A 72089-nucleotide genomic window follows, 5' to 3' on the forward strand; every position below is an offset into this window, starting at 1 on the left:
TGAAAAGCCACTTTTGGCGCAGCATGCGCACCAACCCCATTGGTTGACAGAAAAAGTGACTGACATTATCATTTGAGATCTGCTTTTCCATGCTTGACCAGTACCATTATCTGACCCCCCCATGCCTGTTTACTGTTCCCTGTCAGCTTTTCCTTTGTCCCCTGCAGCTGCCATATCTTTTGATATCTTTTGCTTTTGGAATCTTTTACTTTTTGGAAATCTTTTCCCCTTTTCTAGGGATTGTGTTCCCTAGGGTTTCCCTATAAATAATAATGTTAATTTCCTAACACTACACACACAAAGCACTTAAACTCTCCTGTTCTCTCTTGCTCATTGCCGTTGTTCTTCCTCTGCCGTCTCCTCTCTCTTTGCCTTCGTCTTCTATTCTGTTCTGCCCTGCTTTTCCGGTAATATATATTATATATAATAATTTTACTTATTAATTATGCTAACTTATAATCAAGACTTAAAACAAATCATTAAAACAATAATCTTATTTATAGGTTAACTTGTGCTTGTTTAAAGTTGGTTCTTGCTTTATCTTACACCGCATCGTTTATCAAGTGAGTAATCTCGTACCTAATCCCTTTTTATTTTAATGTTTTGGGATGTTCATGTGTTCGTACAAACTTAGAGTCTTAATCTGTTTATGAACTTTAGTCGCGCAGTATCCCATGTGTTGAGGACGTAGACTTGGCTGTTTATTTGTATGTGTGGATCATTAACCGTCTTGTCGGTCTATTCCGCAGTTCTCATGGTACCATTAGATGAACACGGGAGAACTATCGTTTATGATTTTTCTCTTTTGTTTACACTTGCACAGTCTTTCTTGTTTGTGAGCTCAATCGTGAGCACTGGCAGTCTATGAGTTATGAATCTTAGAGTTGGTCCCGATCGGATTACACCCTTGTTGAAAACCAGACATACACATGTTGCGCGCAGATTTATTGTTATCTATGTATTGTATTAAACTTGATTTCTCACCAACACGCAAGTGTTTGACGTTTATTTTAACACATGTTCAGGTTTGCAGTAGCTGTTTTGGAGCTCGAGGACACGTAGGAAGTTTTCTTTATTTTGGACCTAGATTAAAATGTATCGAGACAAGTTATTGCTGTTCGAATATTATGATTTATAATATATTGATTTATGATGATTTATGTTATCTTATGTCTACTTTGCGCGTGCGCGAATGAATGTATTTATTAAATATTGACACCCAATAGTGTCACGAGTAATGAAACAATATGTGGCGCCCCGATGTATAATCCGCCTTTGGTCGGGGTGTTACATTCATGAGGTGCATTGTTATGGTTTTGCTTGCTTGGAATCTCAACTCGAGCTAGAGCATTAGCAGCTGGTATATGAGATTTAGTGACCCTGTTTATATCAGCAAATGCATCAGGTAACTGATTGGAAATTTCTTGTAGATGTATTATTTTTTTAACCTTTGTCTAACTTTGTTTTGATCTTGGGTCTAGGTTATGATGGCACACACCATGATATATCAATTTCTTGGCTTTTCATTTCTCCCCTTAATGCCGGGAATATTGTCTCGTTAAAATGACAATCAGCAAAACGTGTTGTAAATACATCACCTGTTAAAGGTTCAAAGGTATCTTTTGATGGAAGACGTTTCATATCCAACATATATTCCCAACCTTCTTTGGGGACCCATTTTGTGCGTTGTAGTGGTGCAATAGGAACATACATAGCACACACCAAAAATCCTAAGGTGAGAGATGTTTGGCTCATTTCCGGAAACAAGTTGTGTGGGAGAGAATTTATGATTCGCACTTGGTATCACACAAATTAATGACCCAACATGCATAATTGCATGACCCCAAATAGAAACAAGGAGTTTTGTCCTCATTATTAATGATCTAGCTATTAGCTGTAGGCGTTTGATCAACGACTCGGATAAGCCATTTTTGTGTGTGTACATGAGCAACAGTGTGTTCTACAACAATCCCCACAGACATGCAATAATCATCAAAAGCATGTGATGTGAATTCTCCGGCATTATCAAGCCTTACTCTTTTAATAGTATAATCGGGAAAATGTGCACCTAATTTGATAATTTGAGCAAAAACTTTTGCAAAAGCAACATTACGAGTCGATAATAAAGAGATATTAGACCATCTGCTGGATGCGTCTATTAAGACCATGAAGTATCTAAATGGTCCGCATGGTGGATGAATTGGTCTACATATGTCACTTTGAATTCTTTCAAGAAACATTGGTGTTTCTTTATCGACTTTTAATGGCGAATGCCTTGTAAATTAATTTGCCAAGAGAACAAGATGTACATTGAGACATTTTATCTATTTTGTGGATATTTTGATCTTTCAGTGGATGGCCCATGGTATTTTAATGCTCCTTTTCATCATTTTGGATCCTAGATGGCCTAATCTGTCATGCCATAAGTTTATGATACCAGAATCACAACAATTTTCTTTGACTGCCATATGTGCTTGAGGCACATTTATATATGTATAATGTATACCAGAATGGAGCATTGGCAGTTTTTCCAATATCTGATATTTGTTTATGATATGAAAATATTTTTCATTACTAACAGTCCTTGACTGAGTATCATATCCATTATGATATATGTTTTTAAATCTCAACAAATTTCTTGTTGATTTTGGAGAAAATATAGCATTTTCTATTTTGAGCTTTGTACCATTTGGTAATGCTAAAATTAGCTTTTCCCACTCATTCTATCAAGTTTGTAGGACCTGATATTGTATTGATGATCCCTTTTGTAGGCTTCGGTTTATGAAAATATTTTTTAGATCTAAGTATAGTATGCGTGGCTTCACTATCCGCTATACATATAATCTTCTTCATTTGTTTGATCTTGTGCTCCAGTGATTTTCATTTTAAATCTTAAAAATATTAAGAAAAATAATAAGTGTATAACTAGGACATTATGATATTTTAATAAGAACTTTATTTAATTGAAAAACAAACAGTACATGAAGGGAACTACAATTAAAGATAATGAGAAACACACTTAGTTATTGCATATATTTATTGTCGTCAAGCAACATTTGTTCAGAGTTCCACATCAAAGTCTGCAATGCTCAGCTCGCATTGATATCATCAAAGTTATCAACATGGTTCACTTCTTTCTCTTTTTCTTTGAGAGAGGCTTGGTATAGTTCACACAGATGTGGAGCTGTGCGACAAGCCTTTGACCAGTGGTTTGTACTTCCACATTTAAAACATGAAGTGCCATTGTTTTCAGACCTACCAACTTCATTCCATTTACTGTGTTGGTTGGAATTGTTATTTTGTGGGACATGGTAATTATTGGTTCTCTGGCTACGCCCACAGACCACGACCACGACCGTAAGAATTAGTGTTCCATTTAAATGAATGGTTACGACCATTAAAATGCTTTTTATCAAAATGACCATGGTCACGTCCACGACCTTGTTCCCAATTATGACCAGAATTTTTATGAGAATTTTTGTGAGCAACATTTGCCTTTTGGTATTGCTAATGAACCTGTGGGACGAGATTGATGATTTTTCATCAATAATTCATTATTTTTTTTTTGCTATAAGGAGTAATGCATTTAGATCAGAGTATCTTCTAAAACTCTGCAATCAATAATGTTTGCAAGTTTATATTTGATGCATGAAATGTTGAGAAAGTTTTCTCCAACATATCTCCCTCAGTAACAGTTTGCCCACAAAATCGGAACGTTGAGCATATTCTGAACAAAGCAGAGGTGTACTCATTTACTTTTTTGAAATCTTGGAACCTGAGATTGTTCCATTCATCTCTAGCAGTAGGAAGTAGAACTTCCCTTTGATAATCAAATCTGCTTTTTAAATCTTCCCCACAAAATGCATGGATCCTCACAATTTGAATACTCAAATTGTAACATCTCGTCAATGTGTTTGTGGAGGAAGACATCGGCTTTTGCCTTGTCTTGATCCTCGAAATTATTTCCCTCCTTTATCGTATTCAAAACACCCATATATTTGAGATGTCGTTTAACATGTGTCGTCCACAACATATAATTATCTCCGGTGATATTAAGAGCCGGAAATTCATGTTTTGCGATGTTTTCCATTTTGTTACTAAACACAAATAAGATAATATTATGATTACATATTTATAAAAATTGAAAGAAAATACAAAGGTAGAGCTATAAATAGATAAAGAAAAAAGAAAAGATTAAACTCTCTAGGTGGGAGATTACAAATTAAAAACAACAAGATTATCAACATTATGGTAGTTAACATTAAAACTGGATGAATCATCTTTTCAAATATTATCTTGAGTATTCCTGAGAAGAAAAATTTTTGTATTTGTGAAAGATTTGAGATTGATAATTGGTTATATATAGTTGAAAATTTATAATCGTTTTACAACGGTTATATTACCGTTTTATAATGGTAATATTACCGGTTGTATGTGTATTTGTGTGTGTATATATACTAGTTTTTATCCCCTCTATTAGGGGGTGTTTTATATTATTTGTTTTTAGTATTCATATATTTTTTGAATTTTAATTTTACTTATTGTATGTAAGTTAAGAATATAGTTATGGTTTGATGATAAAAGGTTTCACAAATATATGAGATATTATAACCCGGTTTAAAAACTATATGAGTTTGGTGAGACCAAAGACTCGTTTATTTTTTTTACCAAAAAATTGTTTCTTATTTATAATAATATATTTTAAAATAATCATATATTAATTTTTAATATATCCCTATTTTATAGGATTTTTACATCAAATATTTGGTGAGATTAAGTTTTAATTTAATGAGATATTATAACCCGTTTAAGGAATATATGGGTTTGGTAAGACTCATACCCGTGAATTTGGGTCAAATGTATAAGAAGCCTTCATTTTAAAATCAAGCAATCTGGTGGCTTTCATAAAAAGGGGAGCGACCACATAGTTTTTGTCCCCCGTATTACTGGGGTTGTTTTATATTATTTGTTTCTAATATTTATTTATTTTTTGAGTTTTTATTTTTTTTTACTGTATGAAAGTTAATAATATACTTATAGTTTGATGATAAATTGTTTCACAAATAAATGGGATGTTATAACCCGGTTTAAAAGCTATATGAGCTTGACGAGACCTAAGACTCGTTTATTTTTTTTTTACTATAAAGTTGGTTTTTTAATTATAAATAATACATATCTTTTTTTTTAAATAAATCAGATACTAATTTTTAGTATATCCCTACTTTATAAGATTTTTATATCAAATATTTGGTGAGATTAGTTTTTAATTTAATGAGATGTTATAACCCGATAAAGAAATATATGGGTTTGATGAGACCCATACCCGTGAATTCGGATCAAATGCATGAGAAGTCTCCATTTAAAAATCAAGCAAATCTGGTGATTCCAAGAAAAGGGGGAGTGACCACATCGCGACACGTAGGATTTTTGGGTCTTCGTTTATATATATTATATATATAATATTACTTATTTAAAGTAAGATAATAAATAAGATATTAAATAAAGTTTATTTCATAAAATATATAATTAGTATGCACAATAATAGGAATAGAATTGTTAGTGTAAATAAATCTAACTTCTAAATAAAATATTAGTGTGCATATATAAATAAAAGTTAGAATAGTTATCAAATTTTAATAACAATGTTTATACACATTATTGCTATTACTTAGTATATGTATATGCATATATATATTTCAAATGTACATAATCAAAGAAGTGTTTATGATGCTTATGTGGATACCTTTGTGCCTATTACCTTTCTTGATTAGGATATAAGCGTCTCGTGCTGATAACGTGTTATAATTCTACCTCTAACTATAATGAAGACAATGTTGTTATTCTTTAGCTTTATAGAACTAATTAAAGGAGGATAGAATGTAGATATGTAAATTTATGGATGATCATAACTCGTTACAATATATGGTATCTATAATACCAAAACAATTGTTTATAGATACAATTGGGAGATAAGGTTGCATAATTGGTTTGACAAAAATAAAAAGGTGACATACAAAATTGTCGATGGTTCACAACAGTTTCTCAATTTTCATCCTCCAAATATTTTTTTTAATATTTTTTATGGGTAGATGGTGTTAGAAAGGAAAAAAAATAGTAGATGTAAAAATAAGGAGTATTATTGGAATAAAATAGGGATAAACATGAGGAATGAGATGTAAGGTCTTTTTAGAATGTAAGAAACAAATTTAAGAAAAGTGTATTTTTAGTTATATAGGTTTTGTGACGTGGGATTGGATGTGAATGCTCTAATGCTATATCATTTTTCGCATTGGTTAATTCAAATGTGACTAGTTTAATAAACCATGTTAACCTGAATATGAATACAGCCCGTTTAGAAACAAAGTTAATCAAAACACAATTTGTTTAATAAAGTGTTGATCTCTTAACCTGTTTAAGTTTAAACTAGTAATCTTACTCATGTGTTGTGACAGTGTTTTAAAATTGATAATTATTTCACAACACATCATTATATATGTTTTTGATAGGATATATTATAATTTTGATGTAGTTGTAAATCACGTTTCGATTTTAAGAAAATAATAATGTTATAAGAATTCATAAACGACAACACTTGTCAAGCTTTGAATGTGAGATGAATTGATATGTAGAAACATGAAAACAAAAAATACTATTTATCACAAAACATAATAGACCAATTCTTCCTTAGATTCATTAATCACTTAAAATATAATACTAAATTCAAGAACTCCTCGTTTTCATATTAAAGTCTTTGAATATTTTATATCAACCATTTAAGCTAGTGATCACTGACGATTGAAAACTTATTAAACGATCTAAACTATGATAATGATTCTATAATATATATAAACGAAAACATAAAAATCTTACGTGTCGCGATGTGGTCGTTCCCTCTTTTTTTGGAGTCACTAGATTTGTTTGATTTTTAAATGGAGACTTCTCATGCATTTGACCCGAATTCACGGGTATGAGTCTTATCAAACCCAGATATTTCTTAAACGGGTTATAACATCTCATTAAATTAAAAACTAATCTTACCAAATATTTAATACAAAAATCCTATAAAGTAAGAATATACAAAAAATCAATATCTAATTTATTTAAAAATATATATATATTATTTATAATTAAAAAAACAATTTTAGAGTAAAAAAAATAAACGAGTCTTGGATATCATCAAACTCATATAGCTTTTAAGCCGGGTTATAACATCTCATTTATTTGTGAAACAATTTAATATCAAACCATAAGTATATTATTAACTTTCATATAATAAAAAAAATAAAAATTCAAATATATATAAATATTAAAAACAAATAATATAAAATAACCCACGTTATACAGAAAATAAAAACTAGTATTTCATATATACTTTATAATTGTTTAGTACATTATTAGTCATTTATATAGTTTTATATGCCTCTGACTTATTCCGGATTTTCTTAGATTTAATTGCCGACTCCACAATTGGATTATGAATGGCATAATTTGAGATATTGACATATATAGAAAATGGTTTCTATATAGAATCTATATAGTTTTATAAATTAGATGTGGCTTAATAGTAGAGTTTTCATTTTATTAGTGAGAGATAAGAGGTTTAAAATTCATTATAACCAATTTATATGAGAGATATGATGGATGATCTTGGCTTGCCAGGGTTCGAGTCCTGATCTCACCCGGTTTTACCGGCTCCTTGCTGTCGTGCCGTTTGGCCGGCGTGGGGGTCAGGTTTTATCCGGGGAATCCCTCAATAGGTGGACCGCTATAGGCTCCGTCTAGAGGTGCACAAACCGGTTTTTTTAAAAAAACCGGTTCGGTTATTAACCGGACCGGTTTTTTTGGCCCGGAAAAAAACCGGTTCGGTTAATAACCGGACCGGTTAATAACCGGTTTTTTGCTGTCAAAACCCTAACCGGTCTAACCGGTTAGGACCGGTTTAGAAACCGGTTAGAACCGGTTAATAAACCGGTTTTTTTTATTAACCGGTTTTTTTTTTTTTTTTTTAAATTTCGCGGTTTCAAATACGAATATTTGTTTTTTATATTTTGTACTTAATGAAGATCATTATTTTTTCACAGTATAAACAAACCGGTAACTACAAGGCAAAACGGTAACTACAAGGCAAAACGGACTGACCGAAGCCATTCTTTGCTTTCGTTGTTAGGGTTCTTTGCTTGGAAGATGAGTATGAGTGTGTGTTGGTGAATGTGTTTTCAACAAACCAAAAATTAAAAACACATAACTTTCATTTATAGTTTTTACATTAAAAATACAAACATTAAATCGTTATCGCATATTCGTAACTCAAAAATACATACATTAAATCATTAACACTGAAGAAATCTCTGCCAAGAACTGTTGTTCATGATTTAACTCAAAAATACAAACATTAAATCGTGAACTAGCAGATGCTCCTGTTGTTCCCAATCGCAGTTTGTTCATGATTTGCCTCCATGTTTGCTGTTTCTTTAACTAAATTAGAAAAATCCAAATCAACAAGTAAATAAGAGCACATATTAGGAAAAAGAATGCTTAGACACGATTACATGAACAACTTGCTGTTTCTTACTCATGATTTGCCTCCATGTTTGCTGTTTCTTTAACTAATTTTCTTCGCTACCCGATCCCGAGCTATTTCTTAGGTAATCGTCATACGCGGCTTCTTCATTGGTCATTGGTTGAGTGTGTCCTTCATTGACCTCGTCTTCATACAAGCCCGCTTCATACTCCATTTCCCCCTCGAGTGAGCATTGATGTTGTGCCCTATCTAAAGAGTCCAAGTAATCCTTGTAGCAAATCGACATCTCTATAGCTGGTGCAGTGAGTCGAGTCCTCCTAATCGATATAACCCTGCCAGAAACAGAAAAAGCAGACTCCGAAGCTACCGTGGAAGCTTGGACCGTTAGTAAATCTTTGGCCATGGCGGCGAGGATCGGAAACTCATCCTCCTTACCTCTCCACCAAGCCAGCAAATCAAGACTTCTAAATTCATCCGGAGTCATGTGTTTCACAAAGTTGGTACCACCATACCTTCCAAGTTCACTGCTTGGGGTGTTTACCTTTTGACGTTTACTGGCGTCTTCCCAAATCATGTAGTACATCCCCATTTCAAGGTCGGTTTGGGATTGGGATTGGGCAACAGCTCTAAACGAGTCATGAATTTGGGAAGACGACCCGTATTTTGTAAGGTAGACATCATACATGTTTGACAAGGTGGTGTTGAAAGCATTCTTTAAATTTCGGCTATAATAGGGGTTTTGATCGTCGTTTAACCCTAGCTCATCACAAATTTTTTCTATTAAAGCTTCAACACCACCAACATTGATGCAAGGGTTTAACGCAGCAGCACATGTCAAAACAGCGGGTAGTTCTTGAAAATATTTTCTAAATTTTTCTTTCATTTTTACACCCATATCAAAATAAGGTGCACCCCTACAATGAAGTTCACTCAACTTTGTGCACATGACAGCAATTTTTGGTAAAGCAATGGGGCTTGTTGGATAGTAAACCCCGGATAAACTAGTTGTGCAAGATTTAAAAATTTGAAGGACCTCCGTAACGATCTCAATCAATAACCAGTTTCTAGGATCGTACGGTGCACATTTACCCCTACTTGACAAAATTTGATGAAACGCAATTAATGATTCTTTTTGTTGGATGGCTTTCTCAAACATATTACAAGTCGAGTTCCATCTTGTTGGACAATCCCAATTTGGCCCCAACCATTGACAATTAGCTTCTACACAAAATTTTTTGTATCTTGAAAATGTTTTATTGTTGCTAAAAACATCTCGTAACATTCTTTTAAAATTGTTTCTTTGCGTTTCGATCACGTTTAACCCATCTTGCACGGCCAAGTTGATAATACGTGCAATGCATCGGCTATGAAAAAACGCTCCAACACAAATAGGTTTATACTTTAATTTTAAATGGCCAACCGCGGCCGTATTGTTGGACGCGTTATCAAACGAAATTGAAAAGATTTTATGTTCAATCTTGTATTGTCGAATGACTTTATCCAAGATTTGAAAAATATTTCTACCCGTGTGCGGGTAATCAAACAATTGAAACGCAATGGTTCGTTTCATCATTTGCCACGACTCGGGGTCAACCCAATGAGCCGTCACACAAATGTATGAGTCGGGCGAACCATGAGGTACCGACCACACATCCGTTGTTAAGTTTACACCAGTTTGTAAGTTTGAAAAGTATGAAATTAGTTCGGATTTAGCGTTTTTCCATGCTTTAAGACAATCTCTTCTAAGGGTCGAACGACTTACGTGTTGGTAGCGTGGTTGAACATAGTTTTGCATCATCTCCGTGAATTGAGGGTTGTCGAAGTGGTTGAAAGGAAGTGTTTGTTGAATCACAAAGTTTGAAAACTGTTGACGTACCGCTTCAACGTCGTACGTAAACACCGCTCCTTGATTCGTCATCTCCGGCTGCGAACTACTTCCCGATTCGTCCTTCAAGGCCTTGCAAAAGGGCCTTTGTACATGCGCTTTTAAAGTGGAGTTTGCATCTTTGCCATAAAACTTCAAGCAATGTTTGCATCGAGCTTTTTGGCTACCGTTAGACATTTCGCATAGGTCGAAATGTTGCCAAACATCATGGTTTCGTTTCGTGGGGATGACCCGAACGACCGTTTCTCCCGTGTTCGAGGCACCCATGTTGACGGATGAAGCAGCACTTTGGGAGGCCATGATAATCGACTACGAAATAAGAGTGGTATACTCGAGTATGAAATAAACGACTACGAAATAAGAGCTTATGGAGTGGTAATGTGGTATAATTGAGCGTGAGATAACAAAATAATCGCGTATGAAATAAACGTTTAGAGCGTTTGGAGTTGTATAATCGAGTGTGATCTAACCAATACCCAACCTAAACTATATATAGATGTTTGTGGGGGTAAAATGGTAAAAAAAAAAAAAAAACGGTCCAAAAACAAAAAAAACGGGCATATAGCCGTTATAAACCGGTTTTTTTATAAACCGGTTAACCGGTTTTTCCATAACCGGTTAATAAAAAAAACCGGTTTTTCCATTAACCGGTTCGTTAACCGGTTTTGGATCTAGAACTTGTAACCGAAAGACGAACCGGTGGTTTCTAAACCGGTCAAACCGGTTTTTAAAAAACCGGTTTTCGTAAAAACCGGTTTCCGGTTTAAACCGGTAAACCGGTTCCCCAACCGGTTTTTTTTTGCCATCTCTAGCTCCGTCCGCCCGGACTCGTGGCCGGCTTGGGCTACCTTTAGCCAATGGGGGCCGCGTACAGAGTTCCCGGCGTTACTTATTTGGTCGTTAAAAAAAACAGAAAAGAATCTATATCGTATGTTTAACATGAAAATCGAATGCTCAACCTCACGGAAGGGGTATCTTCCTATGCTACTACCAGGCTATAACTCCTTCGGTGAAGATAAGATAAAAACAATTTATGTTTATTATTTTTCGGAAAATGAATTATTTAATTGACCTATTTATAGGAAATAGGTTGATTTTTTTTATTAAATAACAATAATAATAAACGCTAACGATATTCTCGTTAGATGTTAGATGTTAGTAATGAGAAATATCCTAGTATTGTACCGTTTACAAAATAGATATAAAATATAAAATATTTATATTTCATTATTGATTGAACCGACATCTTTAGCGGATACTTTAATGCACCTTCGTGTATTATCATCGTGTATACTTTAATGCATCTTCATGTATTATCATCGTCTTATGTCTTCTTCAAGTTTGGACTTCAAATAAGCTCCTTGACAACAACAATAAGCAAATAAATGTTGACGATTGTGGCTAAGACCTCGTGCTAAACACGGGTCCCTTAAACGTATTTCAGGTCTCTACTAAAAAAGTCTTTCTGTCTCCCAGGGTACAAAAGGTGAAGCAGTATGTACTTTTAGGAAAGACACTCACGCTTGAGGTTTTACAATGGTATTCTTTTGTTTAAGTGAAAAGATGAAGATGCTGGTAGAATTAGAGTAGAGAGTACTCCTCTCAATTTAGATTTCAAACATATGAAAAGTGTTCACCTTATCTCGAAGACTTTCTTCTACATTATTCAAACGAGACACAAAAAAACACTTATTAAAAGCTATAAATAGATGAAGATTCTACTCTAATTAGCGACTTAATTATAGGCATAAAACCAGTGGCAATAACAAAAATTAAGAGACAACTTAAAATGTAGTCTTCGTTTCATCACATGAAGAGTCTCATTTAATAACTTCATCAAAAATCCATTCATCACACTTCCAGCACCATTGTGTTTATACATATAGGGTTATAAGTTATCATGAGTTGGTGCTTAACAATCAGAAGTGGACGTTAGAGAAGATATTAAACTGCACTCTTATAATTGATCCAAATGGAAGAATTATCCACTGGCCGGTTTTGAAGTTAACATTGGCAGCTATAGGATCCCCTTTTGTTTTTATGTTGAAGTCATTGTGATCTTTTTTGTTCTGTTTTGTGTTCTCACATCTCCTGCTCGCTGTGTTTTTATTTAATGCATTTTGTTCTGCCGTCCAAAAATAAAGGTTATCATGAGTCAATCCAAGTATTTATGTTAATTCTCGTTTTTTAGTTCGTTGGCATTTTAATTACACAGAGACACATAAAATAATTTACTTACGGACTTAAGATTACTGAGGACTTATCCCATCAAAATATTTGTAATAGAAATTAAAGCTCAAATATTAGGGACCTATGATTTATAAAATCATGATTTAGTATTATATAATAATCAGAATTTATATCAATAAATAACGAACTTGAACAAATAATAAATGTCCGGATACCCATTTGGAGGTGTTTTGGATGGTTAGTAAAATAGAAAATCAATATCGAAGCCGCATAAAAACTAATTGAACATATATGGACTTGAAGTTATAAAAATGTATATGTAGTCCAAAAAGGCAAATTTGTTGCGGTATCTTCTTGCGTGCTATGACAAATGTGATAAAATTTAGCCTAAAAATATTAGAATCAAAATACTATTTCCTTGTAAGTTTTATGTCTAATTATCTTCAAAAAATGATTGTATTGATATTTAAAAAAAAAACTATATATTGTAATCCTTGTAGGTTGTTAAGTAGTCTAGTTTTTCTATCACGTGCTTCTTTCTGTTTTCTTTTTTTTTTAACCGGCTAAACATTTACACTCTACATGAATTGAAAATTTAACTTTCTAGCTAATCAATATATCTATAAACATATTAACATTTTATTATAAAAATAATGAAACAAACATAAAAACTATATAAAAATTTCCTATTTTTATATAAATAAACTATTTGGATGTCGGGTCTCGGGTTCTTCAAATCCGCTGACGAACAATTAAAACGGTTTTCAAGGATTATATGATATAATATATATTTATAATATATAAATGATGTATGACATGTCCCATTGATGGGTTTATTCCAACCACTTTGGCACATAAAATTCACCAAAAGAAACAAAAACAAATGTACAAATACTATTATAAATACCCATAAAATGAGCCAGAGATACCGATGAAGAGAGAGAATGGGAGATAGAGAGTGTGTAGAGGAGAAGACTCCATTGAAACCACACTTTGTGCTCATTCATGGCATAAGTGGAGGTGGCTGGTGTTGGTACAAGCTCAAAAGCATGATGTACAACTCTGGTTATATGGTGACATGCATAGACCTCAAAGGGGCTGGCATAGATCCTTCTGATCCTAACACCATCCTCTCTTTTGATGAATACAACAAACCTCTCCTTGATTTCATGTCTTCCTTGCCTCATAATCAAAAGTTACAATTCTTCATGCTTTAGGTACACACCATATTAAGCATGAAAAAACCATATGTAGTTTCTAACATAACTACAAACATATACAACTTCTGCTAAAACAACACTGGTTATCGCAGGTGATATTGGTAGGTCATAGTGCCAGGGGACTAAGCGTAACTCAAGCAACTCACAAGTTTCCAGATAAGATCAGTCTCGCAGTATATGTTGCAGCGACGATGCTTAAAAATGGATTCGTAACCGAACAAGACATTAAAGATGTAAGTTTAAACATCTTTAAATTTTGTTTTAAACTATGATTTTGATTTCAATACCTTGGTGTATGATTTTCTGACATTATTACTTCGCTAGATTATTATTATTATTATTATTATTATTTAAAGTATACATGCATTTAATTGAACCATAATTCTCTTTTATTAATAAAATTTTAAATAGATAACTTGTAATTGTTGTTATATAAGATTACTAATCTGATACAAATATTGACTTTGTAAACGGAAACTTATATTTTAAATAATATAAATATAGATAATTGGAATTAAATAAATAATATAAAGACAAGTGTTAAAAAAGAAAGAGTGTGTGTGGTACTTTGAATACTATGCATGTTTATGGGGCCAAGTGTTGCATATTGAAAAGCTTGTCATTTTGCCTTGGGCTTGGGAGTTGGGACTTTTGTACAAACCTCGACAATATCGATAGTGCGTTAATTATATATAGCAAAATTATCAAGATGTGTTGTAAACATTTAAGAGTGGTTTTAAGAATACTTAGCTGAGTAAGCTGGTAAAAGAAATATATAAATATATTTTAGACTAAAAATCTAAAATCATTAAAGTTATCGTCTTTTATTTGGGGTAAAGGCCGGCATCATGAAGACATTTTTCGTGAAAGCTTATACTCTTATTAGAGCCCAATAATAGTAATAATAAACTATTTAGTTTGCGAGTTGGGTTAAAATATATAGTTTTTTGAAAATAAGAGGTTGTAGGAAATGTATCAAATGAACTCAAACTAGTGGCATTGGAACCGTCTTGTGTAACTCTACGATATTAGATTTTATGTTTTTGCTTTTTGATTTCTAGCTTATGGATTTTATAATTTTGTTAAGATCATTGTGTCTTTTTATTTATCATGGTGATTTTTTGTTTATTTTCGTCATTGTGTCATTTTTCCTCGACATTATGCTATAATCATCAACATTGTGTTATATTTTTAAATCCATTGTATTTTTGTAGCACTACTAGATTTATGAGACTATGTTGGATAATGTAAATCATTTAGTAAAGTTTCCGTAACCTACCTTTTTTTTACAATTCTTTTGTAGTTGGAAAAAAGTTCAACGAATTTTATCAACATGCATTGCTTCAGCGACAATTACAATTTACACTATTACTGAATCTATATATACAACATTATATAAAGAAAAAACAAGTCCATTCAATTGATAATTTTATTATATATTTGAGAGTATTCACAAATAATAATATTATCAGTGAGTAAAATGTATATTTATACTAGATATATGGGCGCACGCGTGTGCACACTTGTGTGTGTATATGTGTTATTGTGATACACACATATAAATTCATCTCCGACAATAGCTATCTTATGAAATGATTTCTTATATATAAGTTTTGAATTATTAGTTTTGAGTAATCTGAAATACATGATACATATACATATGTGTATTGCGTTTATTAGTTTATAAAACATTATTATAAAGTGCAAAGAATGAAAAGTTAATCCAAGAAATAGAATATTAATTTCTAAAGCCAATTTTCAATAATATTGAAGCAACACATGCTTTTTAGAAAGTCAAAATAGAAAAGTCAATCACAAGTGGGGCTGACAAACTAATGTAGCGGATCTAACATATTAAAATTTACTTATATATAAAGTGGTTATTAAACATATGCATTAATAAAATATTTGCTCTTATTTCAACTATGTAACATAGGGAGTGCCTGGCAAACTAATGTAGCGGAACATATTAGAATTTACTTATATACAAAGTGATTATTAAACATATGCATTAATAAAATATTTTTATCTTATTTCAACTATGTAACGCAGGGAGTGCCTGATCTATCTGAATATGGTGATGCTTATGACTTGGAATTTGAATTAGGACTTAATCATCCTCCTACATCCGCAATTGTTAAAAAGGAGCTACAACATAAACTCCTATACCATATGGCTCCTCTAGAGGTATTCAAGCTACATACTTTTAGAATTCTTCTCAAAGAGATAAGCATCGGAGTGTGACTGACTCTTTAATGTCCGTGATTATGTATTTTGTAGGACTACACCTTAGCTTCAATGCTTTTATGACCAGGGCCTGTTAGTGCATTACTAAGTGCTCGATTCCCGGAAGGTAATGAACGTATTGAAAAGGTGCCAACAGTATACATTAAGACAATGTATGATAAAGTGATAAAACCAAAGCAACAAGAAAACATGATCACGAAATGGCCGCCTTCACATGTTTATGTTTTGGAGAGTGATCATAGCCCCAACTTCTCTAGCCCTTTTGCGTTGTTTGGGTTATTCGTAAAGGTTGCAACTTCTATTGCTTGCACATAGATGCTTGTTATTTAGTTAAGACTTGATTTTTGTGTGATTAAATACAATCAATAAAGATAGCCATGAACATTTTTGTATTATTCTATTTTGATGCATTTTATTTAGTAAAATAATGATAAACTCCCATTTAATAAAGATAGCCGTGAATATTTTTGTATTATTCTACATTACATCATTTATTTTGAGCTATATTCATGATGGTTTACACCTTGTGTAAATCCACCCATTGACTAAGCCCATATTGCATAGTGCTTATAAAGACAAGGGTTTGAAGTAAAATATCTTACTTTTCTCTCCTAAGTTACTTTTAATATCCACTTATTGTTGAATATAGATTGATTTAATTCAACAATTGTCTCCTCCAAATTCTGAAGATGAGACTACAAAAGTTGAACACTTACAGACTAAGTTAGTGATTAATCTTTGGCTCTTCAACCTCGCTAACTTTGGAAAGCATACAGGTCACCGTCTTGGCCTCCCCTTTTGTCTATAGGGATGGATATCACAAGTTTGAGATCTTGATTGCTTACGGGGCTTGATGTTTATCGGAATACTACATCAAAATCATTCACTAAGATGATTGCAAATTATGCACTAGTCCTTTAACATAAAGCCGCCTTGGAGAATCCGTTTGCATATAAGGCTGTTTGTTACACCCTAGCGCCTCCCTCGTTAATAAGCCACATCAGCATGTTATACCACCTTTCGTGAAAATCGGCGCTAGCGAAGCATTAGGTGGGTGAGAGCTAATCTGTTAACGGCAAATTTAAATGTTATCTTTTTATTGAAAATCCAAATCCGGAAGAAGGAAATTAATTTAAGAATTCTAAAACTTATATATCTATACATAAACACAGGGGGAGGTTAAGGTACAATAATCAGTTATCGTACATTAGGTACGCGAGCTTTTTGTATGTCAATGTTAATTTCACGCGGTGGCAGTTTCGTAAATAACCCAAACAGTAGTTTGCGATCAAATTCATCGATTTAAAATCGATTCCGATCCAAATTCTGAACTCCTTAATCTATCTCATCCAATTTCTAAACTCTAATCACAACTTACAGTATGAAATCTCAAAAGTCAAAAAACAAAATTGAAATAGAGCGTCATTGAACATTAAAAATATTCAAATTGATCAAAAATTGATGATTTAATCAATAGAATTGATGTGTAAGAGGCTTTAGAATCATCAATCGATTATGAAAATACAGATTAACACGCTTAATTGAGCTATGATTAGGGTTCATGTTTAAACGTTCTGCTCAAAGTTTAAACATTCTGACCAAAATGAACACCAAAATGATGATTTAATCAATCGAATTGATGTGTAGAAGTATTTAGATTCATCAATCGATTATGGAATTGCAGAAATAATACACTCAATCGAGCTCTGATTAGGGTTCAAAATAATATGTTTAAACGTTCTGAAACAAAACTGAAGACATATAAACATTCTGATACGTTAAATGAAGTTCTGGGTGTTAAAAAAATGAACATCTTTAAACGTTCTAATACTTTTAATGAAGTTCTAGGTGTTCAAAAAAATAAAAAATAAAAAATAAACATCTTTAAACGTTCTAAGAAGTTCTGGGTGTTCAAAAAAGTTTTGAAGTTCTAAACAGAACTTCTAAACTAACAAAAAAAAAAAAATAAAAAATTAAACACCTGAAGTTCAGAACTTCTAAACAGAACTTCTAAAACTAACAAAAAAAATTAAACACCTGTAACATGAAATTGAACACTGAAATCACTTCATATAATCTCGTAATCATCAAACAATTATCAATCGACCGTCAATTTGATCATCGATTAGATCATATGAACAAAATATGGAACATCTGCAACTGGGTTTCAGCAAATAGCGTATTTCAATTCAAAATCAATTGAAGTGTGTGTGATGGTTGAATCGATGCAACGGTTAATTAGGATGGAAACGATTTGAAATAATTTACAAATTTTCCACCACGTGTTTTTTGAAATATAGGGTTGATGGTGTCGCGTACGTAATGTACGATAAACAATTTTCGTATTTGATCCTTTATTTATAAACACATATATGATATGTATTTAAACACTGCACAACACACTCTTTACGTATTTCTATCATTTTCTTCTCTTAAGTTTTATATAAAACAGACTCGTACTCGGACTCTTCGTTGTCCGATTATTTGTACAACATCTCTTCATCCGATTCATAAATGGAAGAGAAGTGATATTTGAAGCGGTTCGAGTAGCGGCCCAAGTTTTAGTCCGTGAATGCGAACGCACAAAACCACGTACAAGAGGACCTCTGCTCAAACGGGATCGTGAGGGTGCTCATGAGCTTTTGGTGAAAGATTATTTTTGTGAGAACCCGTGTTATGATTTGGAAAAATTTCAACGTCGTTTTCGGATGAGTCGCTATTCTTAAGAATTGTCGGCGATTTAGAACATGAGTTTGTATATTTCTAATAAAGAGAGGATGCTAGACGTAAACTAGGATTTTCTACTTTGCAAAAATGAACAGCCGCGATTCGTCAATTGACATATGGGACAACGAGCGACGCAACAAACAGTATTTAAAGATGTCTGAAAAAGTTGCACGAGAAAGTCTTCTATGTTTATGTGAAGGTATTATTATTATTATTATTATTATTATTATCATTGGTTTTTATTATTATTGTTGTTATTAGTATATTATTATCAATATTGTTATTTTTTATTATTAATAGGTGTCATTGATCTTTACGGTTTCCGATATTTGAGGAATCCGACATTCGGTGACATACAAATAATATATGAGGTCCATCAACAAGTACATGGTTTTCCCGGGATGCTTGGTAGCTTTGATTGCACATATTGGGAATGGGCTGCCTGCCCAACAGCTTGGCGAGGTCAGCATCATCGGGGTGATCATAATGGTCCAACACTTATACTAGAAGCCGTTGCATCATTTGATCTTTGGATTTGGCATGATTTCTTTGGCATGGCCGATGCAAACAACGATATTGCTGTTATACAATCGTCTCCCGTGTTTGACGAGATCATAGACGGAGTTGCACCCAGGTCATTGTTCTATGCAAATGATGTCGAGTATGAATACGGGTATTATCATGGTATTTATCTAGAGTGGGCCACGTTGATGGGTAGTTTTACATGCCCCGACGATGATAAACGTAATTTTTTCAAGAAAAAGCATGAGTCATCAAGAAAGGATATCGAACGGGCATTTGGGGTATTAAAGAAGCGATGGAGTATGATTGCCCAACCGGCACGTATACAAGAAAAGAAAAAAATTAAGTGACATTATGTATACATGCATTATCTTACATAATATAATATTGGAGGATTCAGGGAGAGCTATTTGTCAAGACAATTACACTGATGTTCAACCGCCGACCGTACTACTAAACAACGACGAAAAACTTACTATATTATTGAGATTGCGAAACATGCAAAAACATTTAAATCTAAAATCAGATTTGGTAGAACATGTGTGGATGAGTCACGATGATGACGGTGAAGACGAGTAGAATAGTTGTAAATCTTTTAGTAACTTTTATAATTGTTATGTTTTATTTTTTGAAGTTCTTTTTTTATTCATTTTCATTATTGTAGTGTTATATTATAATTTTTTAATGTTCTATTTTTTTTATTAATTTGCGTTATTGTATGTTATATCTTATTTTTTAATGTTCTATTTTCTATTAATTTGATTATTGTAGTTTTTTTTGATAAAAAAACAATGATTAGAAAATAATTGTCTGCTAGTTAAACCATAACATGCCAGTTAAAAAGTTAGCTAGTTAAATTTCACTATCTATGTGGCAGTGACATGGAACTGATGTGACGTTTTAACTAGCAAAATTTGTTAAACCATAACAAATAGCCAAAGAGAACACCACATCCATTGGTTGATTATATAGCTTTGACTCCAAACTGAACTTCAATCCAACCTCTTTTCATAGAAGTCATCCTGCAAGGGTGTAACATCTCTAAACTTTTATATATTTAGATGAGCTCTTAAATCTTTGTCAACCGAGTACTGTTGGATGTAACTTTGTATTCATTATTGTGTTTATTATATTTACTAGTTTAGATACCCATGTCCTATACATGTTGGACAACTTAAATTCTGTAAGTGATAACCTTTGATAAATAAAGTTGAGTAATCCGTTATATAAGTACTAAATTAAATTACAACTACTATTCACAAACTTAAAAATAAATCATACATCTCTAAATACTTCTTTCGATACAACATTAGACTATACACTAAAAAGCTTTCGATCAGCCAAAGAATATGCGGTAAAAGAGAATCAATAAGGTTAATTTTGATCGGAAAATATGAATAGAAGAAGCAGATTATTGTCACAGGGTAAAGAAGGCGGGTCGGGTTCAGTTAAAGATCCATGTGTTTTTAACAATGAATCCGTTGAGAAGTTTTAGGAGCTAAAGTGTTTCATATATATGTAAATGTTTCATATATATATATATAAATGATTTAATTTATAATAGACAAGTTAAATAATGCAAATGTTCAGCTTATAAAATATTTTATAACAAATCTAACGTTTTTTAAAACTAAAATACGTTTTGTAAAAGCAATTAGAGAAATCATTAAACAAAAAATATATATAAAGAACTTAAAAAGTATGTCTAATAATATATAATTAATAGGAGAGAGAGGCGGAAAGAAAGACTAAGAATGCATAATATAATAACATGTGGCAAGAGAAAACTTTTATTTATTATATAGTATAGATTAGTTTCCGTAATTAGTTTCCTTTGCAATGTATTTGATATATGTATCCTGTATTAATATGAATATTACAAGGCAATATGCTTATCACTCATGGCGGTGAAAAGAAGAGAAGTGTTAAAGCAAATTTTGGCCGGATTGATTATCGGACTAAGATATACTCTATTGGGTTAATATATGGATGATTTATGATAGTGATTTTAGAGAGATGTTAAAGGGATGTTGAAAACACACAATATATGTGTAAATATATTGACATTCATATAGATCATGAGCATTGTTTGTTACAGGCATTTGGGACATATATATAGGACAATATGACATCTACATTTTTTGCTATTGTTTTTCACGGCTAGGCAAGCTAGAATTGTCTCTAATGACTGAGCACGATAGAATTGTCCTTTTCCAGCTGTTGTCTGATGCACGATCATCTTTATCTTTAGTGGGCATAAATGCTCTTTTAATCTCTTTTCGTAAAAATGCTCCAACCATAGTTATAGATGGTTGGTCTGGTGTGTTACACCTATAAGGTCCCCTAGTCAGTCGATGCAAGACCTTTGTTTTGGGTCGCCTGACTAACTTTTGGGCGTTTCTTTCTAAGGTAGCCGTGGGCCCTTCGACATCCGAGTTTCATCTGACCTTTGACCTGATTTGATTTGACGTTTTCCCGAATTTTATGACGGTTTACCATCCCTACTTGATAAGGCATGCCTCCCCTCATAAATGCTTTATTTCTCTCTTTATTTATTTTCGGTTTCCTATTTCTTTAAGTTCTCTCTCTTCTCTTATCAGGTAACTTCTTTTCCCCCTTTTGATTCCTTCTTTTCCAGTCATGTCTAATAAAAACAATATGCACATTCTTTTTTCAATCATGGACGATGATAGTATCAGGATGATTGTAGACGAATTTCATATTCCTTTAGATTTGAACCCCACTAGGCTTTCTTAGATAAACCCATTGATATGATGTGCGGGTATATGAAAAAGGTGTTAAGTTTTTAAAGGTTTGTTTACATAATGTCTTGTTTTAAATTTATAAAAATGATCATTATCTTAACTAATCCACACACAAATAGGCAAGTGTACCTATTGTATATGTAGTAAAGTATATGTATGAATCAAATATCGATCCATGGACGCACTTGTTTTATTTTTACTACTAAACGTTGTATTTATTTTAACCGGAAGTGAATATCATATTGGTTTTTGTTTGATATGTAAGTGTTCTAAAATGAAATTAAAGAAATAAATTAAAAGACAATATTCTTGGGTTTTTATATTTTTAGGTAGAAGATCAAAAATAAAAATGTATCATCTTGGTTCAAACTCCTCTTAACTTTGGTTTAACAATGAATTAGTAAACATGTGATATTAGCTTGCTGTAGTGATTAAAAGTGGGAATAACACCTTATTCCTAAGTCATGTTATTCCATGATTATTAAAGAAAGAGATATGCATAACTTCATAGTCTCCACTAAAACATCATTTTATGTATGCAAGTGGTTTATGATAAATATTTATAAAATAACTCACTTTAAAGATGAGACAATCCCTTAAATTACTAAGTGGATTGTCCTTAATACTTTAATAAAAAGAACCTTTGTATTTTACATAAAATATCAATTAAGATTAGTTGAGTCATAAATGGTTAACCTTGAATTAGCAAATATTAATCCACACAACTCTTGGAAATTTATAGAACTCATGTAATAACCAGTCAAGAGTTCTTAAATAGGTTATGTTGCACACTTACTTGACGAGTAGTTAACCGATCTTAGTGGATGCATATCAAGAATCCGTTTCCACAAACATTGTTGATGATTCCCGTTCTAAGATGATTAAGTATTACTAATATTCCATTTGGTCCATGTCAATATTTTGATTCACGTTTTTTCCCCAACCAAGCCTTTACAAGAATGGTGATTCCTCGACTTATTATCAAGCTCGGACCTTCACGACTCATTTAAAGATTCTTAATTTAATAACCAAGACCTTAAAAGAGTAGCCGTTCCCCAGGTAATCGTCACGCTCAGAACTTGGTGTCTATTTTAAGGTTCGCCAAACCTCACAATATTAACAATTTCTTGGCTTATCGTCAAGCTTGGCACTTGAGGTATGTTTTAAGAGCATTTGAACAGTCCTCATCTAGTGATAATTGCAACATAACCATTACTAATTAAAAACCAATCACATGTTTAACTAACATTATTAAACTTTAATTAGGATTCATTATAAACCATGATGATACTATGGAACTTTAGCCACTAATAAGCATAATGACAATTATCAAAGTAGTAGATACAAACACGATAAAATTGAAACAATCTAACCAATTAGGATGGATAATCTTTGATGTTAATGATCTCTTCCAAGAGCTTAATCTCCTTAATCTTCAAGGATTGAATGAATGAGATAATTTCCTAATTAATAGTGGTGAAAAGAGGTGGTTGAAGTGGAGTAAATGAGATTGGAAGGTGTATTGAATGAAGAAGATGAGCATTAAATTTATAGGATGATCAGGTTCCCAAAGTACGGCCGTGCTAAGCTAAGCACGGCCATGGTTCCATTTTTTTTGTCATCTTTCATTAAATCCTCATTTCAGGTTTGTACAGCAAGGCGTAACACGGCCGAGTTTTCTTCCACAACAATCCAAATTTTGTCCTTTTCTCTTTTACCGAAGGCATGTTCGTGTTTTGGGGAGGCACGGCCATGTTTAGTTTCAGAATCTTCTATTTTGTCGTTTCCTTTTGTTCTTGATAACATGGGTGTGTTTGGGTTAACATGACCATGCTTTGTCTTCCTAATTTTTTTCTTTACTCTGTAAACTATAGATATGGCCATGCCTTGATTCATCATGGGGTGCATTGAGTTTATTTTCAACGTTTATCTCTGTTTTTTTCTTACGTATTTCAGCTCGTTTTATTCCTCAGGGCTATATTTACCTATAGATAGAAATTATAAACATAAGTGGTTATTTATTCTAATATATTTGCCGAAATTACATTTATTTGGAGAAATTTTAGTGCTGAAAAGATGTATATATTTTTATACATCACCCTTCATCTATCCTTTCTCGGCCGATAAATTCTCCGTTTATCCGACCATTTTAAGGTAGGAAATTGTAGGTTTCCCTTTATAAATTTCTTACTTCGTGTGTTAATGTTTTTCGAACTTCATATTTCTCAATGCCATCCCTTGCTATTGCTCACACTTCTCACTTTAATGTTTATCCCGTTCATTTCGCAAAACCCTAGTCTACAGCTTTTTAGGGCTTTTAATCGTCTTTCTCGGGCAGGCCATTGGTTTATCTTTGTGAAACGTAACAATGTTACCCTTTCTACTAACCCGTTGTCTAATCTTCGTGGATGGAAGATATTTTTTCTTTAACCTCGATGACCGGTGTCTTCTGGAGGATATCAAGTGGCTTTCTTTGGAGAGGCCAGTTGCTGACGAAGCTCCATCGACCTATGGCAAAGATCTATATGATCTTTGTAAAATCCTTGTGATTTGATACCTTATCCCGAAGTTATCTTGTTGTGGTCCCATATGAGTAGGAATTGGTTTTCGGATAATGGTTATCCCATCATGTTTATTGATGGCAAAGGTTAGTTTCCTTTTTGTTTTCATGTGCTTTTGTTATATATATGCTGATATGTTTGTTGTCTATGCAAAAAATGATCTCCGTAAGATTATCAACTTGAAAGGTGCTTATGAGCTTGAAGTCCAGGAGTTCTCTATGGCTAGGGGAGCTTTCCTTTCCTTAAATAGACAGCCAGATCGTTTCCACCATTAGTCCCCCACATGTAGTTCATGGATCTACATCTATGATCCTCAGGCATCTGCCTCACTGAGCCCTACCGAAGATAGTTCGTCTCCTTCGGTTATGGATTTATTCGGCGATCAGTTTTCCCCAACTAACCAAGTAACCAATTTATTCGAATCTGGGCATCTGGGCCTTCGACTGGTGACCCAAATTCTAAACATAAAGTGATTCTACTATTAAGGATAAAAGGGGGTTTTCAGAGTTTTCAGGTAAAGACTTAGGCTTTTAACCTCCAGCTGCTGAGCGAGTCACTTGGTCCAAGAAGTATCTGTCTATCACTATGGATGCTCAGCCTAAGGTGGCTGCAGGTAACGATTCTTTCTTTTTGCATATTTGGTAGCTTGTCGATGCATCTTAATTTTATTGTTTTATCTAAGAAGATATAGAGAAGATGGATTGGGTTGGTGATGAATCAACATGTTGTACCCATTCCAAGGAGGTTGTGGGATGCCGAAGCGATGAGAAATATGTTATGGACTTGAACTTGACTGGAGATGAAACCGTCTCTCATGCTGAGTCTGCCAAAATTTTCTTGTATTATGTCAGGTTGCCCTTGGATACTAACTATTTTTGTCAGTTAAGAGATTCCGATTTTACGGATGCGGTCACGGTTCATGGTGATGTTTCTTACAAAAGTGTGCTCTACCGGAGGTGGGTAGGAGCATTTTCGGATGTCAAGTAGCTGGAGGGTCAGGTGTTGCGAGCCCAAGGGTCAACAAATGAGATGAAAAATTAAAAGAAAGAGAACATCGACATGTAGAAAGAGTTGAAGAAGCTCAAGGAAGCTAATGTATTTTTGGTTCATGCCCGGGATGAGGCTCATGATGCACTTACCCATTGACACATGAGGTGGCTTCTCGCAGAACGTTGTGCCCGTTCAGCCTATGAAATCAGCCATGTTTTGAACATTACCATATTCCATTTAGCCAATCTTCTCGAGGCTGTTTCTGCTGGTGGGTATATTTTGTTTTGTTTCTCTTGTTATTTATGTCGTTCAAAGGTTGTTATTGTTCAATTGTAGATGCGGTTGAGGAAGAGGTGAACTCTCTCAAGGCTTTGGTGGTTGGTCTATCTAAGGAGAAGCAGTGGATGTTTGAGACATGATTGAAGCACTTTGCGCAAACAGTGAAGACAAGCCCATACTTGATAACCTCAATAGGCACCATTAACAATGTTGTCAAAAGCTTGGGATATCATGCAGGTTTGGTGGAGGGCTATAAGCATGCTCAGATGGGGACACCTTTGGAGCATATTTCAGGGTATAACCCTGCCGCCAATTTAGGGGTCAAGAAGGCTATGCAAGATTTCAACAACTTATCCTTATCTTTCCTCCCTCATTTTGTTGCCTTAGCCTATGCTCTCCTTGGTCCTATTCAAGTTTCTTTGCATGCTCCTTATATTGTTGATGGTACCACTGTTACTGATCCCCTAACTTGATTTGTTGTCTTTTTTGAGATTTTGGACGTTGTTAGACATTTTCTATTTGGAGTCCCCCTGTGTTGGGGAAAATACTTTGATGGTATCGTATCAAGTCCTCTTTGTTGATGCAAACATGTGATTCTTGTTTGTGATGTTTAACTGATTTTCTACTTAATTTTGCTTGCTTTCGTCGCTGTTGCACTTAGCATTATTTACCATGCTCAGTTTTTATCACTTCTCCATGTTTGTTGCTAGGTATTTTTAGCATTTTTGTTTTTCAAGTACATATGTTGTCGATGCTTTGTTAGCGTGTACAACGTACTTTATCTTTTTGTGTATATATAACATATTTTCTTCTTAAGCATTTAGAGTATAACTGTTTCTTTAGCGTATGTATAACATAGTCCCTTACCTTAGGGCTCAGGTTGGTATCATGTGGTCTTGATTTTTTATCTTCAATACTTGGCCTGTTATTTTTAGCGCTTATTCATGAGTTCATCATGTTTTCAGTAGGATTATTTTTCCTTTGATTGGAGTTTTCCATTATGTGTTCCATTGGATTAGTTTTTCTTTGATGAGAATTTTCACATTTTGACCACATAAAATATTTCATTAAAATGACTAGGCTTATATAATAAGCTTTTTAATCCATCATATCTTGAAGGTTAAAGTAAAAATAAAGAGAAGAACCTGGTCACTGGACTGATCCAGGCATTTGCTTTATACGTAGCACTTATTGAGGTGGATGCCATTCCACATTCTTGGTATGTGTGTTCCACCCAGTTTCTGCAGCTTGTAGACACCTTTGTTTGTTGATTCGAAAACAATGTAGGGTCTTTCCCACCTCGGACCTAATTTACCATGTGCTTTGACACAAATGGCCTCGTTGTTTCTCATGCCATATTCAACTTCTTTTAATCTAACTTCTCTTACTTTTTTATTATAATACTTTTCCATTTCCCTTTTGTAGTACACTTCTTTAATGACATCCATTTCCCTTCGTTCTTTGATCAGGTCGAGATTGAGTCGAAGCTCTTCATCATTGTTAGATTAGTATCGTTGCATTCCTACTTCAGCTAATGTAACGACTCCAATATCATACATGAGACTGAAAGGTGAATCCCTTTGTCCCGTCTTTTGTGATGTTCCATATGCTCAAAGAACATGAGGGAGTTTACCAGCCCATGTCGATCCTTATTTTCCCAAGGGTACTTTGATGCCATCAACATTTCTTCTACTAGATCGTTCCACATGACCATTGGCTTGTGGATGAACCACCGAAGCTAGCACTTGCTGGACGTGCAAATCTTTGCACCATTTTTCTATAATGACTATCAGCAAAATCGGCATACAATTTGTTCCCATATGAATCTCTTAATTTGATGTTCTGTTATGGTGGTCAAATGTTTTGCATCGACTGATGTGTGAAAATGTATAATATAAATAAAGAACGAATCACAATTAAGCTTTAAATTTATAAAAACGAAAATCCTATAGAAACCACACAAAACCGGCAAGTGTACCGATCATAAATAGTATAGCATCAAGGAAGTCCGGATGTCGAACTCAAAGACACGTGAAAACGTTTATGATTAAGAAAACTCTAACCAAGACTTACCAAAATAATACTTATTTAATTTTTAAGATTTTATTTAACTACTTAACTTAATTAAAAGAAACTGTTAACAAAATACTTTAAGAAAACTTTGATTTAAATTCAATGAATAAAAACGTCTACCTAGGAATGAATCATGTTGAAAGAAATAAAAAGACAACGGATTGAAAATATTCAAGACACCGGTTATAAAAGATGACACAACTAAAACTTGTTTAAGAAAGTCAAATTACCTCTCAGTCTCTCTAACAAACTTTAACTTATTTTAGTTGATTTTAAAGAATAAACCGGAAAAACAATCATTAACGTGTTCAAATGTCGACTCTCCTCTCGGTCTCCTCGACACACTATCCTAATGGAGACGAATACTACGCAACCAAGGATAGAGGAACAATTTAACTCAACCCAAATTAAATCAACTAATTGCACATAAACACTCAAACTTGACAAGACAAAACCCGCTCTCGCGCGGTCTTAATTCTAACAAGTAAAAGCAACGAGACAATGTTACTTCTTATCACCTCTCGGTCTCAAAGAAGGTGTATTTTAACTGATTTTAGATGATATATTACCCACTTATCCCTACGGTTGCGCATCCCGCAAATAAACCCAAGACACCAAGTAAAGAGCTTAACAAGCAATCAATTAATCAAAACCGATTCAATTAACTAATGTAAGAGGATTATAAGCAATAACAAATAAAACACAGCCATCACACACAATCTAATTCATGGTTTAGTTAAACTTTACATCAACAATTTAAGCCTTGAACATTAACAATCCATTAAACAAGTTAAAACTACTCAACAATCATCTATCCTAGGTAGAACAAACAAGTTTAGCTACTCATCACTTTTGGACAGCCACAAACAATCAAAGTAAACATCAATAACATCATCATAAACATTATAAAACTCATTCAAGATCCAAACTCAATCAATAACAAGTCAATCTATCAAACAATTGCAAAACAATGTAAAACAAAAGACCAAATCAATCAAAGTTAAGGTTCTTGAAAGATAAATAAAGTTTAAGGATGTATACTCAAGGTTTATGGCTGAGATTTGTGATGTTTAAAGTCCCTAGCAGCAGCCACAAGACTCCTTCTTTCTTTCCCAGCCGCCAAAGACCACAGCCGCCGCTTCCTTCTTCTTTTTTTCTTCTTTTTCCGGCTGCTACAGTGCTTCCGATCGCAGCTAGGGTTTTTTTAGGGTTTTTGGTTTTGATTTCGGGATTAATGAATAGATAATGGCTGGAAACATTATTAATTATCATAATATAATATAATACAAGGCTTAAATTGTTGATGTAAAGTTTAACTAAACCATGAATTAGATTGTGTGTGATGGCTGTGTTTTATTTGTTATTGCTTATAATCCTCTTGCATTAGTTAATTGAATCGGTTTTGATTAATTGATTGCTTGTTAAGCTCTTTACTTGGTGTCTTGGGTTTATTTGCGGGATGCGCAACCGTAGGGATAAGTGGGTAATATATCATCTAAAATCAGTTAAAATACACCTTCTTTGAGACCGAGAGGTGATAAGAAGTAACATTGTCTCGTTGCTTTTACTTGTTAGAATTAAGACCGCGCGAGAGCGGGTTTTGTCTTGTCAAGTTTGAGTGTTTATGTGCAATTTGTTGATTTAATTTGGGTGAGTTAAATTGTTCCTCTATCCTTGGTTGCGTAGTATTCGTCTCCATTAGGATAGTGTGTCGAGGAGACCGAGAGGAGAGTCGACATTTGAACACGTTAATGATTGTTTTTCCGGTTTATTCTTTAAAATCAACAAAAATAAGTTAAAGTTTGTTAGAGAGACTGAGAGGTAATTTGACTTTCTTAAACAAGTTTTAGTTGTGTCATCTTTTATAACCGGTGTCTTGAATATTTTCAATCCGTTGTCTTGTTATTTCTTTCAACATGATTCATTCCTAGGTAGACGTTTTTATTCATTGAATTTAAATCAAAGTTTTCTTAAAGTATTTTGTTAACAGTTTCTTTTAATTAAGTTAAGTAGTTAAATAAAATCTTAAAAATTAAATAAGTATTATTTTGGTAAGTCTTGGTTAGAGTTTTCTTAATCATAAACGTTTTCACGTGTCTTTGAGTTCGACATCCGGACTTCCTTGATGCTATACTATTTATGATCGGTACACTTGCCGGTTTTGTGTGGTTTCTATAGGATTTTCGTTTTTATAAATTTAAAGCTTAATTGTGATTCGTTCTTTATTTATATTATACATTTTCACAGCGCCAAAAACTTGATGTGTGAAAATGTATAATATAAATAAGGAACGAATCACAATTAAGCTTTAAATTTATAAAAACGAAAATCCTATAGAAACCACACAAAACCGGCAAGTGTACCGATCATAAATAGTATAGCATCAAGGAAGTCCGGATGTTGAACTCAAAGACACGTGAAAACGTTTATGATTAAGAAAACTCTAACCAAGACTTACCAAAATAATACTTATTTAATTTTTAAGATTTTATTTAATTACTTAACTTAATTAAAAGAAACTGTTAACAAAATACTTTAAGAAAACTTTGATTTAAATTCAATGAATAAAAACTTCTACCTAGGAATGAATTATGTTGAAAGAAATAACAAGACAACGAATTGAAAATATTCAAGACACCGGTTATAAAAGATGACACAACTAAAACTTGTTTAAGAAAGTCAAATTACCTCTCAGTCTCTCTAACAAACTTTAACTTAATTTAGTTGATTTTAAAGAATAAACCGGAAAAACAATCATTAACGTGTTTAAATGTCGACTCTCCTCTCGGTCTCCTCGACACACTATCCTAATGGAGACGAATACTACGCAACCAAGGATAGAGGAACAATTTAACTCAACCCAAATTAAATCAACTAATTGCACATAAACACTCAAACTTGACAAGACAAAACCCGCTCTCGCGCGGTCTTAATTCTAACAAGTAAAAGCAACGAGACAATGTTACTTCTTATCACCTCTCGGTCTCAAAGAAGGTGTATTTTAACTGATTTTAGATGATATATTACCCACTTATCCCTACGGTTGCGCATCCCGCAAATAAACCCAAGACACCAAGTAAAGAGCTTAACAAGCAATCAATTAATCAAAACCGATTCAATTAACTAATGTAAGAGGATTATAAGCAATAACAAATAAAACACAGCCATCACACACAATCTAATTCATGGTTTAGTTAAACTTTACATCAACAATTTAAGCCTTGAACATTAACAATCCATTAAACAAGTTAAAACTACTCAACAATCATCTATCCTAGGTAGAACAAACAAGTTTAGCTACTCATCACTTTTGGACAGCCACAAACAATCAAAGTAAACATCAATAACATCATCATAAACATTATAAAACTCATTCAAGATCCAAACTCAATCAATAACAAGTCAATCTATCAAACAATTGCAAAACAATGTAAAACAAAAGACCAAATCAATCAAAGTTAAGGTTCTTGAAAGATAAATAAAGTTTAAGGATGTATACTCAAGGTTTATGGCTGAGATTTGTGATGTTTAAAGTCCCTAGCAGCAGCCACAAGACTCCTTCTTTCTTTCCCAGCCGCCAAAGACCACAGCCGCCGCTTCCTTCTTCTTTTTTTCTTCTTTTTCCGGCTGCTACAGTGCTTCCGATCGCAGCTAGGGTTTTTTTAGGGTTTTTGGTTTTGATTTCGGGATTAATGAATAGATAATGGCTGGAAACATTATTAATTATCATAATATAATATAATATAAGGCTTTTAACTTGTGGGCTTGGATCGGGCCTTGATTAAACTTTGAAACTTTGACAATTAAACCCTCCAAGTTCTTTTTTTCTTGCCTTTTTTCCCACATCTTTCCATAACCTACACAAAACATTTCAACTTTGTAAAACTTTGCACTTAACCCCCTAAACTTACATAAATTTGATATTAAATCATTAAAACATTATAAAATTGTAAGGAAATATAAGTGTGTTATTCAATACATCATCGACCCATTTTGTGAAATAATCTCCTGCCACCACCAAGAACTTAACTTTCCCTTCTACTTCGGGGAAAGGACATACGGTGTCAACTCCCCACTTTTGGAAGGTCCAAGTTGATGTTACAAGGATAAGGTTTTTCTTTGCACGCATGGTTGTAAGAGCATGCCTTTGGCATTCTTCACAAATTTTGATTTCTTCGACCAAACTTTGGTGCATTCCTGGCCAAAAATATCCAGCATTCATAACTTTCCCTACTATCAACCTTGGACCTAAATTAATTCCACAAATTCCCTAATGGATCTCTCATACCGCATAGCTGGGTTCCTCTTCATCAAGGCATTTCAACAATGGGCCTAGGTAGGTTCTTTTATAGAGGGTTCCTCCTTGTACCTGATATTGCCTTACCTTTACTTGTAACTTTCCTGAATGTCCCTTTTCAACGGGTAGCTTATCTTGTGTTATGTAGTCAATGATGGGAGTCATCCATAAACTCTTTTTGGTTTCCGATGATATCACTTCTGCTTGATTCACCGATGCTTCTTTTATCATCTCCACCCGTACCTCTTTTCCAGGTGGCTAAACGTTACCAAAGCTAATTTACTTAAAGCATTAGCTTTTTTGTTTTGGCTTTGGAGAATATGTATTATTATGTAGGTGTTGAAGCGTTGCATCAGTGCCTTAGCCATACATTCATAATACATAATGGTTGGCTCTTTCACTTGGTACTCGTCTGTGAGTTGTGAGCTATTAGGAGTTTTGCTCCTACCCTCTCAGTTATTTTGAGACCAGTTATTAAGGTTGCATATTCCACCACATTACTCGAGTTTGGAAAATCGAATCATAGGGAATACATAATTTCTTCACCGTTAGGGTTATTTAGGATTAAACCTGCCCAACACTTTCGGTGTTTAATGCTCTATCGGTGTATAAGGACCATTTAAGAGCTTCGACAGGGATATCTACTTAACTGCTTTGTGTGGTTTCAGCAAGGAAGTCGGCCATCATTTGACCTTTGATGGCTGTTTGGGATTTGTATTCAATCCCCAATGCTCCCATATCGATGGCCCATGTGGCCAGTCTTCCTGATATCTCTGGTTTCTTTAAGTTTTGTTGTATAAGTTGTGAGGTTAACACCTTTATTTGGAAACTGATAGAACCGAGCCCCGGTGCGGAAGCGTGAATAATCGGTATTAAACAATGGTGTGGATCTCGGGTCTAGGGTTAGGATCGAATCTCACTCAGATTCACTCTTGAAAGATGTTTGGACGGATGAGGTGTATTGGGAGAGAGCCTGATTTGATTAACAATCAATAATAGGATGAACAATTGTAATCATAAGACAAAAGATAGAAACGGTAGTATGAAATATTATCCGAATGACTCTCATTAAGATGAAACACTCATACATACATTCATACATACAATCAGTTAAGAAATATCAGCCGCCACCAGGAGAGCTCATCCTGGAGGCGGAGACTCTCTTAAAGGGATAAAACCCTAGATCTCACTCATAAACAATACAAACACTCATCCTAGACAAATGAATAAAAACATCTATTTATACTAGTCTAGCATGACTTGGTCTTCAAGCCATCCACCCTTGGTTGAGACCAAACAATATATTTTTCACCCATAAATTAATTCGATGCGTCGGTCTAAAACATAGGTTCCAACAATCTCCCCCTTAGACGGATGTCATTGAATTTCTTCCATGATCACCTCATAACACTTTGTCTTTCGTTGAAATTCTCCCCCTCATGTTAAGCTTCTCCCATTGTTCATTTCAAATTATCACTCTTATACCACTTCTGGATATAGTTGTATGGGCATATGAATAAGGCTTTGAACTTCAAAGATCAACTTCAAGTAACACGGTTATCACAAAAAGAAATAAACTCATTGTGATCATCAAATAATCTTCAATTCTTCAAATTTGTCTCTTCCCCTGTAAATCATCTTCAAACCATTTCCTGAATTAAGATAGCATTCAAGTCAACCATAACCCGTTCTTCACTATTCAAGTGACTATTTCATAGGAGGTTAAACTCTACTGATCATCCTTTCAACATTGTTACTCGTGATGAATCTATCTTCTCTTCCGTACTAGGAAATCTGAAAACTTACAAACAATGAAACATCTTTGAAAAATCTTGAATTATTGAGCTTGATCAACTTTTCCTTATGTTGAGTCTTTTATTTGATTTGAAGCTAAGCATTTGCAATGAAATTCAAAGATTTTTACTCCCCCAATTTCGTTGCAATTATCTTTAATAAATGTGTCTTCAAATCAAGTGTGGGTGAAACAATCTTGACCATCCTTATGAAGATTGTAAAAATCTGAAAATAAACATATTCATATGTTGGTTGACAGTAAAAGTGATTAAATCCTTAAGCTTGGTCAACATTGTTCTTGTAAAGCTTTTGATGAAGTCGTGAAATTGGATGAGGTTTGATTTCCATAAGCTTGTTGATGATTGGAGAAATATTACCAAAATACCCCTGAGTATATATCTTCCGTAGAGGACAGCTTGGTCAAACGGTCAACGACACCAAAAATCTCAAAAGTTTCTTCAAAACTTTGAAATGTTCACAATCTCTGTTTCCTAGCACACAGTGTGCTTGGGATCACTTTCCTAGCACAAAGTGTGCTTGGAGCACTTTCCTAGCACAAAGTGTGCTTGGGAGTACTTTCCTAGCACAAAGTGTGCCCGACGTACTTTCATAGCACAAAGTGTGCCCGGAAAGCAAAACACTTGTGTTTTTTTCAATTTTTTCACTAGCACACAGTGTGCTCCGAAGCACTTTCTTAGCACAAAGTGTGCCCGGAAAGCAAAACACTTGTGATTTTTCATTTTTTTCATTATCACAAAGTGTGCTCGGAAGCACATCACTAGCACAAAGTGTGCTTGGGACTTAAAGATAGGTTTCTTGAGAAGACCAAGGATATGCAAGGGGTTACTCGACACTGGAACTTGATGTGCCCGAGATAAGATGTGCCCGAGATAAAGTGTGCCCAAACCAAAAATTTATGCTTGGGCAAAACACAAACTGTGCCCGAAGCAACACTTAACCATTATCATTACTCGAGAACAATCTTATATGTTCATCGTATGCCCGGTACATCAAAAATTTATTTCCGCATCATCAATCACTGATTTGCCCTTGCAGAATCTGCTTGAATATTCACTTTGCATTTGCTACAACAAACAATGATAATATTGCCTTTAGTACCTGTTCATTCTTGACTTGTACCTTCTTCATACCAGTTTGTACCAACGGCAACGTTTTCCAACATACCATATCTTGTTTTTGCAGCACACTTATCAAAATCAATATCTAGCAAACAAAACCCTAATTCTTTCAGATCGAAAAAGTAGTTCCGAAATCTGAAAAGAATCGGTGAGCAATATCCAGGTCATCTCGAACTAAATAAAAGAAATCTATCTTCAATCTTATCCACAGCCTTTTCAGATCTGGAAATCATCAAATGAACAGAGTTGACCCAAAACGAGCCAAATAACACTGTTACATCAGATCTGGACCATTCTGACCAAATAAACATGAAATTGATGTTGGATCTCCAAACGAGTCATCAATTCATAAAATTTTCTCTGAATCATCAAATAATATCAAAACCCCCAAAAATAATTTCAACGAACTTAATCATTTAATGTCCATGGTGAATTCAAGAGCGAAATGAATCGATTCAACGGTTAGTCTGAACGATTCGGTAACCCCGCTCTGATACCAATTGATAGACCCGAGCCCCGGTGCGGAAGCGTGAATAATCGGTATTAAACAACGATTTGGAGCTCGGGTCTGGGGTTAGGATCGAATCTCACTCAGATTCACTCTTGAAAGATGTTTGGACGGATGAGGTGTATTGGGAGAGAGCCTGATTTTATTAACAATCAATAATAGGATGAACAATTGTAATCAAAACACAAAAGATAGAAATGGTAGTATGAAATATTATTCGAATGATTCTCATTAAGATGAAACACTCATACGTACATACAATCAGTTAAGAAATATCAGCCTCCACCAGGAGAGCTCATCCTGGAGGCGGAGACTCTCTCAAAGGGATAAAACCCTAGATCTCACTCATACACAATACAAACACTCATCCTAGACAAATGAATAAAAACATCTATTTATACTAGTCTAGCATGACTTGGTCTTCAAGCCATCCACCCTTGGTTGGGACCAAACAATATATTTTTCACCCATAAATTAATTCGATGCGTCGGTCTAAAACATAGGTTTCAACAGAAACCTTGGAAGTATCTTTTCAACCTTCTGTATGCATGCACCAATGCCAGAGCCAGTTTTTCCATTGGCCCATATCGCTCCTCATACTCTTTTGATGTTCTGCTTACATACTAAATAAGCTTCTGAACTGTTGACCTTTTGATTCTCAATACCACACTAATGCCTTTATCCGAAGCTGCTTGGTAGACCATCATTGTTTCTCCAATTCTCGGAGTCGTTAGTATCGGAAGGAGTGAAGATGTTCTTTAACTATTTCGAAAGCCACATTGGCTTCTTCTGTTCATCTGAAATTGGACTCGCATGTGAACTTTTTTAAGATTATTGTGAAAGGTAATGACTTGTCTGCTGCCCGAGATAGGAAACAGTGTAGTGAAACGATCCTACCATTCAATATTTGGAAGCCGTTCACGGTTGTCAGAGCCTTCATTTCTTTTATGGCCTATACTTTCTCGGGATTAGCTCTAATCCCTTCTTTGCTTACTATGACTCCCATGAATTTTCCTTCTTCTACCCCAAATAAACATTTGGCCAGATTTAACTTTATGTTAATATTGTTCAACCTTGCGAAGGTTTCAGTGTTATGTTTTTGCATGGTTTCTTCGGTGTTGCTTTTTTTTACTATGTCATTGACATAAACCTCCAGCTTGTTCCGTATTTTTCTTTTAATCACCTTATTCATCAACCTTTGGTACGTTGCTCCTGCATTTTTTTAGACCAAATGGCATCTTTTGGTAACAAAAGATGCCTTCATTATTGATAAATGATGTTTTTTCTTCATCGTTTTACACATTTGTACTTGGTGGTAACCTTTGTATGAATCTACGAATCACTTCAGCTTGTAATCTGCCAATGAGTCCACTTTAGCATCTATTATTGGCAAAGGGTATCAGTCATTTGGGCAAACATTGTTTAAATCTTTAAATTCGATGCACATTTGTCAATTGTTATCCCCCTTTTTTTACCATTACTGGATCGGTTATCCAAGTTTGGTATCTTACTTCTTTTATCTGATACTTTGATTCTTTTATTTAATTTGTTATATTGACTGTACCTTTAATTGATGCTCTGCCAATACCTTGGGAATTGCCCCATATCAGACACTTTCCATGAAAAAAACATCTATGTATCGGATGTGGGCATACATTATAATTCTGGAAAGATCAACAACGACTGCCTTAGGGTTAGTGGTGTTGACAATCCATGGATAGCTTAAATTTCCAACACCAAGAGGGGTAATTACAATAACCCCCGAACACCTTTCAATGGTGGATGAAGTAGGGGATATCATGAAAGAAAAAAAAATATCATGGTAAACAAAGAGAAAATATTGGAAGAATGGATAATCAATCCTAAGTTTCCATAACAAAGGGTTATTGTGGGAGCACATTTACCGAAGGCGATTAAGAATTGCCTGTGGGAACTATTATCCCGATCCATAGATGTTTTTGCATGGAAAGTGTCAGGTATGGGGGCAGTTCCCGGGGGATTGATAGAGCACCGGTTAAAGGTAAACAAGTCAATAGAACCAATTAAATAGAAGAAGCAAAGTGTCAGACCTGAAAGAAGCAGAGCCATCACAGAAGAAATGGTAAAATTGTTAGATGTGGGCATAATAGAGAAGTAGGATACCAAACCTAGATAGCCAATCCGGTAATGGCAAAAAAGGGGGGATAACAACTAGAGAATGTGCATCGACTTAAAAGATTTAAACAATGCATGCCTGAAGGATTGTGATCCTTTTCCAGAGATAGATGCTAAGGTGGACTCAATGGTAGATTAAAACCTGAAGTGCTTCTTAGATGCTTACAAAGGTTACCCCTAAGTATAAATGCGGAAACAATATGAGGACAAAACATCATTTATCTCAAATGAAGGCATCGTCTGTTACCCAAAGATGCCATTTGGTCTCAAAAAATGCAGAAGCAACGTACAAAAGATTGATGGATAAGGTATTTAATAGAAAAATAGGGAACACCGTGGAGGTATATGTCGATGACACAGTAATAAAAAGCGACACCGAAGAAACCATGCTCAAAGATATCAATAAAACCTTCGCAAGGTTGAATGGTATCAACATAAAGTTAAATCTGGCCAAATGTTTATTTGGGGTAGAAGAAGGAAAATTCCTGGGAGTCAGGGTAACCAAAGAAAGGATTAGAGCTAATCCGTGAAATTCGAAGCAATCAAAATGAAGGCTCCGAAAACCATGAAGGCATCCAAATATTGAATGGTAGGATCGTTTCATAACACCGTTTCCTATCTCGGGCAACAGAAAAGTCGTTACGTTTCATGACAATCTTAAAAAACTTCACAGACGAGTCAAATTTCAGATGAACTGAAGAAACCAATGAGGCTTTCGAAGCAGTTAAAGAGCACCTTCACTGCCTTCCAATACTAACGACCCCGAGAACTGGAGAAAGAATAGTGGTCTACCAATCAATTTCAGCTAAAGCCATTAGTGCGGTATTGATGATAGAAAGGTTAACAATGTAGAAGCGTATTTATTATGTAAGCTGGACATCAAAAGAGTATAATGAGCGATATGCGCCAATGGAAAAATCGGCTTTGGCATTGATGCAAGCATCCAGAAGGTTAAAAAGATACTTCCAAGGTTTCAAAATAAAGTGTTAACGCCACAATCTATACAACAAAACTTGAAGAAACCAGAGATATCAGGAAGACTGAACAAATGTGCCATCGAATTGGGAACATTGGGGATTGAATACAAATCCAGAACAGCCATCAAATCCTTGTCGACTTCAATCACACAAAGCTGTCAAGTAGATAACCCTATCGAAGCTCTTGAATGGTCCTTATATACCGATGGAGCATCGAACGCCGAAGGTGCTGGGCAGGTTTAATCCTAAATAGCCCAAAAGGTGAAGAAATTACGTATGATCTACGATTCAATTTTCTAAGCTCGAACAACGTGGTGGAATATGATGCCTTAATAACTGGTCTCAAAATAGCTCAAAGGGTAGGAGCAAAACGCCTAATAGCTCACAACTCAAAGACGAGTACAAAGTGAAAGAACCAACCATTATGTCTAACGCATGTCTAGCTTAGGCACTAATGCAATGCTTCGACACCTACAAAATCATACATATTCAAGAAGCCAAAACAAGAAAGCTGATGCTTTATGTAAATTAGTTTTGGTAATGTTTAGCCACTTGGCAAAAGTGGTACAGGTGAAGATGTTGAAAGAAGCATCGATGAAGCAAGGAGTAGTGCTATCATTGGAAACCAAAAAGTTTTTATGGACGACTCCCATCATCGACTTCTTAACACAATATAAGCTACCCATTGATAAGGGACATACAAGAAAGATACAAGTAAAGACAATGCAATATCAGGTTCAAGGAGGAACCCTCTATAGAAAAACCTACCTAGGCCCATTGTTGAGATGCCTATATGAATAGGAACCCAACTATGCTATATGAGAGATCCATTAGGGAATATGTGGAATTCATTTAGGTCCAAGGATGATAGTGGGGAAAGTTATGAATGTTGGATATTTTTGGCCAGGAATGAACCAGAGTGTGGTCAAAGAAATTAAAAGTTGTGAAGAATGCCAAAGGCATGCTCCTATAACCATGCGTGCCAAGAATAACCTTATCCCTAAAACATCGGCTTGGCCCTTACATAAGTGGGGCATCGACATCATAGGTCCTTTTCTCCGAAGTCGTAGGGAAAGTTAAGTCCTTGGCGGTGGCAGTAGATTTATTTCACAAAATGGGTCGAGGAAAAACCTTTGCCACAATAATAGATAGGGGTATGAAACGGGTATGACCTGGACTGGAACCGGTTTATAAGATTTCCCAAATCTGGAACATGACCTATTACAAATGGATCGTTCCGGGTATTTAAACTGGTTGTGCAGGAAAGGGTTGGCGCGTTTCACGAGTTTGCTAAAATGCTTAGTGTGCAACAACTTTCACATACTCACATGTAGTATGTGTATGCTTTACCAATAACCAATTTGCATGCAATAATATGATTTATTCATGTTCATATTTATCTATTCATTCTTCATTCATACTTCACCATATAATCGATCTGCATGCAATATATATATACTTTTTTATAGTTTTTCTAAGTACATGGAATTCAAAGTTAACTATAATCATAGAAAACCAATGTTCATCCAATCAATTTTCCGAACCGAGTTCATCCCTTATTTTAGAGTTCATACCTGATCCGTGATGATTCAATATGGTATTTAACCGAGTTCGTAACATACCTCATGGTAAATAATGTAAACATAAACCATTAATCATCATCTGCGTTATCGATAACATACATTATTGTTATAATATGTGTCCGAGGTTTCAATAGATTAGGCAGAAAAGTGAGATGAGAAGAATGAAGCATTCAATTATCTACATATTAAGTGACACCATTGGAGAGATACCCTAGCACGATAATTGAAAGCAGGTGCTTGATTTTTATAAGTTGTTCCAAGTTTACGATTCAGTATATTTGAAAATTGATTCACACAAATTTTGTTCTTCATGGGTTCACGAATCCTTTTAGAACCGGTACCCGGACCTTTATTTGAATATGGGCCGGTTCCGCAAGTTTGGTCGGTTGGTACACGTGTATGACCCGTGAAATGTTTACCCATAATAACTTAGCTTCAAATTAGGAGATTCGCATGGGAACAAACTGAATGTCGATTTCGCTGATAGTCTTTTCAAAATATGGTGCGAAGATTTACACATAAAACAAGTGCTAGCTTCGGTGGCTCATACACAAGCCAATGCTCACGTGGAACGAATGAGTTGAAGCATTGTTGATGGCATCAAAGTACGCTTGGGTAAATAAGGATCTACATGTGTTGATGAACTCCCTCTTGTTCTTTAGGCATATAGAACAACACAAAGGTTGGGACAAATGGAATCACCTTTCAGTCTCATGTATGGTACCGAAGTTGTTACACCAGCTGAAGTAGGAATGCCAATGGTAAGAATCCAAGAACAATCTAGAAATGATGAAGAGTTTCGACTCAATCTCGACCTGATCGAGGAACAAAGGAAGATGGCTGCCACTAAAAAAGGGAATCACATAAAAGGAAATGGAAAAGTATTATAATAAAAAAGTGAGAGAATTTAGATTCAAAGAAGGTGAATATGTCATGTGAAACAACGATGCCCTTCGTGTCAAAGCACACCACAAATTACGTCCAAGGTGGGAGGGATCCTACATTGTTGTCGAAGCGACTGACAGAGGTGCCTACAAGTTGCTGAAGCTGGATGGAACACAAATACCAAGAATGTGTAATGGAATCCACCTCAAGAAGTGCTACGTATAAAGAACATGCCTGGATCAGTCCAGTAAGCATGTTCTTCTCTTTATTGTTATTTTAACATTCATGATATGATGGATTAAAAAGCTTATAATACAAGCCTAGTCGTATTGATGAAATATTTATGTCGTCACAATGAGAAAAATTCTCATCAAAGAAAAATAATCCAGTGGAAAACATGATGGAAAAATCCATTTAAGGAAAAATAATCCTATTGAAAACATGATGAACTCATGGATAAGCACAATATAAATAACATGATAAGTATCATAAATAAAAATCTAGACCACATGATACCAACCTGAGCCCTAAGGTAAGGGACTAAATGAATGACTAACCTAATATCTCCCTAGTGTGTGAAAACCCACTCAGGCACACAATAAATAAGGATAGACAAACCCTACGGTAAGGGATAAAACAAAAACAACTATAAACATATATGCTAAAGAAGCAATCACATATAATTGTTAGAGAAGCAGTTATGTGATATATATGCTAAAGGAACAATCACATATACTTGCTAGAGAAGCAGCTATGTTATATAAATGCCAATGAATCAATTACATACGTATGCTAAAGAAGAAACTATGTTATACATACGCTAACGCATCGATTATACTCTAAATGCTAAAGAAGCAACTATGCTATATATACGCAAAAAGAGCAAGTACGTCGTACACGCTAAGGAAGCATTGATAACATATGTACTTGAAAAACAAAAATGCTAAAAATACCTAGCAACAAACATGGAGAAGTGATAAAACTGAGCATGGTAAACCATGCTAAGTGCAACATCGACAAAAACAAGCAAAAGAGAAAAACTAGTTAAATATCACAAACAAGCATCACATGTTTGCATCAAGAGAGAGGACTTGATACAGAATCATCAATGTATTTGCCCCAACACAGGGACTCCAAATAGCAAATGTCTAACAATGCTCAAAAGCTCACAAAAGACAATAAATCAAGTGGTAGGGGATCATCAACATGGTAGCATCAACATCAGAAGGAGCAGGAAAATCAGCTTGAATGGGACCAGGGGAGCATCAACTAAGGCTACAAAATGAGGAAGGAGAAGGATAAGTTGAAGTCTTGCAAAGCCTTCTTGACCCTTAAATTGGCAGTATGGTTATACCTTGAAATCTGCTTTAAAGGTGTCCCAATCTGAGCATGCTTATAGCTCTCCACCAAACCTGCATGATATCCCAAGCTTTTGACAACGTTCTTACCGGTGCCTATTGAGGTTATCAACTTTGTGCTTGTGTTCACTAAGTGTGTAAAGTGATCTAATCATGTCTCAAACTACCCCCTGATTCTGCTTAGAAAAACTAGCCACTAAAGCCTCGAGAGAGTTCACCTCTTCCTCAACCGCATCTACAGTTGAAAAATAACAACCTATGAACAACACGAATAACAAGAGAAACAAAACAATATATACCTACTAGTAGAAAAAACGTCAAGACGATTAGCTAGCTGGCAGATGATAATGTTCAAAACATGAATGGTATCGTTGGCTGAAAGGGCAGAACGTGCTGTGAGTAGCCACCTCAGGTGTCGGTGGGTAAGTGCATCATGAGCGTCATCCCAGACATGCACCAAAGCAACATTAATTTTCTGAAGCTTCTTCAACTCTTTCTGCATGCCGATGTTCACTTTCTTTAAAATTTTCATTTCAGCTGATGACCCTTGGCCTCGCAACACCTTACCCTCCAGCTTCTTGACCTCCATAAACGCTCCTACCCACCTTCGGTGGAGCTCAGTTTTGTAAGAAACATCTTGTGCACCATGCACCATGACCACACCCGAAAAATCGAGATCACTCAACTAATGAACATGGTTAGTATCTAAGGCCAACCCGATATTATACAACAAAATTTTGGAAGAGTCAGCATGAGAGACGGTGTCAGCTCCAGTCATGTTCTGGTCTGTAACGTATTTCTCATCTCTTCAGCATCCCACAACCTCCTTGGAACGGGTACAACATGCTGATTCATCACCAACCCAATCCATCTTCTCTGTATCTACTTAGATAAAACAATAACATTAATATGCATCGACAAGCTACCAAATACGCAAATATAAAGAATCGTTACCTACATATACTTCTTGGACCGAGTGACTCGCTCGGCAGCTGGAGGTTGAAAGCCTAAGTCTTTACCGATAAAAACTTTGAAAAACCCTTTTTATCCTTAACAGTAGAATCACCCGAGGTAATAGTATTCGGGTCACCAGTCGAAGGCCCCGATTCAAATAAACTTGTCACTTGGTCGGTTGGGGAAAACTGATTGCCGGTTAAATCTAGAACCGAAGGAGACGTAATACCTTTGGTAGGGTTCAATGATGCAAATGCCTGAGGGGTCACAGATGTAGGTCCATGAACTACTTGTGGAGGACGAATGGTGGAAACGGCTCCGGCAGTTTGTTTAAGGAAAGGAACGTCTCCCCTAGGCAAAGATAACTCCTATACTTCAAGCTTGTAAGCACCCTTTAAGTTGAGAATCTTACGGAGATCCATTTTGGCATCGAGAACAGACATATCAGCACATATATAACAAAAACACATGAAAAAAAGGAAACTAACCCTTTCCATCAATCAGCATGATGGGATAACTATTATCCGAAAACCAATTCCTACTTATGTTGGACCATAACAAAATATCGTAGAGATCTCTTTCAAAGGTCGATGGAGCTTCGTCAGCAACTGACCTCTCCAAAGAATGCCACTTCATATCCTCCGAAAGGCACCGGTCGTCGAGATAAAATAAATATATCTTACATCCAGGAAGATTGGACAACGGGTTAGTAGAAAGGTTAACATTGTTATGTTGCACAAATATAAACAATGGCCTGCCTGAGAAAGTCGATAAAAAGACCTAAAGGGCGGTAGACTAGGGTTTTGCGAAATGAACAGGATAAACTTTGAAGTGAGAGGTACGAGCAATAGCAAGGGATGGCATTGAGAAATAGGAACGGAAAACATTAACACATGAAGTAAGAATTTAATAATGAGAATCCTACAATTTCCTACCTTAAATATGGTCAGATAAACGGAGAATTTACGGGCCGAGAAAGGATAGATGGGTTTATCCGAGGAAGCCCTAGTGGCTCAAATCTAAATGAATAAGAACTTCATCTACGATCTTCCTGATACTATCATCGTCCATGACTAAAAAACGAAGGTGTATGTCTTTCTTATTAGACATGATTGGAAAAGAAGGAATAAAAAGGGAAAAAAGAAGTTAACTTATCAACTTCAAGAAAGAGGAAACCAAATAAAGAAGAAAGAGAGAAAGAAAGCATTTATTAGGGGAGGAATGCCTTATCAAGTAGGGATGGCAAAACCATCAGAAAAGGGGGAAAACGTCAAATCAATTCAGGTCAAAGGCCATATGAAACTCGAATATCAATGGGCCCACAACTACCTTAGAAAGAAACGCCCCGAGTTAGTCAGACGATATGAAGAAAAGGTCTTGCATCGAGTGCATAGGGGGGATTGTAGGGATAACACCCAAGATTTGCCATCTACAACTATGGTCGGAGCATTGTTATGAAAAGGGATTAAAAGAACATATATTCTCACTAAAGAAAAAGATGGTCGTACAACAAACAATAGTTGGAAAATGGTAATTCTATCGTGCCTAGCCATGAGAGACAATAGTACAACTGTAGATGCCATATTCTTGATGCATAAGAAATTGTACATCTTTTTAGCACTGATATATTTCTAAATTAGCGTAATTTCGGAAACTATATTAGAATAAACAACCACAAATATTTATAATTTCTATCTTTAGGTAAATATAGTCCTGAGATATAAAACAAACTAAAATATGAAGTAAAACGGAGATAAATGGTGAAACAGACTCAACACACCCCATGGTGAATCAAAGCGTGGCCACGCATGGAGCATACGAAGTAAAGACAAAAATCAAGTAATCAAGACATCGCCATGTTAACCAAAATACACCCCATGTCATCAAGTGCAAGAAGAAAAAATAAAATAGAAGGTTCTGAAGCAAAACACGGCTATGCCTTCCCAAAACACGGCCATGCCTTCCCAAACACGGCCATGCCTTCAAGTGCAAGAGAAAAGGACAAAATTTATGGAATTTGGACTATTGTGGAACTCAACACGGCCATGCCTCACTTAACACGGTTATGTTAACCCATATATGTACGATATGATAAAAACAACAAATACCGCAGGAAAAAGATGAAGACACGGCAGTGCCCCTCTCAACACAGCCGTGCCTTGAGGGTCTGATCAACCTATAAATTGAATGATCATTTTTTTTCATTCATGACACCTTGGAGAGGCATTAAGCACACATTCCACTTCATTTATTCCTCTCCAACCACCTCTTTTCACCATCATTAATAAGGGGATTAAAACCATCCATCCAACCCTTGAATATTATAGATATTAAACTTTTGGGAGAAGTCATTAGCATCAAAGATTAGTAATCCAAATTAGTTAGATTGTTTCAATTTGATCATGTTTGTATCTACTACTTTGATAATTATCATTATGCTTATTAGTGGCTAAAGTTCCATAACATCATCTTGGTTTATAATGAATCTTAATTGAGTTTAATATTGAGTGTAAAAGTTGTGATTGATTTTTAATAATTAATGGTTAGGTTGCAATTATCGCTTGACGAGGAATGTTTAGATACTCTTAAAAGATACCTCAAGTGCTAAGCTTGACGATAAGTCTAGAAATTGCTAGTCTTGTGTAACCTTGGTGAACCTTAAAATAGACGCCAAGACCTCGAACGTGATGATAAGTCGAGAAATCTCTATTATTGTGAGGACTTGGTTGATAAATTAAGAATTCTTAAAATTAACCCCCAAATACTGAGCTTGACTATAAGCCGGGGAACTGCCACTCTTGTGAGGTTTTGGGGAATAATTTAAGAATCTTTAAAAGAGCCGCCAAGATTCCGAGCTCGATGATAAGTCGAGAAAGCGCCATTCTTGTAAAGATTTGGTTAGGGAAACACATGAATCCTAATATTAACATGGATCAAATGGAATATTAGTAGTTATTGACAATTTTAAAATGGGAATTCTCAACAATGTTATGAAAACATATTTTTGGTGTTCATCCACTAGAATCAGTTAATTACTCGTTAAGTGAGTGGCATATAACCTATTTCAAGCAACTCTTGGGTGGTTAGTACATGAGTTCTATAATTGCTCAAGAGTTGTGTTGGTTAATGTTTGGTAATTCAAGGTTAATCCTTTACAACCCCTACGTGAAAAATGACCTTTTGTCACACGAAAAAAGTGTGGTCGTAGGCCTTTAGCCACACACATCTGGTTCAGGTCATGTGTGACCAAAGGTCGCGACATCTTTGGTATAATATGGCCACACACAGTTTTTAGTGGCCTTATGTGGTTATAAGTGTGGCTAAAGGGTACCAACATTAGTTGCTGGCCATCAAGAAGTCTCTCCAATAAGTGTGGCTAAAGGGTAGAAACTGACCAAATGACTATTTACTAGGTGTGACCATTGCACGTATAGAGCTACATGAATTCATGTTTCAGCCACATGTTTTTAATAATGTGGCCAAAAGGGTTATGGTAAGCGAGCATTGTGACATATACCGTGTGGCTATAGCAAAGCAATGGCCACTTGAATATAATAATAGTGTGGCTAATTATATCATATATACACTGGATGTTATATTAAATGTGACTAAAAATGTTTACTTGCCACTCAAACACTCATTTGTAGATTATAGTGTGGCTATTGTCTTAACTTTTGTCACACATAATGCTTTTCGTAATTTAAAGTGTGGCTACTGTTAAACTTTTCGTCACACATAGTGATGTATTGTGTGGCTAATCATATCGTATAGACACTGGAGGTTATTGTAAATGTGGCTAAAAATGTGAACTTGTCACTCAAACACTCTTTTGTAGTTTATGGTGTGGCCATTGTTTTACCGTTTGTCACACATAATGCTTTTATAATATAAAGTGTGGCTATTATCATACTTTTGGTCACACATAGATAAATGTGGCTAAATGATAGCAATTACCACATCAATTTACTGTAAGTGTGACATTTTCTATTATATGGTCACATGAATTTATTGCAAGTGTGACTAATGGTTAATTTTTGAAGTGTGATTATTGTCTAACCTTTAGTCACACATAATAATTTGTGGCTGTTGTATAAGCTTTGGTCACATATCATTACTAGATAACTGGGTTGTTTCCTACGCTCCTTTCCGTCGGAAATGCGTCAGACATTTCCTACGCATTTCCGACAATTTTTCCTACGTGTTTCCTACATAATTCTGACGGATCCTCTTTTCTCTGTTTCCTATTTACCTACGCATCTCCAACGAATTCAGTTTTTTTATTATTTTTTAAAATGGATTATAAAAAATCAGATTTTTAACCTGCTACCAATGCATAACATAAATATTTCAAAGCATAACTTTATAAATGTAACTAAACGCATTAGCATAAATTCAAAACATGTTTTTTCATAAGTTTAACAAACCCAATAACATAAATTCAAAACGGGTTTACATTACCAAACCTTCACTAATAAGTTATAAATTCAAAATATTTGAAACTACTACTAATTACTACCGACCTCAAACTTTCTTATAAACTCATCAAATTGTTTTTGCCTCCTTTCTTCATTTTCCTTAAGTTCTTTTTCCATTTGTTCCATTCGTTGCACTCGTTCTTCCAACTCGTTTCTTGACTTCCTTTCATTTTCTAGATCTTTTTCCATTTCGGCTCTCACTTTTTGAACCTAAAATTGTTAAAATATTAGCATCATAACTAGTAAAGGGTTAATGTGAGGCGAAGCTCAAAACGAAGTATGGGTGTTCACGGTTTGGTTTTCACGGTTTTTTGTCAAACCATAAACCATACCGTTGGTAACGGTTTTTGATTTATGTAAACCAAAACTAAACCATACAACTTTTAAACCGAACCAAACCAAACCAACTAGATATAAAATAATTAACTAATATATTACCCGAAAACGAGCAAACATACGAGCGATCACATTTTTTGGCACCATTCTGAATGTAGCCCAAGGTTCATCATAGTGCTCTATTAGTATTTTTATGGTATTCCTATGAATCTCATGACTCGCAAACCTATAATATTGAAATCACCAAGTATATTTGTAACATAGATAAAGATAATGTTAAAAGTAAAAACATACTTCCGAGAGGTATCTCGAGGCACGATAGATAACGTGTCTCCCACAAGTATACATTTGTAGACTATCGACATCGCCACAACCAACACCATCCTCATGTGATCCAGCAAGTGATGCCCCACCACGATGGTTTTCACCTTTCCTAGGTATCGTGGTACGTCCATGGATAACACGACAATTATCACGCACAATCACATTAGACATAATTTATACACAAACACAAACTTGAATCGACGACTCGTTGGTGATAATAATCAATGACAAAAGTACTAAAAAGTCCAAACATGCATTCATACATCGTATAATGGCAAATCAACCAAACATTCATCATACAACTTAACTTATGATCACTTAGTTCACGAGACAGATTATAGCATGTACAAATTGATTTTATTCACTAAGAAAAGATTAAGTATAAATTCTACAAAATTTACCACAGTAGAATATATGAATTAGGTTTCTCAAACAATTTTTATTATATTTTTCTCATGCATAAAACACTCACAATAATTCAACCAATATATATATATATATATATATATATATATATATGTACCAACAGTTCAGCAGATTGCACAACAAACACTTGTTTAATAATTCTATCAACTCATTAATCTAAATTGTTCAAGACCAATTGGGTTGTCTTCAAAACTCATAATACTAAATTTCAGAACTAGAACCAACCCGTTTGGTTTTGTCATTAGGGAGTTATGGTGTTGAAAAGACAGACCATAATATAACTCACCGAATCAGCTTTGACCAGTGTTTTTTTAAAATCATAAAAACTATTCAAAAATCGTCTAAAAATTACAAACTTTACCTTTATGGAAACTAGACTCACAGTAGTATATCTTAGAATCAACAATCTTTGAATAATTATCGTTTAACATCAAGTTACATACCAATAATTAAACGAAAACGAATCTGTCAGCAAACTGTTGTCATCAAAACTCGAACCCTAACATATTTATGACATCTCTAGGGTTCTAATTGATCAATTATCCTTTAAGAGCTGAAAGAAGATGTACTAAGCTTTAGTTACAAGTGAAATACATACATTTTTAGCGATGAAAGAAGATGTACTAAGCTTCAATTACAAGAAATACCACTTAAAATTGAAAACCCCCAAACTTGGTTCTTAGGGTTCTTCACACTCAACACGACTCTGGAAAAAATAGAGATAGAATTGATGGAAACTGACACCACACGTGAATTCCTCTCGCAAAAATAAAAAGATTCGAGCCCAGAATCAAAGGATTTGATTAAGAATTGAGTGAGTTAGAGAATTAAGGATGAAGGATTATGGTTAGAGAGATGAAGAAGAATAAGAAGGAATGAAGAGAAAGAAAAAAAGGTTGGTTAAATATGTGGTCAAATTAGAATTAAAAATGAGAGGGTAATTCAAAATTTTTTGAAGAAAAGAGGGTGAGGAAAGTGAAATTAATAGGAACTATATAGAATTAAATTTTTTTATTTTTAATAATTAAACTAAAGAGTTGTTAGTGTAAATATATATGTATATATATATATATATATATAACAACTAGTTAAACCATAAATAATATAAGGAATTGTATTTTAAATATAAAAAGATATAAAATAAATACAAGTGATATTTATAGTTGATCTAAAAGAGTTGTATAAGAGTAGTAATCAGTGTTAACGCCCAATAAACTATACGTTCATTAGTGGGTCATACTAGTTCTTGATCGGTGTTAGTGTCCCATTATAACATTTATCATGTCACAGTTGCTCTAAAGGAGTTGTGTAGGAGTGTCATTAGTCATGGTTAGGTGTTAACGACTGAAACACACCATACTTTCGTCAATAGGCCTTATATGGCCTTGATTGGTGTCAATGGCCCAACATGTCATACATTCATCAATGGGCCTTGATTGGGATTAGCGGTCATTATAGCATCTATCATGTCCCCGTTGCTACAAGAGGGTTGTATATGAGTGCAGTGAGCCATAGGCATGTGTCAACGCCCAATAACATGTCATACTTTTATTAATGGGCCATATTGGGCCTTGATTGTTGTTAATGTCCAGTATGGTCTTTATCATGTCATAGTTATGTTAACAGGTTGTATAGGAGTGTAGTGAGTCATAGTTGGTCATCATACTTTGCATTAATGGGCCGTCTTGGTCTTTGATTGTTGTTAGTGACCTATTGTAGTCTCTATCATATCATAGTTGCTTTAAAACGGTTGGATATGAGTTTAGTGAGTCATAGTTTGGTTAACGCCCAATAATATGTCATCCTTTCATCAATGGGCCTTATTGGACCTTAACTGGTGTTTGTGGCCCATTATAGCCTTTATCACATCATTTTTTCTCTAAGAAGATTGTATAGGAATGTCATTAGTCATAGTTAGAAGTTAATGCTGATAAAATGTGATACTTTCGTCAATAGGTCTTATTGGGCCTTGTTGATGTTAGTGGTGTAAGGCCCCGTTACCGGTGCCCTACTTTGGACGTTGGATTTACTCATAAACACAGTTCATACTATCAGAGTTAATAAAAACATTCGCGGAATATTAAAACATTCAACCATTACATTACATGACCATAAATACTTGTCTTATCGAGCATTCAAATTGTTTAAACATAAAACATTGTCTTTTAAATATTATAACATAACACTTCATTGAGATGTCAGTGCCTTCAAATCCATGCCATGTGCTTCCCCTCAAGCAAGTTGCCTCATTCTACTCACCTGCGTGCATACTAAAAGTCAGCTATGCCGAGTGAGTTTTAGTTAATCAGACGACATGCCATACATTCACATACTAACATATGCACCCGAAGGTACATACCTTCATATTTACTTACATACTTACTTACATACGTACTTTCATACTTTCTTTCGTACTTACATACATACTTTCAATCACACATATACGTTTTAAAGAGCATTCCGCCCTATAACCTTCGCCAATATTATTAGGGTCGGTTCCCTACGTTCGCCGATATTATTAGGGCCGGTTCCCTACATTCGGCGATACTATTAGGGTCGCTTCCTTTCATTCGCCGATATTATTAGGATCGGTTCCCTACATTTGTACTACTATAACATACCTGTCCGTTACATACTTTCCTTGTCAATATGTGCAATCTCCGAAGAGCATTCACGTACCATCAACATATCATACATACATTGTTCTTACATCATATATATTCATACATACATCATTTAAACATCACACATATCAATCATACCTTTAACTACCACTTGACGGCACGTGCAATATCCGAAGATCGTTCACAGACCGTCAAGAAATCATCATACATAAATCATACAAGGCATACACTTATCACCTAAGGTAAGTGTATTAACTATCACATCGAGTATACACAGATCCCCGAAAACATAATAAGGAAGTGAGGCTAGAAACTCACCTTAACTCTATTACGTTCACCGTTAATTGTTATTCCTTTCCTTAACTGTGCTCGACTAACTGTATAACAATTACACGTATCAATTAACAATCACTACTCACATCGCGTTTCTAGTCTAGTTATAACCCTCAATGAACGGGGGTCCGGGGGCAGCACCCCTGGCAGCGGGGTCTAGGGGCGACAACCCCTAGCAGGGTCCAAGGGGCAGAGCCCATGGCTGGTGTTGAGCTGCCAGGTCAGCTTGGAAAAATTTTATTTAAATTAACTGTCCTATCACATTTTCCATTAGAATTTTGAATCATTAATTAATTTGCTAACTTAAAAGTTTAAGGGCTTCTTTTTAATTAAATCATTCTTTACTAAGTCCAGGGACTGTTGTTGTCATTCCCTTAAACTTCTAATTCGTTACCGGTTCATAACTAATTGGCTTATCTTAGCGAACTGGTTTCTATAACGAATTGAACCCTCTAACGAACTGGACTCCTAAACGAATCAGTCCATAGCGGACCAGTCCATATAACGAATTAGTCCATCTAATTCGTTATCTCTTCTAACGAACTGGCTATAACGAATCAAGGGTGATTCGTTATCTTTTCTCCTTAACGAATTGAACACGAACTGAAGCTAGTTCGCTATGTTTTCTGTAAGAATTACATGGCAAATCACCCCTAATTCATTAACTCCCCGTTAACGAATTAGGGTTAGGTCAGAGAATGTTAGAAACATTCTCTGACATTCCCTAACCTCGTAAACATTTCCGGCGCCGCGTTTCCGGCACAGTCGCCGGAAAAACGCGGCTTCGCCGGAAAAACAGTTTTGACTCATTTTTCACCGTTTTTCGGCCCGTTCGATCTAGATCTGAGCTAGGGTGATCCCTAAGCTCATCTTAGGCTTGGTTTATACCCGATTCCACCCGGATCTCGTGACTTAAACGGTTTAACGGTGTCGGCTCGTTGTTTCGCGACTAGATCTAACGGGTTTGGATATCTACAACATCATACTGTCATTACCTCGGGTTGATGCTCGGTTTCTTGGTGATTTTGGCTAAAGAGAGAAACTAGAGAGAGAGAGATCTTAAGTGTGTGTTTTGGTGGTGTATGGAATATGTTTGAAATGAGAAATAAATGGGTAGTTAAGGTTTATATAATTATGGATCATGGGCTTAAGCCCATGGTCCTTTCCTCTTTCTTTCATAACCCAAGTCCATAACCCATATCCAGTTAACCCAACACTAGCCCGACTCATAATAACTCGTATTTTCATTTATTAACCAACCCGTAACCCGTTCCGACCCATAACCCGTTACAAGTGGCCCATTATAGCCTTTTTCAGGTCATAGTCACTCTCATGGGCCATATTAGGGCTTGAAATATCTTAGTGGCCTATTATGGCATGTGATATGTAACATTATATATTTAAGGGTTATATTGTGTTATAGGGAGTCATATTAGACCATAATAGACAAAAACAAGTCATACATATCCTAATGGACCATATTGGGCCTTGAAACCTCTAATGGCACATTATGCATATAAATTTAAATTGTGTCTTAAGATGTACAACTCGCCTAACCCGTCGATATACATTACACATAGGGGTGGAAAATTGGTTGGGTTGGGTCGAAACGGGTTATGGGTCGGAACGGGTTATGGGTCGAAACAGATCAGAGTCGGAACGGGTTAAATAAAGAAAGGTTTGTTATGGTTCGGGTCGGAACGGGTCAGGGTCAAAAAGTTCGGGTCATAACGGGTCCGGGTCAAAATGGGTCAAGGTCGGAACGGGTCAAAACGGGTTTCTGGTCATTTTAATTTTTTGAACAAGGACAACAGAGGAAATGCTTTAGTTTTTTTACTTATCTGTTTTTTATTTATATTTTGACTTATGATTTTTTTTTATTATTTTTGAATTTTTTTTAAAATTGTGTCTTAAGAGGTACAACTCGCCTAACCCGTCGATATACATTAAACATAGGGGTGGCAAAAGGGTTGGGTTGGGTCGAAACGGGTTATGGGTCGAAACTGGCCAGGGTCGGAACGAGTCAATTAAAAAAGGGTTGTTATGGTTCGGGTCGGAACGGGTCAGGGTCAAAAGGTTCGGGTCATAACGGGTCCTTGTCAAAAATGGGTCAAGGTCGAAACGGGTTAAAACGGGTTTCGGGTAGTTTGTTTTTGAACAAGGACAACGGAGGAAATATTTTAGTTTTTTTTACTTTTTCCGTTTTTTATTTATATTTTGACTTATGATTTTTTTATTATTATTTTTGAATATTTTTTTAAATTGTGTCTTAAGAGGTACAACTCGCCTAACCTGTCGATATACATTAAACATAGGGTTGGCAAATAGGTTGGTTTGGGTCGAAACGGTTTATGGGTCAGAACTAGGGGTGTGCACGGTTCGGTTAATTTCGGTTAATAACCGGTATCAAACACGTGCTAAAATTTTGCTTAAAACTACATGAAATGAATGTTTAAATATATGAAATGAAGGTATAAATATATGAAATTGAGATATTCGTACATGAAATTGAGATATAAATACATGAAAATGATAATATCAAAACTATTAATACATATACTACATTAAATAGAGGGAAAAAGGCTTGAAAATATTAAAAAGTGAAGAGTTCGGTTCGGTTCAGTTAATTTCAGTTAATTCGGTTTTCTGTTATATCGGTTCGGTTTCGTCGGTTCTTGGTTCGGTTTCGGTTAACGATTCAGTTATTGCTCACCCCTAGTCATACAGGTTAGGGCCGAAACGGGTCAATTAAAAAAAGGGTTGTTATGGTTCGGGTTGGAACAAGTTAGGGTCAAAAGGTTCGGGTCATAACGGGTCCGGGTCAAAATGGGTCAAGGTCGGAACGGGTTAAAACGGGTATCGGGTCATTTTTTTTTAACAAGGACAACGTAGGAAATGTTTTAATATTTTTACCTTTTTCGTTTTTAATATATATTTTGACTTATGATTTTTTTTTATTATTATTTTCGAATATTATTTTTGAGGGTTTTTATTCTTAACTAAAAACACCTTAAAAATAATTCAAAAAATTAATAAAAAATCATAAGTTAAAAACGAAAAAGTAAAAAAAAAAAAAACACGTGTCAACGTTCAGCAAAAATAAACGAGAAATGAGCCTAAACCGAAACCAACTCATCGAGTGCGAACACTTGTGTTGGCTTGTTTCGGCAATTTTTCAGATCGTTTCAACACTTAACAGCTTGTTTTAACAGCAAACAGCATGTTAAACAGCTCATTTCAGCGATTTTTCAGTCCGTTTCGGCACTTAAAAACTTGTTTTAACAGCAAACAACATGTTAAACAGCTCCCTTCAACGAGTTTTCAGTTTGTTTAAGCACTTAAGAGCTCATTTTTACAGCAAACAGCACGTTAAACAGCTCATTTCAGCAATTTTTCAGTTTGTTTCAGCACTTAACAGATCGTTTCAAAGCGTTTTGACTAGTTTTGCAGCAATTCAGCAATAAAAAATCAGCAGTTCAGCTCGTTTTTGCCCGTTTCAACAAATTACATAACCAATACTTCAAAATGTTTTGTGTTTTCAATCAAGAAAACAAGTATAGGCAAAAGTTTAGTGTTTTCAAAATCAGTATGTAAGTACGTCCATGTTTTCAATCCAAAACCTGGTGTTGCGTGTAATAGAGATTTCTCAAAACCAAATGAATGCATTTGACTCGCTAACTGTTACCTAGTACAAGTGTTTTAAGTTATGAGAGTATGTTCAACAACACATGACTCTAAGACCCACGTATGAACTCACACACAAACACAAACTTGAACCGATGAATCGTTGGCGATAATAAGTAATGTCAACAACACCAAAAGTCCTAACATGTATCCACACATCATATCATGGCAAAACAACCAAATATTCATCATAACACTTAACTTATGATCATTTAGTTCACGAGATAGATTCTGACATGTACAAAATAATTTTATTCACAAAGAAAAGTTTAAGGATAAATTCTACAAATGTTACCACACTAGGATATTTTAATCAGGTTTCTCAAAAAAAAATTATTATATTTTCTCATGCATAGGAAACTCACAATAATTCAACCATTACAGATAGGTACTAACAATTCAGCAGATTGCGCAACAAAAACAAATTTAATGGTTCTGTCAACTCATTAAACCAAGTAGTGTAAGACCAGTTGGGTTATCTTTTAAACTCATAATACTAAGTTCCAGAAGTGGAACCAACCCGTTTGGGTTTGTCACTAGGGAGTTATGGTGTCTGAAAATGGACCAGAATATAACTCCCCGAATCAGCTTTGACATATGTTTTTGTAAAATCATAAAGATATTCAACACTCATCCAAAAATTAGAAAAATTTACCTTTCTGGAAAGTAGACTCAGAATACTATATCCTAAAATCAAGAATCGATCATTAATCGTTTTTTAACATTGAGTTACAGACCAATCAATAAACGAGAACGAATCTGTCAACCAACTATTTTCTCAACAAAACTCAAACCCTAACATGTTTATAACATCTCTAGGGTTCTAATTAATCATGTTAAAAACCACCGTTAGATTTGATCGCAGGATGGTTGATGAAGTTTGGAGCACAGTAATGAGCTTCAATCGATGTTTATGGATTAGGTTTGTAATTTGGAGGAGGTGAAGGTGATGGTCACATGAAGCATAACGTGTGGCCATTAACTAATAATAGTCACATTTTTTGTTTTGCTGTCACTATTAGCTTTTAGCCACACATCAAATATTATAAGTGACTATCAAATAATGCTTTATGTTCACATAAACATGTAAGCGTGACCATATATATCATCTTTTAGCCACATATGAAATAATTAAAGTGTGACCATTAAATGTTAATACTCACGCGTTTTGTTTTAATGCCATCGTTAGCATTAAGTCACACATAAAAGCATATAAGTGGCTAACAAACAAAGTTATATGGTCACATTGACCCGTAAGTGTGACAATATGTATTAGCATTCGGCCACATCATTGAAACCTATTGTGGCAGTAGATCACATTCGGCCACACTTTTCTAAGTGTGGCTAGTAACTGTCACATTTATTTTGTTAAAGTGTGGATAACGGTTTCGAACAACTATGTTTTTTGTCACACGAATTGAATAAGTGTGGCTAAAGGTTCCGGCATGTGTGTTTTTTTTGACACACGAATAACAAATGTGTGGCGAAAAGACCTTTAGCCACACATTTAGACTGATGTGTGACAAATCACCCATACCACATGTGTGGCTAAAAGCCATTTTTCACGTAGTGAACTCGACTAATATTAGTTGGTATTTTATGTGTAATACAAAGGTTATTTATACTAAAGTATCAAGGAAAATTCACTTAGTAATTTAAGGGATTGTCTCATCTTTAAAATTAGTTAACTTATCTTTATCAATAACCAATTGCTTACATAAAATAATGTTTTAGTAAAAGGGATCAAGAGTTATCTCTTTTTCTAATTACTATGGAATAACTTGACTACGATGTTATTCTCACATTTAATCACCATATCAAGCTCATGTTACATGTTTACTAATCAATTATTAAACCAAGTTAAGAGGAGTTTTAACAAGATGTTACACTTTAATCTTTGACCTTCTTTCTATCTAATTAAAATATAAAAAACCAAAAATATTGTCTTTTAATTTGAGTTTCTATAAACTCATTTACCAAAACCAAAATGATTTTCACTTCCGGTTAGATAAATACAACAATTTAGTATTTAAATCTATAAGTGTGTCCGTTGATCGATACTTGGTTCGTATCTATACTTTACTACATATGCGATAGGTACACTTGCATATTTGTGTGTAGTTTAGTTAATATAATAATCATTTTTATAAATTTAAAACTCAAAATTGGGTGAACAAAACCTTAGAAAAAATTAACACCTTTTTCATACTACACCCACTACGCATCAAATTTTTGGCGTGTCTAAAAATCAACCTACTCCAACTATTCCTAAACCTGGGGACACATGGTGGATTTTTAGAAAACAATCCGAGTATTTATTAAACCTTTTTTATAGTGTATATATTTTAAAACCTATCAAAAAGAACAAAAATATCATTCTATCTTCTTTATTTTGCATGTTAGTATTGTTTTAGTTTTAGTTTTTAAGTTTTTATCTTTCTAGTTGATAAGTTGCTTACTTTTTCTTAGCTTTAGTTGTGCCTTTAGATATTCACTTTCTTAGTTAGTGTATGTCCTCTACACATACTCCCGACATCATTTCACCACTTTTTGAAACTGAACACCACTTTCACCAAAGATAACGCACTCAGGCGCGTAAAGCGACCAAAGGAGTTAATGACGAACGGAGGAAGTTACCTCAATTGAGGAGAACCAAGAAGTGCCTATAATGGCAGAGCTAAACAACGAGCTTAACAAGAGCCAATATGGCAAGCCGGCACTCGACGGCTATGGCAAAAGTGGGGCATCACCCATAGTACTTTTAAATTCGAAATCATATCCAACATCATTCATATGATCGAAAATTTTGTCCAATTTCATGGCCTTCTTGATGAAGATCCCTTGTCTCATATTTCCCGATTCCTTCGAATATGTGGAACTTTCAAAATTCAACATTGCTCAGGAGATCAAGTAAGTCTTAAACTCTTTCTTTTTTCACTTCGAGACAATGCCCTGGAATGGCTTGAATCCTTGCCATATGGTACCATTACCGATTAGAATAAGATGGTGGAGCAATTCCTTCTAAAATACTTTCCACTCGATAAAACTGCGAACTATCGCGCCAGCATCACCGGATTCCGGACATATGAAGATGTGTCACTACATGCAGCATGGGAGTGATACAAGCGCCTTCTTCGACGATGTCCGCACCGTGGATTGATCAAATGGCTTCAAGTCCAAATTTTCTTCAATGCTCAAACAAGTTAAAACAAACTAGAAATCGATCAGGTTGCAGGTGGAGATATTGGAACCAAATCTCCGAATGAGGCATTCGAGATCTTAGAGCTGCCAAGAAAATCTTTGCCTATAATCCACCACGATCAACCCCAACACACAAAGGCAAGAACCATGTCTATAATAGCACCTTTATCTCTGCACAATTTGAGTCCCAGTCGAAGAAATTTGAACAACTTCATTTTCAGCTGGCCAAGGAAAAGGTAAAGTGTGATAGGTGTGAGGTTAATCAAAGGGTCAAATACTACCAAAGTATGACCATCGAAGAATGTGATTTTGTAAGCCGACAAAATAACATGTATGGCAACACTTACAAACCTGGTTGGAGAAACTATCCGAACTTCAGCTGGAGGGACGGAGCCAACAATCAAGCTCCTCCTGGATTTGATAGAAGACCTTTCAATCAAAACCCAACGTCTCAATGTAAACCTCCATACCAGAACCAAGGTGCAAGTAGCAGCCAACAACCAAATGGTGGATCTACAGTTGAGGCTCTACTTACACAACTCATCACAAGTACTAACGCTTCAAACAATTTAACCGAAGATCGATTCTTGAAGCATGAACTAGAGCTAAGAAACCATAAGGCTTCTTTGCAAAACATTGAAAACAAAGTAGGTCGGTTAGCCCAACAACTTTTCGAGAGACCACCCGGAGGACTCCCTATTAACCCTGTTGCCAATCCCAATGCTGAAGCCAAAGCCGTAACCCTAAGAAGTGGCAGGACTGCAATAAACAATTAAACGTCATTCCTATCCAATCTGAAGTTGAGACTGAGGTTCTTGGTACATCTAAAAATCAACCTATTCCAACTCCTAAACCTGTCGAAGAACATGTGAAACCATATGTTCCACCAATTCCTTATCCAGCTTGCCTAAAGAAGAAAAAGATGGAGGTACAATATGGTAAATTCCTAGAACTCTTTAAGCAACTGAATATTAACCTTCCATTCATAGAAGCCATTTCCCAATTGCCAAAATATGCAATATTCTTGAAAGATGTTCTATCCAATTAAAGGAAGCTAGAAAAGTTATCAAACGTGATACTCAATGACAAATGCTTCGCCGTTCTACAGAACAAGCTTCCAAAGAAAATGACTGGCCAGGAAGTTTCACTATCCCCTGTATGATAAGAGACTCGTTTGTTAGCAATGCTTTAGCCAACGTAGGAGCTAACATCTACTTAATGACTTATATGTTTTTCTCCAAGTTAAGACTATGAGAACCTACACTAACCAGTATGAGCATTCAGCTAGCCGATAGATCAGTAAAATACCCAAGAGGCATAGTTGATAAAATGTTGGTCAAAATAGACAAAATTTGTCTTTCCAGTTGACTTTGTTATTCTAAAATTGGATGAAGACACTTTTGTACCCTTATCTTAGAAAGACCATTCTTACCTACCGCTAGAGTACTCATAGATGTTTTCACCGGCAAACTTACTCTCGGGGTAGATGATGAAGAAGTAACTTTTGACATAGGCAAATCAATGAAACATCCGCAGTAGACAGATGATTCTGCATACTTCATGGATATGTTTGGATCAATAGTGAGTTGTCATTTTCGAAAAAAAATTGAAAAAGAAGCATGTGATACACAACAGATTATGGAGAAAGCACATGCCGTCAATTTATAAAATCAACAATACTAGAAAAAAGGCCTTTAACGACACGCATTGGGTGTCATTAAAGGGTATGGATGACACGCAAATGCGCGTCGTTGAAGCCCCAGTCATAAATGAAATACGACGCGCTCCAGCGTGTCATATGAAATGACACGCATTAATGACCCCCATTTGTGACACGCTTTTATGACGTACATGCATGACATGCTTTCTTTACTCACAATTATGACACCAATTTACGACAAGCTTTATGCGTGTCATCGTATACTTTTCAAAAAAATTATATATATTTATGGCACAATTACTAATTTTTACATTAATTACACAAATATAACATCAAAAATTATATATATATATATATATATATATATATATTAAACATCGTAAGTCAAAATATTACAAATATCCCCAAGTTAACAAAAGTATTTGTTAATATTCAAAAGCATACATATATGACTACCGGAAAATAAACTGTGATGCATAACTCGACCATTCTTCTCGAACAACATCAAAATCCGCATCCGCGTACTCGGTTTTGCCTCCCCCAACCTAAGAAAATTAAACAAACAAGACGTTTCAAAATTTGGTCAAGTTAAAACGATTTGGGTCAAAACAAACGAATATAAACATGATCAAACATCTAAATTATTATACTTACATTGTTATTGACGAGTATATTAAGTCCTTCATGAACGATCTCTTTCATAAAGTTTAGGATATAATAACCACATTCGGTGCATCCCGGTTGAGTCGGACACTACAGAATTACAAAAAAATTATATGACTGCTTGATTACGATTTTATTCCTACGCTACCGGAAAGGAACCTAGACAGCAAATTAGGAACAACCTGATGTATAAAAATGATATTATGAAGCATATATAACCTACAGATACACATAATATTATATTATATTGTCAATATATATAACACCAGGTTGTTAGTTTATTAGTTTTGTCAATATATATTATTTTGTCAATATAAACCACCTAGATATTTATCAGAACTATTATGTTACACCGCCTAATCTTGCAAACCGTATCATTCCTAATCTGCGTAAACCCGCCTGGTTGACTTGGTTTGAATGGTTCGGGTCCGTTCAACAGTTTTTGAACACCGCCACTCGTGTACACCTTTAGTTTGAGTTGAGGGGTTAAATCCTTATAACTGAAATACAAACTATATATAAACCCCATAAAAGACATGGCGCGTAACCCAGAAAAACTCAAAATTGTGTAACCCAAAAGACGATATGTTTAGCCCATAACATATCTCATTAATATGAACGAGTCAAGTCATAAGGGTTAACATATTTGTACATGAATAGTAAATGTGTTAAACGAGTCGTAAACAAATTTCCGGATTTATTTCAAATGGATTAAATGGGTCGTAAGGGAGCGGGTTGGTTGGTCTGTTTGATTTGTCAACCAAAACACGACATGCATGTTTAAGTAACGTGTCAAACATGTCAACTCAAAGACTATTAGTTTATTAAAAGGTTAGATACGACAATCCAAAGTTTTTTTTTCCTGACACAAAATGAACCTAACACGAAAACAGTCATGTTTTAACATTAATACATAGACGGGTGTCTTCGAGTTCATCACTTTCAACAGACTAACAATCCTAACAGGCTAACACAAATACATCGGTTACATAAATGGATTGTTAAAAGACTAAGAGAATCAGTCCGCTCCTTAAAGCTATCAAAATCTGGTAGTTAAAGAGTAAAAACTCCAAATGCAGAAACTGATCATAAAATCTAGTAGTTAAAGTGTAAAACTCCAATGTAATGAATTATGAAAGATTTTTTAAAGAGATTAAGAACTTTAGAGACAACTGACGCTACAGTGTTGCTTGAAATATTCTAGATGTTACAGGTTAAAAATAGCAAACACAAGAGTTCTTGAAAAAACTAGCAATTAACTTCATGGAGCTGCAGGTAGGATCTTATACTTGCTTCTATACAAATAAATACATATAGATGCAGGTATGTTCTTCAAACCAGTTTTGTTGAACTCGTTAGACATGCTACTTTGATGGTGGGGTATCAACTAGTGATTGAAAAGAAATAATTGAGATTAATCATATTAGAGTTTTTATATGTACTTTTTCAAAATCATACATATATAATTTTGAAAACCTGCACATAAATACTTCAGGTATAAACAATCAAACGTAAACATAATAAAGTCACTGAGAAAACCAAGGTCGATTGCCTTAAAAATTATTAAATAAACAAAAAATATTTCGATTTGGGCCGATTTAATTAGGAGTGTGTTCGAGCCGGGCTCGAGCTCGAACGCGGCTCATTTTGACTTACGAGAGCTCAAGTTCGGCTTGAATCTTTTTCTAGAGCTCGAGTTCGGCTCATGAGTTGTTTTTCATGCTCGGGCTCGGCTCGGACTCAACCGGTTTATTATTTATTAACTAATGTATATATGTATTTAATGTATACACAATTGTCTTAAAAATTTAGGGACAATTTTTAAGGACAGCATAATTTATTAGGACAACATATTTTTAAGGTAACAAATTGATACATTTTTGACAAGGACATGGTATAACATTTGAGTTTGGATTATTGCTTTGTGCAAACTCTAAAAAGGCCTCCACACCTTCGTCATATGCATTTGATAGTCTATCAAATGAAATCCATGATTTATCGATGCCCATGTGTTTCTACTTGACACCATGACAAAAAAAAAACAAAATCAAACTTTTAACCTAAATGTAAAATGTATACACAATACAACACCAGGTAGGAAATCATAAACAAATCATATGTTTCTACAAGCAAGCATAAACAATCAACAGTATAACACTATACCCAACTATCCCTACTTAACTATTAGAACCTTTACATTTTACACGCTAGGCACCTAATATTCGTTTTATTAAGCATAATATTATTGATTGTACGATTATCAATCAATAACCAGACAAGCAAATAACTAATTAACAACACATATTACCAGAAAATATATTACCAGACTGTAGCACGTACATCATATATGAAGTTTTCAAATAACCGATATCAGCAAAACATTCAAATAACTGATGAAACCCTAACTGATTTCTGCAAAACAACCAGTTAACTAATTAATTGATTAATTAGCAAAACAAGCATTCAAATAACTGATGAAACCCTAACTGATTAACTAATTACAGCAAAAACAACTAATTAACTGATGAAATCCTAACCGATTAACAACATTAATCCTAACCCTAACAATATTTGAAGGCACATACCTCACTGTAGATCAACTCGAAACCCTAGCTTGTGTTGCGATGCCTTGGAGGAGAAACACCCTAGCGCCGGTGGTGGTGGTGGAGGACCGACGTCTTAGCCAGGCGGTGGTGGAGGAGGACCGTCGGCTGTGGTGGTCGTCAATTTTGGGGGAGAAGGGAGGAGTGCAGAGTGTTTATTTTGAGAAGGGAGAAGGCTCGTTAATATTTGAGAAATAATAGGCGCGTATCAGATATTTTATTTGAGATTCCAAGATGACACTCAAATATGACATGCACGGGTTATTTTTTGAAATTATGACACTGATTTAATGACTTAAAAAAATAAAAGTCATAAATCCTCTAATTTTTTAAAAATATAACGTTTTTTTAATGACAGACACATTTGTAAGTCATAAATTGATGCATGTCATTGTGCGCAAGTCATTGAAGGCCTTTTTTCTAGTAGTGCAAGCTGTAGATGAGGAAGAAAGCAACTATGAGGAGACATTTGAAGAAGTAAATAGATATCTAGAACCTAAAGCCAAACCTTGTTTTGAAGATTCTCATACTTTAAAGCTTAAGGAATTACCCAAACACCTTGAGTATGCTTTCTTCAAAGAAAAATCTCAGATTTCTTGTCATCATTTCCTCCAACCTTTCAAGTGATGAGAAAGAAAGACTCCTTGAAGTTCATAAATATCATAAGAAAGTTACCGCTTGGGAATTTATAGACATAAAAGGCATCAACCCATCTGTAACACCCCGCAACCGCAGCGGAAACGTAAACGGGATGCGACAGACACCTCTGATATCAACCACATTGTTTATAAAGAAAACTGAATGCATTAATATACTTCAAAATTACATTATCTCGTATTTCATTACCGTCTAGGTGATACACACATCATACCATACGATACATAATTCTATCTGTCATAATGTATCCTAACATCCCACACGCAAATCTTACACACATCAAGCACTTAGCACGTAAGCAATCAGTTCATCTTAATTGTACCTGAAAAGCATGTGAGAAAACGGGTCAACTACGAATAGTTGGTGAGTTTCACTAAGTTAAGTAAACGATGACAAATCATTATAATAATCATATATTAGCGATGTAATTATGCTGAACCCACAAGTGAAACCTCTGTTAACCCAGAACACTTCCAATAACCTCTGGGGACACTGTTAACCCAGAACCATATCTAATAACCTCTGGGGACACTGTTAACCCAGAAACACATTTAATTACCTCTGGGGACACTGTTAACCCAGAAACACATTTAATAACCTCTGGGGACAAAAGTGTCCCAGAAACACATTTAATAACCTCTGGGGACACTGTTAACCCAGAAATACATTTAATAACCTCTGGGGACACTGTTAACCCAGAACACTGTTTCAGGCCTTAAAATATTAGCAACTCAGACAATTACCATCTTAATACATTACCGTACGATTCCTGTACAATAAACATTATATAAATACATTCATTTCCATGCGATCGGCATGTACTTAAACACTTTGATAAAAACATGCTTTCCGCCCCGGGAAAATATTTAAAACAGTTCAGTAAAAAGGGGCTCGTGAAAACTCACCTTAGCACATGCAAGCAGGTAACAACAATCAATATCAGTTAACCCGTCCAATCTGTAATATGATCCCTACGACCATTACTATACAATTATTGTTTATATAATCTTTAACCTTATTAATTGGTACATCTGGGGACACTGTTAACCCAGTACTGTACCTGTTCTGGGGGCAATGTTAACCCAGAAACACTTCTCCGGACTCAGATTGTGATGTCGTTTAGAGTTCCATGGTCACAATTACTATTAGTCGTTTTTTTTTCTCGTTTTGCGTGCCTAGCACGGTTATTCGTTTTTATGTTTCAAAAATGAGTTTGGTCACACACGACCCGAAAATAGTCGTTGACTGATAGTTTAAGTAAAGTTGTGAAATTTGAGCTCGGTTTAGACGCCCCGTTTGGCCGCGGGACCCGTTTCCGTCTTTAGCGTACCGGAAACTGTTAAAATATGTTAAAATTACTCAAATCATCCGAATTATTTTCGGATGATTTATTTTTACTTGTTTAATTCATTTATATGAAAATAGTTCATTTTTTGGGGTTTTTATACACCAGTCAGCTCGCTTAAGCGAACTTCACCGGTTTACGCGTTTTAACTCTAAAAGTTTGATAATTAGCACAAATAATTATCTGTTCACTCTCGGATCTTGAAATTTTGCACAAATCACTTTTTAACAGTGGGGAATTTTATAAAAATATTTCCAGAATTAATTTCTATATTTAAAATTTATTTATCTATTTTTAAACACCATTTAAACACTAAATATGTCGTAAATACCAAACAATCTTAGAAAAATCCCAAATTTTTCCTGGATGTCCCCTGCCATCCACATAGTCCCCTGTAATTGTTTCAGAACCAAAATCTTCTTTTACATGCCCTTTTTACTAAAACCGAGCTAGAAATCCCTAGACTCGTTTAACCGAAAAGCCTACTTAGACTTATCCAACGGACCTCAAATTTTGTGTGTAACTTATACATGATATGAAAAGCTTATCTGAAATTTTCCAGAATTTTTCATGATATTTAACTATTTTTCACCATTTTTGGCCAAAACCGAGCATTAAATTCACCAAATATTCCTCCTTTATCCAAAAATTACCAAACATTCACAGAACTCATATTTTCATGTGGTTAACACCTCTGTAAAATTTCATGACCTAACTCTAAAGCATCAACAATCTGTCCAAATTTCCCAAAACCGAACATAACCGAATATACCTTTCGTTTTCCGCCACTACAAGCTACAAACTCGTCTTTCCGCCTTGTCTACCACTAAACACAGGGCCTACAACCATCATACCACAATACCAAGCAAGTTACACTCACGATCAAGCCTCTTACACTATAGTTTCGGTTATGATTCAAAAACAAAGATTTAAACCGTAAAAATTCGTTCTTGGTTCGTTTAACCCCTTTCTTGGACCAAGATCCCTTGTATAACCCGTATACATCACTTGATCATGCAAGAATCGGTTTTCATCTTTGAAACTTCATTTTCTTGCAATTAAACTCAAGAAACGAAGATGAACACGTATATAACACGATTTTTACCTCGGTTTTCTTGCTCAATTTCCGGATTTTTGGATGAGGATTGATGAGAGTGGAGAGGATTTGGGTGTTTGTAGCTTGAAAAAAGAAAATGAAGCCAAGAGGAAACCCCTTTAGGCCGATCGGGATTTGAATGGGGTGGGGTGGGGCCCACTCCTTCATTCTTGGCCACAAACTTGGATTTCCGAAATCTGGATAATGTTTTGGATAATCTGGTTCAGTTCGTTTCTCGGTTAAATGTTTAATTCGGCTTAAAACGAGGCTAAAACGGTCGTTTTTTCGGCTAAAAATGAAATTTATATAAAACCGATTTAAAAACTTAAACCATGACATTTATTAACTTAAAACACCATAGTATTAATAATTGTGCATCTTTTTCGGCTTGATCGATCATCTCTTGCTCGGTTTGGTATTAAAGGTTTCGTTTAACGTACCGATGCACTATTAAATCGAAATCCTTTTTCTGTGCTTTAATCCACTTATCCCGAAGCTTTAATACTTCGTAACATCACTAAATATCATATATCTCGTCTATAATTGAACCCTCGATCCATTCGGGTTTCAATAACTATCGATCGATTGATCGCATATTCAATACGGTGAATTATATATTCACGTACAATCAGTACAATGAACCATGTATTCTCGTATGATTACTATGGTAATTCATGTACCCGACATTAAATATGACGTAACTACAGTCTACCGGTTAGGGTATACCTGGTTTCGTCGGAATCGTTACACCATCATTCTATACTCACAAGATTCTAATGGAAGAAAATATTAAAACCCGTAGTGCAACACCAAAGACAAATAATTCAAAATATGCAAGACGTGGTGAAAATGGAAGTACTCAAACTACTTAAGGCAGGATTGATTTACCCTATTTCTAATTCTCCTTGGGAGTTCATGTATAAGTAGTTCCGAAGAAAGGAGAAATGACAGTGGTCACCAATGACATGAATAAGCTGATTCCTATGATAAAGTCATGGGATGACGAGTTTGCATCGACTAGCGTAAACCCAACGATACCACTAGGAAAAATCACTTTCCCATTCCATTTATTAATCAGATGCTAGAGCGTCTATCAGGGAAAATGTACTACTGTTTTCTTGACGGATTCTCCAGCTATTAGCAAATTCCAATTTCCCGTGAAGACCAGGAGAAAACAACATTTACATGTCTCTATGGCACATTCGCTTACCGACAAATGCCCTTTGGACTATGTTATGCTCCAACTACTTTTCAATGTTGTATGGTAGCTATCTTTCATGACATGATTGAGTATTCAATGGAAGTTTTCATGATAAACTTCTTTGCCTCTGGCGATACCTTCAATATATGTCTTGAAAATCTAAAAAGGATATTAGCAAGATGTGAGTAAGCCAATCTTGTGTTGAATTGGGTGAAATGTCACTTTATGGTTAAAGAATACATAGTTCTCGGGCACAAGATATCTCAAGCTAGATTAGAGGTGGATGGAGCCAAAGTAGAAACCATTTCCAAACTTCCACCGCCCACATTTCTTAACATTAGTCGAAGTATTATTAGCCATGCGGGTTTTTATCGTTTTTTCATCAAATGTTTTTCAAAGATAGCCCGACCAATGGCGTGACTTCTTGAAAAAGACGATCCATTCATTTTCTTCGGAGAATGTTTGGATGCATTTCAAATTTTCAAATACAAGCTTGTAGACGCTCCTATAATGGTTGCTCCATATTGGAAACTACCTGAAAGAACATCGAATCAATCAGGATCGCCATGAATTATATTTTCTCTTTAAAGTATTGTACGAAATTCAACACGAGATGAAGATACACAAGTAATTCATTAACATTTAAGCGCGTTTATATCATTAATCATCAATAGTTACAACGGATATGACAGTGATATGCTCTGGGTAATCAACAACATGCAAAAGCTACTAAATGAACGGATAAGTACACCATTTATGTGTAACATACTTATACACCCATATAAGACATATACGACGTATAAAATATACGCCGTATATGTACATATACACCTGTATATGCATATTGTAACACCCCGGCTAAAGAGAAAATGCCTAAGTGTGACGTACAGATTGCTCAAAACACATATGACAATATTAAGTGACAATATTATCATTAATTAATTTAAACGTCAAGTACACAAGTTTGTAACAAGAAATACAAGGAAAATACAAGAACAACTTAAGAACTTGTCCATTTATTAAAATACCCTAAGTTTTAATGTTTTCTTTGAGTATCATCTTCTAATAACGATACCTGTAGCATATATAAAATAAAGTCAAATCAATAATTAGTTGGTGAGTTCACTCAAGTTTGTATATATAGGGTGAGGTTAGAATAAAAAGTGAGAGAAGTAATATTGGGCGTTGGATTTGATCATCTGATGGTGGATATTGTTAGTGTGTTTTTTTGTTTGGTGTGTTTTATTTTGTTAGTTCGGTGTGTTTTATTTTTTTAAGGGTAAAAACAACTTCTTAGGATAGTTTTACTTCTTATTTTAACCTTGCTCGGGTGAGGTTAGAATAAAAAGTGAGTTATTTGTAAGAAGTGTGAGAAGTAATATTGGGCGTTGGATTTGATCATCTAATGGTGGATATTGTTATTGTGTTTTTTGTTCGGTGTGTTTTATATTTTTAAGAGTAAAAACCACTTCTTACATTTCTTAGGATAGTTTTACTTCTTATTTTAACCTTGCTCTCTCTCTCTCTCTATATATATATATATATATATGTAAAAACCATATAATTCCATGAACAAGTGTAATCGAGGAAGTAAAGTCCTTTTCAATTGGTAACAACCAACGTACTCGAATAATGAGGCTCTTTTCCACGCATAACAACATGATCCTGAGTGCAAAGGGGGGCATATAATCATACTTACTGAGGCTACCACGTGCAAGTAAATTCGAGCAAGTAATTAAGTAAGCACGCAAGTCCATGATATGAATTGTAGTTTTATAAATAAATAAGTAAACAGTTGATTGATAAGATATATATGCTACACCCAAAATGTGGGAAAAAAACGTTAAAAAGGGGGTGTGAGAAGCTCACTTTTAACGATTTATTAATATTTTAGTATTATTTAAATTAAAAAATTAATACCAAGTTTGAAATATTATTATGTTACGAAATTTTGGGTGTTGACGGTATCTTTTCTTTTGAAAATGGAAAGGTTAATGATTTGTAAAGTTTAACGAACGATAAATAAATATATAATGTTTTACGGGTTTAAACGAACTTGACGAGTTTTAAAGAAATTTAAAGGAAAGAAAGTTGGTTTTTAAGTGAAAAATGATAAATTTTAGTTAATATTAAATTTTATTTAACTTAAAACAGATTTATTTGATTTATAATAATTTATAATTATTTGGTTTATATAACTAAAGAAAAAAAGGTTTTTTAAATATATAACAAAACGTCCTGACCCGGGTTCGAACCCGGGTCCTTCCGTTCTTACTCAAGTGCACTAACCAACTGGACCAGCTTGATATTTGATTAATATATGAAAATAGTTAATTACATAAAAAGTATTAAAGTTCATCATCTTCCTTATCATACCCTAGATTCAATTCCTTTAATCCGTTCTATGTTTGCTCAAACTTTGTTAGGGATTTTAATTTACCGCTAAAAACTATATGAAAACATATATTAATTACCTGGACATGTTAATGATTGATGGTGAACCCAGGTGTGGCCGGAACAAACTTTGACGAAATAATTTATGAGTATTAGAGAGTATATTAGTGTAAATTGATGATTGTAGCAAGTTTAAATGGTGTTTTAGGTCCTATTTATACTATTAGTTGGAGCGTATGGAGTTTAATTGGTCGTTATTGAATTTTGAATAATATTCGGCGGTTAAGAACGTTATAAGGTTTAATTCGCGTATGATTTCGTGTTATTACGATATTTGATCAAAGGTTTTAAGTTTAGGTTATGGTCTACGGGTTTTAAGAGCATTCAATTGTGTTTTAAAACGAGTTTTGAGGGTGTTTGACGTTCGCCGACGCCGCCGGCATGCCGACGGCGGTTTACGCAGGAAAAAACGGGGCTGGAGGGTACTAGGTAGGGTTGGGTTATTATAATAATGTAATTTAAATAAATTTCACATTTAGCCCCTGATCTTCAAGTTATATTAATACAAATTTAAAATTTATTTACATTTTATTCCTTAAACTTTGAAATGTTTTATAAACTTAATAAAAGTTAATAAACTTGGATATTTTTTAAATTATACCCGGATAGTTTGCAAATCATTTAGTAAATAAAAAAAATTAAAATCTCGGAGTTTCGTTAAGTAAACAAAATAAAAATGAACAAATAATAATCGTAAATCCTCGAAATTCAACACGAATAGAAATGGAACGATCGATATACTTAAATCATCGATAATATTATATTAATGATAAATGATGAATAAGAATGACAAAACGGGTTGGTTTATATGATCTAAGTTCAAACACAAATTAAATTTGACGAGCTTCACACCAAATACATGAAACGAAACTTGAGATTATAATATATATATATTTATAAACAAAACCAACAATTTAAGATGAGTCGGGTTTTCGGGTTTGAAAATTAACGAATATTACAAGATTCACAACTTTTCTCAATTTTGTTCCAAAATTGAAATAAAAATAAAAATTTAAAAGAAAACAACTATTACATGTAGTTGTTAGAAGTTTTAACTTTTTTTTATGTATACATATTTAAATAAAAGGAATATTGTCGATCATAGAATGGCCCGAAAGACGCCACAAATGGGAAATATGACAAGGACACTTATATATAGGATGTACCATCGGCGTTTCAACCATGTCCTTAGCATATGACATTTGTCATGTTTTATAAAATCATTCCAACTTCTGAGTTATTGCACGCAACCGTATCTATTATGTTTACCATACGAGAAATTTGATAATAACGTTTCGACCCATAATAACCTCTATCAACGGATGGTCCACATAGTTCACCCCTTTTTGTGGTTTTAAAGACATAACCATTAAATAAA

At 34.8% G+C, this 72089-nt stretch overlaps 1 protein-coding gene and 1 pseudogene across 2 annotated transcripts; both read left to right on the forward strand.

The window, feature by feature from the left end:
* Window positions 1-13272: 13272 nt before the first annotated feature.
* Window positions 13273-16491, forward strand: LOC143566759 (methylesterase 17-like; annotated as a pseudogene). Its single transcript, XR_013141284.1, has 4 exons — window positions 13273-13813; window positions 13909-14049; window positions 15869-16003; window positions 16097-16491. The product of XR_013141284.1 is annotated as a methylesterase 17-like (transcript).
* A 2386-nt stretch (window positions 16492-18877) lies between these two features.
* LOC143566765 (uncharacterized) lies at window positions 18878-19891 on the forward strand. Its single transcript, XM_077053373.1, has 3 exons — window positions 18878-18989; window positions 19091-19593; window positions 19706-19891. Exons 1-3 carry the CDS (start codon window positions 18878-18880, stop codon window positions 19889-19891), a joined length of 801 nt encoding a protein of 266 aa, XP_076909488.1.
* The last annotated feature ends 52198 nt before the right edge of the window (window positions 19892-72089 follow it).

Source organism: Bidens hawaiensis, unplaced genomic scaffold (assembly GCF_021521415.1).
Source record: "Bidens hawaiensis isolate Kalapana, Puna unplaced genomic scaffold, B.hawaiensis_p1.1 tig00023049_1, whole genome shotgun sequence".
Classification (NCBI taxonomy): domain Eukaryota; kingdom Viridiplantae; phylum Streptophyta; class Magnoliopsida; order Asterales; family Asteraceae; genus Bidens; species Bidens hawaiensis.

Bases quoted from the DNA above. Each gene is read 5' to 3' on its own strand.
- LOC143566765 (XM_077053373.1), top strand. From the start codon at position 18,878: ATGAACAGCCGCGATTCGTCAATTGACATATGGGACAACGAGCGACGC. The intron at 18,990-19,090 runs GTATTATTATTA...TATTATTAATAG, and splicing joins TCTTCTATGTTTATGTGAAG to GTGTCATTGATCTTTACGGT. The intron at 19,594-19,705 runs GTATTAAAGAAG...ATAATATTGGAG, and splicing joins ATATCGAACGGGCATTTGGG to GATTCAGGGAGAGCTATTTG.